Source organism: Lemur catta, chromosome 3 (genome assembly GCF_020740605.2).
Source record: "Lemur catta isolate mLemCat1 chromosome 3, mLemCat1.pri, whole genome shotgun sequence".
In the NCBI taxonomy this organism is placed as follows: Eukaryota; Metazoa; Chordata; class Mammalia; order Primates; family Lemuridae; genus Lemur; species Lemur catta.
Genome location: NC_059130.1, coordinates 31,201,963 through 31,274,051, shown reverse-complemented (window position 1 = coordinate 31,274,051; position 72,089 = coordinate 31,201,963). Strand labels below are relative to the sequence as shown.

The following is a 72,089-nucleotide window of genomic DNA, read 5'->3' as shown; positions in this document are numbered from 1 at the left end:
GTAACTCGGTGGTATCAGCTTAACTTCCTCATCATATATTCAACAATGGTTTTCATTTTATATTTGTATTTGTAATACAATCCAATGATAAGACTGAAATGTAATACTACTCGTATGATATTTTTTCAAAACCATTTAGAGATAAACTTTTAGTATATCTTTTACTACCAAAATTTTAAAAAGAATTTTAATAGATCAAGGAACATAGAATAACACAGAATTTTCTCAAGCATTTTACATGTGGTCAGTTATATTTTTTGTGCGTGATGGCATTGTCATATCTCTGAATCTTCAAAGCATTTTTGTTTATATTCACCTTTTGTAACTTGTCTATTATCTGTTAAGCCATATTTTGTGACTCAGAAATCTAAGCAACAACAGGCACAGGCAACTTGAGACTATGTAGTGGGAGATGACAACTGAGCCTCTGTACAAGCCACATAAATTCAACACTGATTCCTTCATAGATCTCCTTCTTGACCGTAAAGCCATTTCAAAATAATATAGCAGACAAACTAAATTTGAGGAATCTCATCTAGGTTGCATCCTTAGTCTGTACTGAAAGTCATGGCAAAAACTGCCACCAATTATTTTGTTGCCTGCTGTTTAAAAAAAAAAAAAATCTCTGCCTAAGAGCTCTCTGATTCCACTAATAGAAATTTTGTCTCACAATTTCGTGCTAAGACAGCACAATTGAATGTACTTGTTTACAGAATTCTATGCACATTTCCTAAGATTTCTTGGGGCTTTTGGCCTCTGTTTTCAATATTGTCTCTGTTTGTGAGATTTGGATGCTTACTTAAGCTCCATTAAGGAAATCCTTACTTCCATAAGAACACACTCTTGCTCTAGTGGATGGTGTGGTCAGGTAACAGTATACCCTTTCAACACAAATGTGTTCAGTCCTCAGCTCCAGGGAGTATTGTCTGCTGACCACACAGCAGTCGCTGTGAGATGGGTCACACTCCAAAAATTGCCTTCTGTTGAAGGGACCTACTTTGCCTAAGGGGATTTTCCTTCCCTGGGGAAAGGCCTCTTCAAATGTGGAAGTAAAAAACTATGACCACATTACCTCGTTTTAGGAAATCTCAGAAGGGCCATCCTAGCTCCACAACTTTGTATGTGATTAATTAGGTCTTGTGTTACAACTGCATCACAGTTCAATTTCTCCCTTGGCTCAGTCCTGCTTTCCTCTCCCTGTTACTAGTGTTGCTCGAGAGAGCACTCCCCAATAAATATTCTGCAGGAAGATGCCCATTTGAGTCTGTTTCCTCATAAATTGACCTGAGACACTTATCCACTTGGCATTAGACACAGCAACTTGACATTAGACACAGTCATCCTAAGGGGCAACAACCTGTCACAGTAAAAAACCTCAAATGGCCACTAGATACAGAGTTCTACAATTGCCTGTCCAGGCCATAACAGGAGACAAGCAGCTGTACAGCATATAAAAGCCAGTGATGTTAAATCATGTAGGCCACCGAACATCAACAAGGTCAAAGACTTGTGTTAAGAAATGTAGGTCTGCACACTAAGAAAGTCAATACTCAGATTAAGTCATGTAGGACAGAGGGAGAAAGGCCCCTAAGATCCTCAGAGACCAGCAACAAGGGTAGGTGGAGCAGTTAAATTTCCCCTCCCTTGCATCTTGGATTGCTGTTGGGCTCTTGAGTGGTTGGAGAGACCTGCCAACACCAGTCCAGAAATGGCTGCACCCGTGAGTGGTGACCCTCTTGCAGACAAGGCATCAGGTTCTCAGCTCTCTTGGGGTACCTCCTGCCCCACAAACCTGAGTTGACTGGGAGGCGTCATATTACTTCATTCTCCCCTTCCCCTCTGCTCCCTGTGGCTGCCGAGAGAGAAAATTTAGCCACCACGTGGAGTCATCTACAGGGAATGGGGCCTATCCTTTTGGAGCCCTACCACAGACTAAGGGGTACTCAGACTGTGAGTTCCATACCAGCCAGTCATCCCAGGTATTGTTTGTCTGGTGACTCCAGGAGAGCTGGGCAAAACCCGAAGTGGAGAGACATCCATCCAGCTTGGGCACCCCATGGGTGACTTGAAACCAACACTCCTCCCTATGGCAGGGTCAGGAATTGATCTTCATGGCCCAGGGGACAGGCCTGCAGACCAGATCCCGTACACTCAGGTCTCAATCGCATTGCCCTGGAGCACAGAAGGGATATTTGTGAATGAGCCTACTGAGGTGTGTGTGCCTTCAGGGGCAGAACAGGATGCTTGTGGGGCAACCCTCTTCCCATGGGAGGGCCACGCACACAGCTCAGCCTGCCACCTTGGGCAGGGACCCTCCCAGCCTATATCATAGCCAGGGGATATTAACAGGCTTGTGGTCCTGCCTGCTGGCAGAGATTTGTGAGATACTGTGGAATAAGAGAGAGTGGAAAGTAACAAGGCCTGCTCCAGATTGCAGGTCTCAAAGAGCCCCACCTGTACACACAGACTTTTTGGCTGAGTGGGACCATTTAAGCCCTTTACTGTCACCAGAAGCAGAGAAAAGAACTTTGACCTATGCTAACAGCATTTGTGGTTCTTGATGGCAGGCTCACCCAACCCAGCTCCACCCAAACCCACTCCCCCAACTGCCCCTACGGAGGTGAAGAATAAGGACATACCTGTAAGTTCCGGGGCCCCATCCTCCACCTGAGACACTAGAGTACCTCTCCAGAGGAACAAGAGCTGGTTACAGGACTCAAAAACAGCACTAGAGCCTGCTTCTCTCAGCAAGCGCCACCTACTGACAGGGAAGCCATTCTGTACCCACTTTAAGTGCATCTACTGACTAATAATATGGGGTGTGGTCAAATCTCACCCACAAACACCACCTACTGGCTTAAAGACTAAATAAGGCATGCCATTATTCAAACAAAACTCTAAATGTAAGGAGCAACAGCTAATCTACATGGGAAGAAATCAGTGAAAGAACCCTGGAAGTATGAAGGATCAAACGTAAAGCACACCCCCAAAGGGGAACACCAGCTCTCTAGCAATGAACATCAACCAAATGCAGCACACTAAAATGACAGAAGAAGAAGCTCAAACATGGAATGTAAGAAAACTAAATATATGCAAGAAAATAAGGATAACCAACAGAAAGAAACCACAAAAAAAGTCCAGGACTTGGAAGAAAAATTCATTAAAGAAATCAAAATATTAAAGAAAAATCAAATAGAACTTCTTGAAATGAAGAATTTATTCAAGGAATTACAAAACACAGTGGAAACCGTCAAGAACAGGGTAAATAGAACAGAAGAAACAATCTCAGGGATTGAAGGTAACACCTTTCAATTGAGTAAGTCAGTCATGGAGATAGAGCAGAGAAATAAGAGAAAAGAGCAACACCTACAAGAAATGTGGAATTATGTGAAGAGGCCTAATGTGAGAATCATACGCATCCCTGAAAACGAACAAGGAAATACACAATGGTTTGATAAGCTATTTGAGGACATAATAGAAGAAAATTTCCCAGGCCTTGCTAAAAATCTGGATATATAGGTATAAGAATCTCAAAAGACTCTTGGGAGATTCATCACAAACAGGAAGACACCACAAAACACAGTCATCAGACTGACCAAAATAACCACCATAGAGGGCTTCTATGAGCTGTAAGGTGAAACAAGCCGGTAACCTGCAAAGGAAAACCCATTAGAATAACATCACACTTCTCAACTGAGACCTTACAAGCAAGAAGAGACTGGGGCTCCATTGTCACTCTTTTCAAACAGAATAATGTCCAGCCAAGAATCCTGTACCCTGCAAAACTAAGTTTTGCATATGAAGGAAATATAAAGACCTTCTCAGTTAATCAAAGGCTGAGGGAATTCATCAGAACAAGACCTGTCCTCCAGGAAGTACTCAAAACAGTATTACATATGAATCAGCACAATAAACACTCACCAATGAAAAATCATCCAAAAGCTAAAGGCCAAAGGCCAGATGCCACAATAGCACAAGAGACAAAACAAAGCAACAAAGTTTAACTCAACAGGATGAAAAGAAATCTACTCCACTTATCAATTCTCTCAATAAATGTGAATGGCTTGAACTGCCCACTAAAAAGACATAGGTTGGCCAATTGATAAATACACAAAGGCCAAGATCTCCTGTCTTCAGGAAACACATCTAACCCAAAGGATGCATTCAGACTCAAGGGGAAGGGATGGAAAACAATATTTAAAGCAAATGGAAGCCAAAAGAAAATTGGCATGGAGGTTCTGATTTCAGATAACTTAGTCCTCAAATCAACAAAAGTAATGAATGACAGGGTCAGTATATAATGGTGAAAAGTATAATTCACAAAGAAAACATAACAATTCTAAATATTTATGCACCTAACTCAGGTGCACACAGATTTATAAAGCAAATACTACTTGATCTAAACAAAATGATAAACAGGAACACCATAATAGCTGGAGAGTTCAGCACTCCTCTGACAGAACAGAACAGATCCTCCAAACAGAAAATATACAAAGAAACAATGGACTTAAACAGAACTCTAGAACAACAGGGGCTGACTGACATTTACATAACGTTCTACCTAAAACCACTGAATACAAGTTTTCTCAACAGCTCATGGGACATTCTCTAAGATTAACCATATCCTAGGACACAAGCATCTCTCAAAAAATTTTAAAAACCAGAAAAGATACCGTGCATCTTCTCAGACCACTGTGGAATAAATTAGAAATCAACTCCAACAGAAACTCTCATCTCTACACAAAATCATGGAAACTGAACAACCTTCTGCTGAACCATTATTGTGTTAAGGAGGAAATCAAGACGGAAATCAAAAGATTCTTTGACTAAATGATAAAAGAGATATAAGTTATCAAAATCTGTGGGACACAGCTAAAGCAGTCCTGAGTGGAAAATTTATATCCATAAATGCATACATCTAAAAAACAGAAAGAGCACAAGTAAACAATCTAATTAATTGTCTCAAAGAACTGGAAAAGGATGAGCAAACCAACCACAAACCGAGCAGAAGAAATAGAGATCAGAGCAGAATTAAATGAAATTGATAATAAAAAACTATATAGAAGATAAACAAACCAAAAAGTTGGTTCTTTGAAAAATAAACAAAATTGACATGCCTCTGGCTAGATTAACTAGAAGCAGAAAAGAAAGAACTCTGATAAGCTCCTTTAGAATTCAAAAAGGAGAAATTACAACTGATGCCATAAAAATACATAATATCATCTATGAATACAATATAAACCTATATGCACATAAACTGGAAAATGTGGAGGAAATGGACAAATTCTACGAAACACACAGCCTCCCTATGCTCAAGCAGGAAGAAATAGAATTCCTTAACACACCAATATCAAGTACCAAAAATGAAACAGCAATAAAAAAAACCTTCCTAAAAACAAAAGTCCTGGACCAGACTCTTTCACACCCAAATTTTACCAGACATACAAAGAACTGGATCCTACCCTGCAGAAATTATTCCACAACACTGAGTAGGAAGGAATACTCCCCAACACATTACATAAAGCCAACATCACCTTGATGTCAAAACCAGGAAAGATCAGAACAAAAAAGAAAGCTACTGACCAGTACCACTTATGAATATAGATGCAAAAATTCTCAACAAACTCCTAACAAACCGAATCCAAGTGCTTATCAAAAAAATGATCCCTCAAAACCAAGTGAGCTTCATCCTAGGGATGCAGGGATGGTTCAACATACAAAAATCTATAAATGTAATTCACCACATAAATAGATGCAAAAACAAAGACCATATAACCCTCTCAATTGACACAGAAAAAGCATTTGACAAAATTCAACACCCTTTTATGATAAGAATGCTTAACAAAATAGGCATAGACGGGGCCTACCTAAAATGATACAAGCCATATATGAAAAACCCACAGCCAACATCATATTGAATGGGGAAAAATTGAAAGCATTCCCACTTAGAATTAGAACCAGACAAGGTTGCCCACTGTCCCCACTGCTATTCAACATAGTGCTGGAAGACCTAGCCAGGGCAACCAGACAAGAGAAGAAAATCAAGGACATCCAAATGAGAAGACAAGAAGTCAAACTATCTCTCTTTGCTGATGATATGATCTTATATCTAGAAAACCCCAAAGATTCTGCCATGAGACAACTGGAATTGATTAACAAATTTAGCAAAGTCTCAGGTTACAAGATCAGGTTACAGAAGTAAGCAGCATTCCTATACACCAACAACTGTCAAACTGAGAATTAATGAAAGACTCAGTATCCTGCACAAAAACAACAAAGAAATGAAAGTACTTAGGAATATATTTAACTAAGGAGATAAAAGACCTCTACAGGGAGAACTATGGAACACTGAGGTAGGAAATAGCAGAAGATGTAAACAGGTGGAAAACAATACCAGGCTCATGAGTCGGCAGAATCAACATTGTTAAAATGTCTATACTATCCAAAGTGATCTACAGATTCCATTGAATCCCTATTATCAACATCATTTTTCACAGATATAGAAAAAAATAATTTTATGGTTTGTATGGTACCAGGGAAGACACCATTTAGCAAAAGCAATTTTAGGCAATAAGAACAAAATGGGAGGTACTAATTTATCAGACTTCGAACTATACTACAGGGCTGTGGTTATTAAATCAGCTTGGTATTGGCAAAAGAACAGAGACACAGACCAGTGCAACAGAACTGAGAATCCAGATATAAAACCATCCTCATATAGCCATCTAATCTTTGACAAAGCAGACAAAAACATACTCTAGGGAAAAGATTCCTAATTCAGTAAATCGTGTTGGGAAAACTGGATAGCTATATGTAGAAGACAAAAATAGGATTCACACCTTTCACCTCTCACAAAAATCAAATCATGGTGGATAACAGAATTAAACCTAAGGTGTGAAACTATTAGAATTCTGGAAGAAAATGTGGGAAAAACTCTTATAGATATTGGCCTAGGCAAAGAATTTGTGAAGAAAACCCCTAAGGCAATCACAGCAACAAAAAAATAAATAAATGGGACTTCATCAAATTAGAAACCTTCTGCACAGCCAAAAATCTGTCACAAGAGCAAACAGACAACATACACAATGGGAAAAATTTTTTGCAGGCTACACATCAGATAAAGAGCTGATAAGTAGAATCTATTTAGAACTCAGGAAAATCAGCAAGAAACAAATCAAACAATCCTATCAAAGTTGGCAAAGGACATGAATAGAAATTTTTCAAAAAAGACAGAACAATGGCCAACATATGAAAAAATCCTGAATATCTCTAAACATCAGGGAAATGGAAATCAAAACCACAATGAGATATCACTTATCTCCAGTGAGAATGACCTTTATCAAAAAGTCTCAAAACAATAAATGTTGATGTGGATGCAGAGAGATAAGAATGCTCATACACTGCTGGTGAGAATGCAAACTAGGGCAACCTCTGTGGAAAACAATATGGAAATTCCTTAAACAGACACAAGTAGACCTACCATTGCATCCAGAAATCCCATTATTGGGCATCTACACAAAAGAACAAACGACATTTTATGAAAAAGACATCAGCACTCGGATGTTTATAGCAGCACAATTCAAAATTGCAAAGATGTGGAAACAACCCAAGTGCCCATCAATACATGAGTGGATTAATAAAATGTGGTATATGTATACCATGGAGTACTACTCAGCTATAAGAAACAATGGTGATATAGCACCTCTTGTATTTTCCTGGATAGAGCTGGAACCCATTCTACTAAGTGAAGTATCTCAAGAATGGAAAAATAAGCACTACATGTACTCACCATCAAATTGGTTTCACTGATCAACACCTAAGAGCACCTTTAGGAATAACATTAATCGGGTGTGGGACAGATGTGGAGGGGGAGGGGATGGGTATATACATACATAATGAGTGCAATGTGCACCATCTAGGGAATGGATATGCTTAAAGCTCTGATTTCGGGGCTTAGAGGGGGCAAGGGCAATATACATAAACTAAACTTTTGTACCCCAATAATATGCTGAAATAAAAAAGAGTAGAACAAAAAAAATTGTGGAAACAAAATAAAATAATGTGTGCAGAATTTTTTGACACAGCCACTGTAAGTGGCCTTTGGCTTTGGAAATTAAATCATGAGTCTTTGACCTCATTGGTGTGCAGTGGCCTGTAGAGTTTAACATGGGTCTTTGACCATGTTGGCTTGCAGTGGACTACATAGTTTAACATCATTGGCTTTCATAACCTGTACAACTGTTTCTCTACTATTGTGGCCTGGACAGCCAATTGTAAAACTATGTGTCTAGTGTCCATTTCAGGTTCTTGACTGTGACAAATTGCTGCCCATTAGGATGACTCTGTCCAATTTCTAGTGACTGTTTTTACGTAGATGAATATCTCAGGTCAATTTATGAGGAAACAGACTCAGATTGGCATCTACCTGCAGAATAATTATAGGAGACTGTCTCTTGAGCAACACTAGTAACGAAGAGGAAAGCAGGACTGAGCTGAGGGAGAAATTGAGCTGTGATGCACTTGTAACAAGAACCTAACCAAGCTCATAGAGAGTTGTGGAGCTAGGATGGCCCTTCAAAGGTTTTCTAAATTGAGGTAATTTTTGGAGTGGGACCCATCTGTGAGTGGTCAGTACTTCAGTACTCCCTGAAGCTGAGGTCTGCGGACTGAGTACATTTGTCCTGAAAAATGTATACTGATAGCTGACCACAGCATCCACTAGAGCAAGAGTGTGTTCTTATGGAAGTAAAGATTTCCTTAACAGAGCTTAAGTAAGCACCCAAATCTCACAAACAGAGCCAGTATTGAAAACACAGGCCAAAAGGCCTAAGCAAATCTTAGGAAATGTGCATGGAATTCTATCAGCAATGGCCGTCAACCAGGCTGTCTCAGCATGAAACCCAGAGACACAAATTCTATTAATGGAATCAGAGCTCTTGGATATAGATTTTTTAAAAAACAGCAGGAAGCAAAATAATTAGTGCCAGTTTTTGCCTTGACTTTCATTCCAGACTAGGGATACAACCTACATGAGATGTCTCAAGTGTGCTTTGTCTCCTATATTATTTTGAAGGGAGTTTGGGTCAAGAAAGAGACCTGTGAAGGAATTAACCTTGAATTTATGTAGCTTGTACAGAGACTAAGTTGTCATCTCCACTACATAGTCTCAAGTTACCTATACCTGTTGCTTAGATTTTTGAGGCACAAATTGTGGCTTCCCACATAATAGACAAGCTACAAAAGATGAATATAAAAATATGATTTGGGAGAGAGAGAAGATGGTGGAGTGGAGATGATCCCTTGGATTCATGCTCTTGGAGAGAAAGACATGGATTTCAGTCTGCTACAACGCTACAGGATCGCTCCCCTACAAGAAAAGCAGTGTGAATCCATGGAGCAACAGCATGGGAAACAGAAAACAAGAAAAGACTGAGGTGAACTGGAAATAAGATCGCGAAAATCTGGAGAGTGTGGGATGGACAATAGAGAGTGCAGCGCAGGACAACTGTACCCACCTCACCAGCGAGTGAGGTGGGTTCAGCCCTACAGGAAACTGGTTTGTATCCCCACTGACCTCCACACCCACTCAATTAGGGATCTGCCTGAGGTCAGTGCAGAACCACCACAGGAGTCGTGGGCCTCTACAGAGAGGAGACATTAGCAGGAGGCATTTTGGACCCCTGGAGCTCTGTGCCCAGACGGCGCCTGGCAGAGGAGGATTTGCTCTAGGCTGCAGCAAAAGGCAGCTAGGAGATGCCAAACTGTCTCTTTCACTTGGTGGGTTTCTAGCCTGGAGACTGTAGGCAGCTGGGCTCCCTCAATCCCTGGCTCCTCCGGCCCCTGCTAGACCCTGAACAATCACCCCCAGCACCGGCAATCTGTGAATGGGCAGCCACCATTTTTGGGGTCCACAGCCTAGCCACTGTGGAGCAATTGGGTACTGGGAGGCTCCCTGGGAGGCTCCCTCCCCTAGTCTGTCGACCCCCACTGAGAGCTCTGCCTTTGCATGAACACTGAGTGCTTACCCAGTTGCAAGAGAGTGGAGCATGGACCTTGCGGACATTGAAACAGGACAGACCATCGCCCATGGGAGCTGCAGCAGCTGGGGTGCTGGGCTAACAAGGGCACCACCCCCTCCTCCTAGCCACTGTTTTTTGCAGGGAGAGAGGCAGAAACCACCTCTGGAGAGGAAGAGACAAGAAAAAGACGCTTTCTGTCTGCAACCAGCACAAGCCAGTGACTTAACTCATCAAAATGGTTTTAGGTCAAATTAATTCTCTGGGGCTGGACCCAACAGGAGCAGCCCCCCAACTGAGGTAGCAAAATCCTAAACAATACATAACAGACTCCCCTTTGTGACAAAGGAAGCAACTCACCTGCACTGCTACACAGCCTAAGAACACCACACATGGTGTGACTCTATCCAGACTAAAGCTGAAGAAGGGATTTAATGATTGATCCAGATGGGAATGGCTCAGTGAAAGAACTCTGGGAGTATAAAGAATCAAACTGAAATCTTGCCCCCAAAAAGGAATACCAGCTCTCTACCAATTGACACAAACCAGATTCAAAATAGCAACATGTCACAGGCAGAATTTCAAACATGGATCATAAATAATCTGAATATTATGCAAGAAAAAATGGATAACCAACACAAAGAAACCACAAAAAAAATCCAGGACTTGGAAGAAACATTCACTAAAGAAATCAAAATATTGAAGAAAATCAAACTGAACTCCTGGAAATGAAGAATTTATTCAGGGAGCTACAAAACGCAGTGGAAAGTCTCAAGAGCGGGCAGATCAAACAAGAAAAAAATCTCAGAGATTGAAGATAACACTTTCCAATTAAATAAGTCAGTTACGGAGATAGAGCAAAGAAATAAGAGAAAGACCAGAGTCTACAAGAAATGTGGGATTATGTGAAGAAGCCTAATGTGAAAGTTATCGGCATTCCTGAGGGTGAAGAAGACAATAAGCAAGGGCTGGATAAGCTATTTGAAGGTAAAATTGAGGAAAATTTCCCAGGCCTTGCCAAAACTCTAGATATACAGGTTCAAGAAGCTCAAAGATCAACTGGTCTGTGTCCCTGCCCTTGTGCCAATACCAAGAAGTTTTAAGCACCACAGCTTTGTAGTATAGTTTGAAGTCTGGCAAATCAATACCTCCCATTTTGTTTTTATTGCTTGAGATTGCTTTTGCTATACGGGGTCTTTTCTGTTTCCATACAAAGTGTATAATTATTTTTTCTAAATCTGTGAAAAATGATGTTGGTAATTTAATAGGAATTGCATTGAATCTATAGATTACTTTGGGAAGTATAGACATTTTAACGATGTTAATTCTTCCAATCCATGAGCATGGTATGGATTTCCACTTATTTACATGTTCTGCAATTTCCTTCCTTAGCGTTTCATAGTTCTCTTTATAGAGGTCCTTTACCTCTTTAGTTAAATATATTCCTAGACATTTTATTTTCTTTGTTGGTATTTTGAAAGGTATTGAGTCCTTAATTTGGTTCTCCGATTCAATGGTATTGGCATACATGAATGCCTCTGATTTGTGTGTATTGACTTTGTAACCTGAGACATTACTGAATTCGTTAATTAATTCCAGGAGTATCTTGGTTGAGTCCTTGGGGTTTTCCAGATACAATATCATATCATCAGCGAAGAGTGAGAGTTTGATCTCTTCTGTCCCTATTTGGACACCTTTGATTCTGCTCTCTTGTCTGATAGCTCTTGCAAGGACTTCCAATACTATGTTGAAAAGTAATGGGGACAGTGGGCAGCCTGGTCTGGTTCCAGTTCTCAGTGGGAAAAAACCATTCTCATATAGCCATCTAATCTTTGACAAAATAGACAAAAACATACTCTGGGGACAAGAGTCCCTATTCAATAAATGGTGCTGGGAAAACTGGATAGCCACATGTAGAAGACTGAAACAGGACCCACAGATTTCACCTCTCACAAAAATCAAATCACAGTGCATAACAGATTTAAACCTTAAATGGGAAACAATTAGAATTCTAGAAGAAAATGTAGGAAAGACTCTCACAGACATTGGTCTAGGCAAAGAATTTATGAAGAAAACCCCTAAGGCAATCGAAGCAACAAAAAAATAAATGAATGGGACCTGATTAAATTAAAAAGCTTCTGCACAGACAAAGAAACAGTCACGAAAATAAACAGACAGCCTACAGAATGGGAAAAAATTTTCGCATACTACACATCAGATAAAAGACTGATAACAAGAATCTATTTAGAACTCAGGAAAATCAGCAAGAAAAAATCAAACAATCCTATCAAAAAATGGGCAAAGGACATGAATAGAAATTTTTCAAAAGAAGACATAAGCATGGCCAAAAAACGTATCAAAAAATGATCAACATCCCTAATCATCAGGGAAATGCAAATCAAAACCACAATGAGATACCACTTAACTCCGGTGAGAATGGCCTTTATCAAAAAATCCCAAAACAACACATGTTGGCGTGGATGCGGAGAGACAGGAACACTCATACACTGCTGGTGGCAATGCAAACTAGTGCAACCCCTATGGAAAGCAATATGGAGATACCTTAAACAGATTCAAGTAGACCTACCATTTGATCCAGCAATTCCATTATTGGGCATATACCCAGAAGAACAAAAGTCATTCTTTAACAAAGACACCTGTACCCCAATGTTTATAGCAGCACAATTCAAAATTGCAAAGATGTGGAAACAACCCAAGTGCCCATCAATCCACGAATGGATTAGTAAACTGTGGTATATGTATATCATGGAGTACTACTCAGCTATAAGAAATATCGATGATACGACATCTCTTTGGTTCTCCTGGAGAGAGCTGGAACCCATTATACTAAGTGAAGTATCCAAAGAATGGAAAAACAAGCATCACATGTACTCACCAGAAAACTGGTTTCCCTGATCATCACCTAAATGTACATCAGGGAAGGATACTAATTGGATATCAAACTTGGATGGGGGGGTGCTGGGAGGGGATGGGTGTATGCCTACATGACGAGCACGTTGCGCACCCTCTGGGGAATGGTCATGCTTGAAGGTGCAGACCCGGGGAGGTGGGGGGGGAGGGGATGGAGGTATGACTACATGATGAGCGCCAGGCGCACTGTCTGGAGAATGAGAACGGACGCGCTTGGGACTCTGACTCGGGGGGATGGGCAGGACATGGACAATGTATATGACCTGAACTTATGTACCCCCCTGATGAGCTGAAATAAAAAAAAAAAGAAAAGAAAAAAAAATAAAATATTTAAATAAGAAAAAAAAAAAAAAAAAGAAGAAGCTCAAAGAGCCCCTGGGAGATTCATACCAAATAGGAAGAAACCACATCATGCAGTCATCAGACTGAACAAAATATCCACTGAAGAGGCCCTTCTTTTAGCTGTAAGGAGAAAGAAACAAGTAACATACAAAGGCAAGCCTGTCCGAATTATGCCAGATTTCTCAACTGAAACCTTACAAGCAAGAAGAGATTGGGGCCCCATTCTCAACCTTCTGAAACAGAATAATGACCATCCTAGAATCTTGTACCCAGCTTAGTTTTATAAACGAAGGAGAAATTAAAGCATTCTCAGATAAACAAAAACTCAGAGAATTCAGCAAGACAAGACTAGCTCTCCAAGAAGTACTCAAAACAGAGTTACACATGGACCAGCACAAGAAAGCCCCACGAACGTAAAACTACTGAAGAGATAAAGATCAAAACCCAGTTATCACAATGGCTCAAGAGAGAAAACATAACAATGAAGTTTCACCCAACAAGATGAGCAAAAATATGTGTCACTTACCAGTTCTCTCATTAAATGTGAATGGCTTGAATTCTCCACTCAAGAGACATAGACTGGCCCAATGGATAAATAAATACAAGCCAAGTATCTGCTGTCTTCAGGAAACTCATCTAACCTACAAGGGTGCATTTAGACTGAAAATAAAAGGTTGGAAATGGATATTTCAAGCAAGTGGAAGCCAAAAGAAAGCTGGCGTGGTGGTTTTAATCTCTGATAACTTAGTTTTTAAAACAACAAAAGTAATGAAAGGCAAAGATGGTGACTACACACTGATAAAGGGTATAATTCAACAAGAAGACATAACTATACTTAATATATATGCACCCAACTTAGGTGCACCAAGATTCATAAAGCATACCTTACTTGATCTGAACCAAATGATAGATAACAATACTTTAATAGCTGGAGATTTTAACACGCCACTGACAGTACAGGACAGATCCTTCAAACAGAAAATAAACAAAGAAATAATGGACTTAAATAGAATGCTAGAAAAAATGGGCCTCACTGACATCTACAGGACATTCTACCCAAAATCCACTGAATATACTTTCTTCTCATCAGCTCACGGGACATTCTCTAAGATTGACCATATCCTAGGACATAAAGCATGTCTTAAAATATTTTTAAAAATAGAAATTATACCATGCATCTTCTCAGATCACAGCAGAATAAACTAAAAATGAACCCTAACAGAAATTCTCATTCCTACTCAAAGTCATGGAAGCTAAACAACCTTCTCCTGAATGATTATTTTACAAATGAAGAAATCAAGATGGAAATCAAAAGATTCTTTGAATTAAATGACAAAGGAGACACAACTTATCAAAATCTGTGGGACACAGCTAAAGCAGTCCTGAGAGGAAAATTTATTTCCATAAATGCCTATATCAAAAAGACAGAAAACTTAAAAATAGACAACCTAATCAATAGACTCAAAGAGATGGAGAAAGAAGAAAAGACCGACCCCAAACCCAGCAGAAGGAGACAAATTATTAAGATCAAATCAGAACTAAATGAAAAGGACAACAAACAAACCACAAGGGAGATTAATAAAACAAAAAGTTGGTTCTTTGAAAAGATAAACAAAACAGACACACCACTGGCTAGACTAACCAAGAACAGAAAAGAAAAATCTCTAATAACCTCCATCAGGAACATGAAAGGAGAAATCATAACCAATGCCACAGAGATACATGATATCATCTATGAATTCTACAAGAATCTTTATGCACACAAACTGGAAAATGTGGAGGAAGTGGACAAATTTTTAGAAACACACAGCCTTCCCAGGCTCAACCAGGAAGAAATAGAATTCCCAAATAGACCAATATCTAGATCTGAAATCGAAACAGCAATAAAAAAACTTCCCAAAAAGAAAAGCCCTGGACCAGATGGGTTCACACCCGAATTTTACCATACCTACAAAGAAGAACTGGTGTCCATCCTACATAAACTATTCTCTAACATTGAGAAGGATGGAATTCTCCCCAACACATTTTACCAAGCCAACATAATTTTGATACCAAAACCAGGAAAGGATGCAACAAAAAAAGAAAACTACAGACCAATATCCCTTATGAATATAGATGCAAAAATTCTCAATAAATTCCTAGCAAATTGACTCTAAGTGCTTATCAAAAAAATAATCCATCATGACCAAGTGGGCTTCATCCCAGAGATGCAGGGATGGTTTAACATACGCAAATCTATAAATGTAATTCACCACATAAATAGAAGCAAAAATAAAGACCATATGATCCTCTCAATAGATGCAGAGAAAGCACTTGACAAGATTCAACACCCTTTTATGATAAGAACACTTAACAAAATAGGCATAGATTGGGCCTATCTAAAAATGATACAAGCCATACACGACAAACCCACAGCCACCATCATACCGAATGGGGAAAAATTGAAAGCATTTCCACTGAGAACTGGAACCAGACAAGGATGCCCACTGTCCCCATTACTTTTCATCATAGTATTGGAAGTCCTTGTGAGAGCTATCAGGCAAGAAAGCAGAATCAAGGGAGTCCAAATAGGGAAAGAAGAGATCAAACTCTCACTCTTTGCTGATGATATGATGTTATACCTAGAAAACCCCAAGGATTCAACCAAGAGACTCCTGGAATTGATCAATAAATTCAGTAAAGTCTCAGGATGCAAAATCAATACACACAAATCAGAGGCATTCATATATGCCAACAACAGGCAAACAGAGAACGAAATTAAGGACTCAATACCCTTCAAAATAGCAACAAAGAAAATAAAATACCTAGGAATATATTTAACTAAGGAAGTATATGACCTCCACAGGGAGCACTATGAAACACTGAGGAAGGACATTGCAGAGCATGTAGACATGTGATTCTCGTGGATCAGAAGAATCAACATTGTTAAAATGTCTATGCTGCCCAAAGTGATCTACAGATTCAATGAAATTCCTATTAAATTACCATCATTTTTCACAGATATAGAAAAAATAATTTTATGCTTTGTATGGAACCAGAGAAGACCCTGTTTAGCAAAATCAATTTTAAGCAATAAAAACAAAATGGGAGGTATTAATTTCCCAGACTTCAAACTATACTCCAAGGCAGTGATTCTTAAAACTGCTTGGTATTGGCACAAGTGCAGGGACACAGACCAGTGGAACAGAACAGAAAATTCAAATATAAAACCATCCTCATATAGCCATCTAATCTTTGACAAAGCAGACTAAAACATAATCTGGGGGAAAGATTCCTTATTCAATAAATGGTGCTGGGAAAACTGGACAGTCACATGTCGAAGACTGAAACAGGACCCACAGATTTCACCTCTCACAAAAATCAAATCACAGTGGCTAACAGACTTAAACCTTCGATGGGGAACAATTAGAATTCTAGAAGAAAATGTAGGAAAGACTCTTGAAGACATTGGTCTAGGCAAAGAATTTATGAAGAAGACCCCAAGGCAATCACAGCAACAACAAAAGTAAAGGAATGAGACCTGATTAAATTAAAAAGCTTCTGCACACCCAAAGAAACAGTCATGAAAGTAAACAGACAGCCTACAGAATCGGAAAAAATTTTCGCATACTACACATCAGATAAAGGACTGATAACAGGAATCTATTTAGAACTCAGGAAAATCAGCAAGAAAAAATCAAACAACCATATCAAAAAGTGGGCAAACAACATGAATAGAAATTTTGCAAAAGGAGTTATAACTATGGCTAACAAACATATGAAAAATGCTCAACATCCCTAATCATCAGGGAAATGCAAATCAAAACCACAATGAGATATCACTAGCTCCAGTGAGAATGGCCTTTATGAAAAAGTCCCAAAACAACACATGTTGGTGTGGATGCGGAGAGATAGGAACACTCATACACTGCTGATGGGACTGCCAACTAGTGCAACCCCTGTGGAAAGCATTATGGAGATACTTTAAACAGATTCAAGTAGACCTACAATTCGATCCAGCGATCCCATTATTGGGTATCAACCCAAAGGAACAAAAGTCATTCTATAACAAAGACACCTGTACCCGAATGTTTCTAGCAGCACAATTCACAATTGCAAAGATGTGGAAACAACCCAAATGCCCATCAATCCACGAATGGATTAGTAAACTGTGGTATATGTATACTACGGAGTATTACTCAGCTATAAGAAATAACGGTGATATGACATTTCTTTGGTTCTCCTGGAGAGAGATGGAACCCATTCTATTAAGTGAAGTATCCAAAGAATGGGAAAACAAGCATCACATGTACTCACCAGAAAACTGGTTTCCCTGATCATCACCTAAATGCATATTGGGGAAGGATACTAATTGGATATCAGACTGAGGCAGGGGGTGGGGGAAGGTGATGGGTGTATGCCTACATGATGAGTGCGTTGTGCACCGTCTGGGGAATGGTTATGCTTGAAGGTGCTGACTCAGGGAGGTAGCGGGGTGGGGGGAGGGGATGGAGGTATGACTACATGGTGAGTTCCAGGTGCACTGTCTGAAGAATGGATAGGCTTGGGGCTCTGGCTCGGGGGATGGGCGGGACATGGACAGTGTATATAGCCTGGGCTTTTGTACCCCCATGATGAGCTCAAATAATAAAAAAAAAAAAAGTCCCAAAACAATAATTGTTGGCGTGGATGCGGAGAGATAGGAACACTCATACACTGCTGGTGGGACTGTAAACTAGTGCAACCCCTGTGGAAAGCAATATGGAGATACCTTAAACAGATTAAAGTAGACTTACCATTCAATCCAACAATCCCATTATCAGGCATCTACCCAGAAGAACAAAAGTCATTCTGTAAAAAAGACACCTGCACCCGAATGTTTATAGCAGCACAATTCACAATTGCAAAGATGTGGAAACAACCCAAATGCCCATCAATTCATGAATGGATTAGCAAAATGTGGGATATATATACCATGGAGTATTACTTAGCTATAAGAAATAATGGTGATATGGAATCTCTTTGGCTCTCCTGGAGAGAGTTGGAAGTGAAGTATCCCAAGAATGGAAAAATAAGCACCACATGTACTCACCGGGAAATTGGTTTCCCTGATCATCACCTAAGTGCACATTTGGGAATAACACCAATTGGGTAACGAACAGAGGTGGGGGCTGGGGGGAGGGGATTGGTGTATACTTACATGATGAGTGCCATGTGCACTGTCTAGGGAATGGACACGCTTGAAGCTCAGACTCAGGGGGCATGGGGGGGCATGGGCAATATATATAACCTGAAATTTTATACCCCCATAATAAGCTGAAATTAAAAAAATGATTTGAAGATTCAGGGATATGACAATGCCATTATGCACGGAAAATGCAATTCACAACATCTGAAAATGTTTGAGATAAACCTGTGATGTTCCTTATTTTTTGATACATTCACATTCTTTTCAAAATTTAGGTAGTAAAAGGTATCATAAAAGTTTATCTCTAAATGGTTTTTTAAAAATATCATACAAGAGTGGCATTACTTTTCATCATTGATGCTTCACAAACTACAGATTTTTTATTTTGTCTCCAAATCTTTCTACATAACAGGGAAAACAGTGGTGGACTAGAGGCAGCCAGCCAGCTCTCTGTTCCTATGGAAAGAAGCGAAAGGTGCAGGCACCTGCCTCTAAAGGGCTCACTAGCCCCAGAAGCAGCATTTTGAATTTGTAAAGAAGCACCACGGGACACTCAGTGTGGAGAAAAGGTGACGGGGTGATACATATACAAAGATTAGAGAATGCCAGGAGAACAATAGGAGAATAGAGCATGGGAATGCCGTGCTAGCCTTGCTGGGGCAGTGCGGACTCAACTGCAAGTCGGCACCAACCGCCCCCACAGATAGCAACCTGCCTGGAGTCTGTGCAGAGTCCTTGCACTAGACAGGGCTATGGAGATCAGGCAGCAGCTAAGACCATTCTGAACTCTCGTGTGCATGGTGCTCGGTCTACACCTGGCTGGGCAGGGACTGGACTGATCTGTGGCTTCCTTGAACATACCCTGGAAATTAAAGCCAGGCACTTCACCCCTAGAGCCCAGCAGGACCTGGGCATGGGAATTGAACAGAGAGCAGCAGGTACCAAATTGAGAGTCTCTGGGCGATCACTTCGGCGTGTTCTGGGTGGGGCGTGGAAAACTGTGACTTCTGCATCTCTGACCTGGCACCCGTGGGGCCCTTGTGCCTAAGTAGCCTACAGCCTCTGAGTCCCCAAGCCCCCTTCCAGGCCCCACCCATCTCTTGCCTGCCTGCCCTTGACTCCGCCCACCAGATGAGGTGGGCTGCCCTCTACATGACCCATGGTCAGAGGGTTTGCATCCCTCTGACCCCTCTGCTCAGCCCCAGTTCCTCCTCAGAGGCTCTCATGCCGACCCCAGCAGGCTCCGACCTGAGAGGCTCTGGGTGGCTGCTTCGGCAGGCCCTGAATGGACCGTGGAGAGCTGTGCGGTCCTTCGCCACCAGAGCCAACCTCAGCCTGCCTGACTTGGCATTGGTGGGATGCCCTGGCCTGCAGAGATGCCTGCTACGGCTTGTTCAGCCAACACTCGGCTCTCTGGCCACAACTGCCTTCTGCCTAATTGGCCCTGACCCCGCCCTCCAGGTCACATCGGCCTGCCATCTGCACAGCCCCGCCTTTAGCACAGGGGCCTTGTGGCAGAGGTTCTGCTCACAGTTCCGTCCTAGTCCCAGCTCAGAGGCTCTTACGCGCAGCCTGAGGCTCTACTACTGAGCCTCCAGAAATCCCACCAGGCCCCAGACACCATCCCCAAGTCTCCAGCGCCACTTCTGGACCCCAAGACCCCACCCCACAGCCTGCACCACGAAAGCAGGGCTGGATGAGCTGCTCCACAGTCCAATACCACCCCCCCAGGGACCCCGCAGCCTCAAACCACCAGCACACTGGGTACCATCTTTGAGCAAACACCCACAACTCGGGAACATGCAACAACCTGATTTAGCTACTGTGGTTACTCTGCAGGGAGACTCTGGGTAGAGCAATCCCCACAACACCAGCCTCAGTAAAAAGAGTCTTGTCCAGCTCCCAACTTGAATATCCTAAAAGTACCTGGAGAGTTCCCAGCAAGGAACAGGAGCCCTGCAAACCTATTACCCCAGAACTCAGAAAGGAGGGTTCAGATGAGAAGAAACCAGAAAAAGAACCCTGGCAACATGAAACATCAAAATAGATTGACACCCACAAGAGAGCACAAGGGATCTTAGCAGTGAACTCCAACCACAAGGAGATTGTTGAAATCACAGAAATGGATTCATAATATGGATGGCAAATAAGATGAGTGGAATTGGGGAAAAAGTTGAAAACCAACAAAAAGAAGCCCAAAAACTATTTCAGGAAATTAATGAAAAAGTTAAAGAGCTTGACAAAATTAGGATATAATAGAACTTATGGAAATGAAAGAGTCTTTTCAGGGATTTTCAAAATGCAGCAGCAAGTTTCAGCAACAGATTCCACCAAGAAAATATCTCAGAGTTTGAAGATTTGCACACAAGCATTTAAAGAGTCAGAGCAGAGAACAAGGGCAGAACTGATCACTTAGAGACATATAGGACTATGTGAAGTGAACAAACGTACAAATTATAGGTATCCCTGAGAGAGAAAAAGAAAGTGGTAAAAGCATGGAAAATCTATTTGAGGGAATTATTGTAGAAAACTTGCCCACTATTGGGGATGGCCAGAGATCTAGCCATCCAGATACAAGATGGCCATTGAACACTGGGAAGATTCATAGCAAATAGAACATCTCCAAGACACATAGTATTCAACCTGGCCAAAGTCAAAGCAAACAAGAAAATTCTACAGGCAGGTAGACATAAGCAACCACTGACATGCAGGGGAAAACCCATCAGGATAACAGCAGACTTCTCAGCTACCGTTTGATCCAGCAATCTGACTATTGGATATTTACCCAAAGGCAAAAATCATTCTATAAAAAAGACATCTGCACTCAAATGTTTAAAGCAGCACAATTCACATTTGTAAAGATGTGGAAACAACCCAAGTGCCCATCAATACATGAATAGATTAATAAAATGTGATATATGTATACCATGGCATACTACTCTGTCATAAAAAGCAGTGAACTAATAGCTCTTGTAATATCCTGGATGGATCTGGAACCCATTTTTCTGGGTGAATTATCAGAAGAATAGAAAAACAAACACCACATATACTCACCGTTAAATTGATACTAATCGATAAACATTTATATGCATATATGGAAGAAACATTCATTTGGATCAGTCAGATGGGAGGGGGGAGGGGAGTGGCTAAATTGACACCCAAAGGGTGCAGGGCGTGCTGTCTGGAGGATGGGCACGCTTGTAGCTTTGACTTGGGTGGTACAAAGACAATTTATGTGACCAAAGTATTTGTGCCCTCATAATATTCTGAAACAAAAACAAATAAACGAAGAAAAAAACAAATCCTACAAGATAAAGGTAGTTTTGCTTTGCATATTAGTCAGGACTGAAAAACTTAATCACAAAAGCTGAAACCATATAAAACGTTCTCAATAATATGCAGTGGAGAATATTATGGTCAACCTCTGACCTTCAGAAATTTTTGTCAAAATACCCAATACTCTCTTACTAATAGTTATAAATATATAGAGAAGTAAAAAATAGTAACACTAATATTTACTTATCACAATGTAATTTAAAACATTAGAAACATCCAGAAATAAGATGTTTTTCTCTGTAAAAACTTACCAAGAATGTTTTAAATAGTACTTGCTTTCTCCTGACCAAAAATCTTAAAGATATGGAGTATGATTTTATGCCTTAGTGAAATTTCATCCTCCTTTCTAAGTTTGTATCAGTGTCCAATATATTATACTCTGAGTTTCTGTTCTTGGGGAATATCTCTGAGAGTTCTTCTGATGTCCAGTTTTCTGTTGCTGTCACTTCCATGGGACACCTGCATTCTTTTCACAACAACCACTTTCCTGTTTAGGTGGACAAGTATGTCTTCATTCAGTTCCTCTAGATTTATATTGAGAAGTCTCTGGAACAGTAGCATTATCAACATTTCCAGAGTCAGCTATTTCTTCTGGAACTTCTTTTATGTTTAATTCAAATCTGACTTCTAGTATTGTTACTTTTCTTTTCTACACTTTCATCTTGTTGCCCAATTTCCACTTTCTATTATCCATCCATGTAAGATGTCACATAGATTTATTACTGGGATACAAGCAGACAACACAACTACATGCCATGCTGTCTTTGCAAGAAAAGATTTAACAGCCACTGACAACATTTGGAATATGTGATGTAATTGCTCACTGATTATGACATGCATTTGTATTTCCATGGTGATTCGTGGACTGAAGAGCTAATAGTAGTCTGTACTTCATGCAATTACTAGCAGTTAAGATAGCGTGGCAAGGGAAATTTGTGCCATGTTGTTGGGGGATTTGTGTTGTTTAACTCAATCATGATAACTGAGATTTGTTCATAGTGAAACTATGAAAAGAAAAGACTGTCTATTCAGAAAAAAAAGATTACATTGACTGTAGATCCCTAGAATTCAATTTTGTGTTTGCTTCTGCTGAGTGACATAGTGCTACCACCACCTTGGTACCATTTTTTATTTCTAATTTTTTGGATTAGTCATTTTAAGACAAATAAATTATTTCTGAACTCCAAATTCATGTGAGGGCAAAGCTGTGATTAAATAGTTTTGTTAGAACAGTTATCAAAATTCTAACCAGAGCCTAAGGTAACCCCAAGATTCCTTGTTATCTTTTGGTTCAATTGGATAGGTTTTTTCCTAGACCAATTTTATCAAAAGTATGGTGGAAGTTTTCCTTGTCAACTTCCACCTGTATTATGTGGTTTCAAGACTAACTCATTGCCCATGTGGATACTGTAGTCAAGCCCTTTGTGTACTAATTCTCAGTGACAATGTCCTAGGAAGCTCAAGCATCAGCTTATATTTCCCTCTCTAAGTTTTAACTTGTTATTTCCTTTTTGTATATTTCCTTATCTTGTGAGTTTAATGTATGCATGTATAAATAATTTTTTAAATTATAGCTTACCTAGTATATTTATATGTTTTGTGGTTTTGTTGGTTTTTTTCCTTGTCTTCTGTCTTGAAGTAAAAATATCTTGTCTGTAGTTCATATACTTATACACGGAAATCTAAGGATCAAGTGATGCAATACTTTAGGTCTCAAAATTTAGCCAGTGTAGTGCTTAGAATGAATGTGTAGAGAGTTCAGGAAGCCTTGGTGATAAGATAGAGAAGAGACCCAAGGACCCAGATAAAGAGTAAGTATAGAACAATATGAGATCACAGAAAAGTAAAGAAGCAGAGAAGAGAGAGAAAACACTACACACTCAGAAATGAACAGGCCGAGTGAAAGAATGTTAAAGTTGAGATTAAATTAGAGCACATCAACTGCTTCTAATCCCGTCATTTTTCAGTGGGGAATTAATGCTTCTAGTATATTAGTGGGCCCATCCAGGGGTTTATCCTAGCTCTCAAGCTGAAACCTTGTTATTGTAGGTGGGAGAGGGAGGAAGACACAGGCTAGAAACGGGAACTGCTGCTGGCGGTCAGAAAGGGGGAGACTCACTTGAATCAGAGCTGAAGGGAAAACAAAAGTCCCGGGAAGAGACACGTGGTTGTGGGAGTCTTTGGGTTTCCCTAAAGGGGAAGTGGGTGGGGGTGAGGTTTCTGCTGGTGGAAAAAGGAGTGACAGAGCAGAGTGTGAGACTGTGTGAGGTGGGGACGTGTTGTCTGAGTTCTGAGGAAAGCTCTCTCCAGGGAGTGGCCCGATAAGAGGCCAGGCAAAGTGGACAAGAGGATGTGGGGCTCTGCATAAGGAAAATGTCATAGCTAAGCTAGTAGTTATGCCTTTCTCTGTGGTAACTGCTTCGCTTTTTATCTTCTGTTTGTTCTGCTTACCTCTCTTTTTTTCATACTGCTTGTCCTTCTACCACCTATAGCTGTCCAGGAACACATCTCATTCCATCTCATCCAGAGCCATCCTTTGCCAACCAATCTTGGCACAAAATCAGGGCTCAGGGTGGCTGGATGAGTTGCAGACTCATGGCTGGGAGAGTGAATCAGGCACAATAATTTTCCTGCACACCTTGTCCAAGAGGAACTTAAACAATGAGAAGTTATTAGACCTGGAGATGCTGTTCCGTGTCTACTTCAATGCATTTAGTCGGGAGATTCGTTACCCTGCCAGTCAATTGCAGTTTGAATGTAAGTTCAATCAACTCAAGTAAGGGCATCTCCACAGTGTTCTCTTTCTGGGAAATATTCTCCACTCATTTCTGGACCATTTCCAATGATACTGTCTCCCCATAAATGTCTGCATGCGTCACGCTCTCAGGTGATCTTCCAAATGTTCACTCTCTCAAATTTCTTGGACACTACTCTTTCCTTGTGCTTTTTTACCTTCCCCTTGTGGTCTCCGTCTGTGGCCCACAGTTCAGAGGCACACATTGTCCCAGTCTGTGCTTGACTTCCTTAAAATATGATCTCTTCCCTCATTCAATTTCTTCACAGATCTATGTCCATAGTCCAACAGCCATTATGAGCAACCTCATGCATCATAGAAGGAAACCTGTTCTGCCACTTCCCTCACACAAGTCACCGCCCTTCCTCTACACTAAATTATGTGGCTCAACTATCATTTTCTCCTGTAAATCTCCTGTTAATTCAAAGCATTTATCTCTTATTGCCTGTCTTCCCTATCTCTATAATTTTTCTCTATTCCTGATCCAATATATCTTTGGCTCACTCTTAAGCCTATATGAAACCTTCTTGCTCAACTTCTTGATAAGGTCCTAGATTTTCATATCGTTGCTCTTATTTTTTAATCTTAACTCTTTGTCTCATTTCTTCCTTCCCCTAGATCCCTTTGCAATGCAGACGAAATTTGGCTGTGAGCTGCAATCTAGAGAGAGTCCAAAAATCTTCATCTGGCTAGATTTTGAGCTATCTGTTTCTGAGTTTCCAAAACACATCATGAGTGTCATCTCCAGAGGGTGGTAATAGGGCCCAGATGTCGGTGATACACTCAATCCCTATGAAGGCATCAAGGACACAGCGTATAGGCTCATAAGAAACACATGCCCCCAGTTTCTCTTGGGTCTCCTGCACGAGGAGAAGGTGAACCTCCAGAGGGAAGGTCAATTTAATCCCTTCTTCTAAGATTTTTCTATTGAAAGCTCACCTTCCCCCCACCTCATTCAAATATAGGACAAGAAAAAGGATGAGGAGAGGGGTTACTGGGTGATGGTTTCCTAGAGGAGGGAAAAAGATAACTGTGCATAGGAATGTGTATATATGTGCCCTAAGCTGTGTGTGTGTCCTCATCTGAATACCTTTGTGTTCTCTGCAGTGAGGCCAGAGGCCCGGCTGTCCAGTAATCCCACCCTTGGATCTGGCCGGATATTGCTGGTTTCTCTTTCTCCAGTTTCTAACCAAAGCCTCTTTGCGTGACATGGATGTGGACTGAGCAGGACCAACTGGTCACTAAATGAGATGATAGTCTTCCTAATGTTGATGGCACATGGCATCATCATGTGACTCTGGATGTGGCAGCTGAGCAGGCAGCTGTCCTGTCTTGTCAAGTGAGCTACAGAGAACTAGGAGGCCAGGACATCATCTTCTACTGGAGAGAGGCTGGATGTGGGAAGTGTGAGTAGGGGTCTTTGAGATGAGGAAAATTGGATGATATCGGATTTAGGTCAGGGATATCAGGAAGGAGTGAATATAGGTAATTCAGTGAATGGAGGAGTGGGACATGGGGGACACATAGACACAACATATTTTGGGTGGGGAAATGTGGAATCCTTTCTTGAGTTGAGATGGGAATAGAGTGACTGAAATAGGATGATTGATGTGACTTGTAGCCAGTACACAAGTCAAGGAGGGAAATCAGTAGATGGGTAGAATCAGCAGTGGGGTTAAAGTGATATCCCTGTATCTCTCCAATATCTGCAGGACACCACCTTCCCACGAACTTGACACCTTGGCAGTGACAGTGCCCCTGATGCTTCTGATAGGTCTTGTGCTGTGGTTTAAGTGCTGGTGTGAGTCCCTTGCATTTCCTCCTCTCTTTCCAATTTCCTCTTTCTTTTTTTTTTCCAGATTTAAAAAAAATACAATTCTGGTATTCAAAAGGGACATACCTCAAAACATAAGGTTACAAAACTTTGAACAAAAAACACTGGAAAAATATACCAAAATAAACCTAGTATATTTACATTAATATTAGATGAAATCAACTTTGACACAGAAAAAATAGGTATGCATTTTTTTTATTTTTACTTCAAAATTTTATGGGGGTACATATATTTGGTTACATCATTTGCTTTTGCACAGTTTGACTCCAAGATTTAAGTGTGCCCTTCAGCCAGGTGGTGTGCATTGTACCCATCAGATGCGAATATACCTTTCCAATTTCTTATCCCATATTCCATTTTTACCTCTCTTACCTTTGCTCTCCTGACCACTCCACCTTATCCTCAGTCACCATGTCCAACTTACCCAGGGTCTTCTCCCATTTCTGTTCTTCCACAGCTCTCATCAGGAAATCCCACGAGAATCCTCCCCATGCCTCCCCCACTGTAATGAGAACCCAGCAGCCCAGGAGCCTAGGACAGCACAGTGATGCCGTCCTTTCTACTCTCCATTTAAATTGTTTGTTTTTCTGCCTAACAATCATCTGTTACTATAAACCAATTTAATTTCTGTAATTCTAAATAGAGTAGGTTTCTTGCAATCTCCATTTTTTCTATAGTACTAATCCTTCAAAGCTCATTTCTAATGTCATTTCCTCCCACAATCTTCTTGACCTGTAAGAGGGAATCAGTCTTTCCCTCCTGTGAACCCAGAGAGGACTTCAACTATATTCTGATATGTGCATGTATCACTTCCTCCCCTGCTTTGCAGCCACTTGAGTCTTTCTTCCTTTTTCCATTTTTAAGTTCCTTGGGGGCAAGAATTATGATAATGGTGCCTTTCCTGCATGTAATATATGCTGAGAGAAAACCAAAACAAAATGAAACAAAACAAAAAATAATCATATCTAATTTGGATTAATTATCACATTGGTAGTTTCTTCTCCTTACATTCCTTCCTGACATTGTTGCAGCACTTGAAACATGGGCGCTTCCCTTCTTGCTTAAATGTTTCTTACGTAGGTGACAAATTGCAGCCTCCTTTAGTTTCCTGCTTTTCTTCCTAAACCTTTAAGTAAAAATGTAGTTTTGCCTCTGGACATACTTATTTTCTAAATACAGAAAGCCAACTCCATCCAACTTGTTACAAACACAAATAGAGAGAGAGTGTGTGCAAGGGTAGCAGGGCAGATATGTCACAGAGTGGTTAACAAAAAGAAGCAACAGAGTTGGTCCTCAGGGTTGCGGTGGAATCAGGGCAACGAAAGTGCTATATATGAAAGGGAAATACCCAAAAGGCTGTACTATCTGAGGTAGTGTTGGCTAGATTTTAGTCCCTTTAGGTTTGATTTACTAATTCAACTAACATTTGTTAAGCACTGAATATGAGACAGGCATACACAGTTTCTAAATTTGTGGGGGAGAAAAGAAATGAAATTGTGACCACTTTGCTGAAGTTTCCTTCCTCAATCTCTCCATGTTATTTTTCTTTTTACTGTTTTCATTTTTGTTTCATTTAAAAAAATTTAAGTCAACTTTATTGGTGAATAATTTTCAGTAAATGCCTCTATTTTAATTGTAAAGTTCTATTTATTTTGACAAATATATAAGCCCACATTAAAATTCCACAATCAAAATAGAGTTTCATAACCCCTCATATGCATTTGTAGTCAAACTCTTGAATATGCCAAAGTAAAGCTGCAAACTGCTTCTTATACATGAAAAGGTGAAATTTCTTTACTTAATAAGGAAAGGAAAAAAAGGTATGCTGAGGTTTCTAAGATATTCAGTAAGAATGAATCTTCTATCCATAAAATTGTGAAGAAGAATAAAATTCATGCTTGTTTTGCAGTTACTCCTCAAACTGCAAAAGTTATGGTCACAGCTGATGATCCCTGATTAGTTAAGATGGAAAAGGCATTACATTTTTGGGTGGAAGACATGCACACAAATGTGTTTCAATTGATAGTAAGTGGGTTTGGTACTGTCTTTGGTTTGAGGCACCCACTGGGGGTCTTGGAATATACCTACCGTAGAAAAGGGCAAACTACTGTATTTTTATATATTGGCAAAAATCACACAAACATGCATGCACGTGAACTCTCACACAAAAATAGTTTGGAAGTCCTTGTATTTTGTGTTTGAAGATCTATTTCTGAAAGTCATTCATGCAGAAGTCATAAAGTCGTGGGTAAATTAAGGTTGCTCAAGGTAAGGATATGTATAGGAAAATCATAAGTTCAAAAAACCACTGCTGAGGGATGGTAATTTGGGAAGAGAAAGAATAAGAGCAGTAAAGAAAACAGAGTAAAGCTGGTGCAAGACATCAGTGATCACAGTAATATCAGAATTTTCAAGCAACAAAAACTTCAAACTCAATTGCTTTAAACGGAAAAACAAAACTTATTAGGTTCATGTAACTAAAATATCCAGAGGTAGTTCAAGTCTTGGGTATAGTTGATTAAGGTTCTGGTCCTGTTACCTTATCATTTGCTCTTTTATCTGTTTTCTTGATTTGTGTGCTTCATTCCTGGGCAAGCTTTTCCTGTGAAGTAAAATTCAATAGCAATTTTGGGCATCGCACACACCATACCAGCCAAAGTGAGAACTCCTCTTTCCTCAGCCAGCAAACATAAATCCTAGACTTCAGTTGGATCAGGCCAAACTACATCAGATATATGCTATAAGGCAATTATTCTGGCTAAATGAAGGCATGAAATTATGATCATTATCTTAGATCTTGGTTTTTATCTGGGGTCAACTTGTCCTCCTATGCAACATTTTAGCAATGTCTGAGGTTATATTTGATGTCACAACTGAGGAGACACTATTGGCATCTAGTGGGTAGAGGCCAGGGATGCTGCTAAACATCCTACAGTGCACCAGAACAGCCTTCCTCAACAAGAATTACCTGGCCCAAAATGTCAGTAGTGCAGAGGTTGAGAAACCATTAGAACAAGGGTTCTCAAACTTGAATATAAATAAGAATTTCCTGGAAGCCTTGTTAAAACAGATCAGCGGTTCCCATTCCCATATTTTCTGATTCACTAGATTGGAGGGTAGCAATCTGTTTTTCTATCAAGCTTCCAGGTGCTATTGCTGCAGCTAGTTCATAGTTCACATTCCTGTGTTCCACATTTCATGGTTTACAAGCACACAGCAATAGCATGGCTACTTTATAAGATGAGGTCAAGTTGAATGTATTCCTGAGAAGTAACCAGTTGTAGTAATAGAAGGGTGGGGAAGCTGTGATTTCAACCATTTTTTACACTTCTCAAACCCTAAAGACCGTATTGTCCAAATTTACATATCACAGAGTTGCTTCTAGTACCCCTGGATTCCCCAAAACTACTGTTTCCCCTGACCTCCCTTCCTTAAGTTCTATAAAAATATATCCTCAAATCCCCCTTCCTCCTAATATTTTATTCAAAATGAATTAGGATGTTTTAAGATGGACTCTTCTAGAAAAGTGTAGAATAAACACAAAATTCATAAAGGTAAATGTAAATCAAAAATATAACTGAATGATATAGCACAGATGTCAATCAAAGACACTGAAGGCAGGAACAGCCCTCTTAATTCTTTTCCTTGAATATGTCACATCTCCCTGAATGATTACCCCCTCACCTACCCTGCCTCTCACTCATACTTCCTGGAAAAACAAGAAGCAGGATTCCATTCCAAAGACTCTTTGAAGTTACACTATAGTTGTAGTAAGGACAAAGGTGTTTTTCTCCAGAGGAGTTCAGAGAATAAACCAGAAAAGCATTATATTTTTTGCTTAAGTAGAAAATATTTTAGTAAGAAGAGGAAGATCTAGAATAGCAACAGAAGGAAAGAAGGAAGGAGATGACTCTCAAGGAAGACCATGAACTTGACACTCAACAACTCAGATAATTTTTACTGAGAAAATGTATTTGCAGATAAGAGCTCTTGGCAGGGATCCACAAACTGGGATCACTGCCCTCAAGGAACTTCCAAGTAGAAAAAGAAGAAAAACAAAAAAATTGCAATTCTATGGGTCCAGAATAAGTGGTTCTCTTGGTGATACCAGACAAGGGAGGGTTACTTCCATTATATTAATACCACTGGGAAAGGCCTCCTAGAGGAGGAAGCTTCTCGGATGGGTTTTGAGGGATGGAAGTCATCCAGGAAGAGACAGAGAAATTACATAAAAAATGCCTCGCATCTATGTGATACAATTATCCCAGCATAATTATATTTAGCTGCTTTGACAAATGATATTTAAATAGAAGCAGAAAAAGAAAAGTTTTAAAATAGAGAGCCAAAGAGAAGTCACCATTAAATGTATCTAACATATTTCATTTATTCTGACACATACTTTCTTACATTTTAATGTATAAGACATAGATCATACTATTGGTACACTATTGGTACAATAAATTGACAGTTTTAAATAATTTTTCTCACAGTGTTTAAGTTATGATTTGTTCTAAAATCTATGAACACTCCATTTTGATAAAATATGATGATAACTTGATGAAATATGATGAGAATGACACCTGGGTTTACATCTTGGGATTCTAGACTTCTTGATGCATATTCCAAATGGGACAGGAGATAGGACAGGGGCTCAAGGGTTATCCTGAAATTTCCTGTTAAAACCACAAGGACAAAGAGCTGTATTTAAGAGCTATTTGTACTTCCAGATTCATGGCAACATTATTCACAATAGCTAAAGGTGAAACAAGCCAAATGTCCATAGATGGAGGAATGGATGAACTATATGTGTCACTTACCTACAGTAGAATATTACTCAGAACTTAAAAGGAAGGAAACCCTGTCACATGCTACAACATGGGTGAACCTTGAGGACCTCATGCTAAGTGAATTCAGCCAGTCACGAAAAAGACAAATACAGTGTGATTCCACTTATATGAGGTACCCAGAGTAGTCAAATTGACAGCTACAGAAAGTAGAATGATCTTATTCAAGGCCAGGGAAGTTGGGAGGAGGAAATGGGGAATTTCTGTTTCATAGGAATAGAGTTCCCAAGTTGAGGGATGAAAGGGTTCCGGAGATTGGTTGCATAACAATGTGAATGCACTTAACTCCATTGAACTGTACACTTAAAACGGTAAAGATGGTAAATTTTCTTATGTGTATTTTAACAGGATTAAAAAATATATCTCCACATAAAGGAGGTAGAAGTTGGGGGGAAGGGTTTGGTGGAAAGAATCAGGCTGAGGCAATGAAATAGATAAAATGACTGAGAAGGGTGGGAGGATGGACAGAAAAGAAAGTTTAAAACAAACAAACAAACAAAAACAACTCACCAGCGCCTCTTATACCATAATGCAAGGCACAGCAAAAGGATCAAGGAGGGCACTATTATTGTGAAAAAGATCAAGCCAATGGAGATGGGGTGTCCTGGTAATTGGGAGAGGACAAAAGGATGTCACTTCAAATCCCACCCACTGAATCCTCTGGTCGTCCTTTCCCCACCTGAGTGTCAGCACCTCCTTTCAGCTGCTCCCAATGTATGGTCATCTCCAACTCCCTCTCTCACATTGCTGATGCCATCAGTCTATCCTTTGATACCTCTAGCTCCAAGTCACATAATCTGTGAGTCCTTCTTCTTATCTCTTCTTTAACTTGGCTCCTCTATTTTTATTCCTGTTGGGATTGGGGTCCCAAAAATGAATCAAGATACCTCTCTCCCTCTTTCACCTGTCAAGCCCCATCCTTCCCCAGTGCCTGCCTCTCTGCCTGAGGACCACCTCCTCCCATGTCCAGCCTGGGACCCAGCCAATTCTCACCCCAGTGGAGGATGATGTCCTGGCCCTCTAGACTGCTGTGCTTCACCCGACAAGACAGGCCAGCTGCCTCCCAAGCTGCCACATCCAGGGTCACTTGGAGATACCATGTCCAGTTAGCGTTGGGCAGGAGGTCACTGTGCTGAGTGCCCAGCTGCTCCTGCTCACCCCGCATCCACCTCACCCACACAGGCTTTGGGTAGAATCCAGATATGTGACACACCAGCAGCAGACGGCCAGGCCCGGGACTGGGGCCAGTGGACAGCCAGGCCTCAGGCTTCACGGGGGCAGGAAGGGGCCGTGAGAGTGTCGTATCATGAGTCAAATTCAGATCACAGGGACTCAGAAGCCCACAAGCTTTGATAGTGACCTCTTTCAGTGCTTTGGTATCCAACAAGCTTGTTGATTAAGCCCCTATCCTTCTTAGGTACCTTCCTACTCTTGAGCTTAGAGGAGGTGGTGGGAAGTGAAATAGAGAGCAGGACTAACCTTGCCTTTGCAGCTCTGCCTTCGCTGCATCCAGGAAGCCCAAGAGATATTGGAGGCAGAAGTCAAACAGTAGCTTCATCACATTATTGATGGCAGCGGGATATTGGATGATTAGTTTGCAGACATGCTGTGCCCTGCTTCCTCCCTCTGGGGCAGGCACACATGTGTCTTTCTCGAAGTTCAGGAAATCCAATCCTCCTATAGCTTCCCTGAAGAAGCTTACTGTAGAACCCCCAGAACGTAGCTCGCAGCCTGCTATGGCCTGGATCTCAAAGGGGTCTAGGTAGAAGGAAAACAGAGAACAAGTTATTAAACATTAATAAGAAAGAAAGCCATGAGAAAAGGACCTAGTATTTTATATTTAGGTGAAGACAAAGTTCTTGGATGTGAAATGATGAACCAAACCCCAATTACAGTGCATAGAGATTTTCAGAAACAAGAGTATTGGGAAAGCTGTGCATGTCGTGAATGGCTTTTATGGTAATAGTTGGGACAGGGAGGCAGAATGTGATGCAGTCGAGAGAGCAGCATTTCAGCGTGAGCCAGAGGACAACAGAAAGAGAAGATGAAGGGAGGAGACGACTGGAGAGACAGTTCAGAGGAGGAAGCCACACTGTAGGTCACTCAGACACAAGGTAGAAGTAAGGGCCCTTGAGGAGCAAGGTCCACATAAGACAAAACAGGAGTTGGATACCAATGGGAAGCCCTAATCTGTCAGAGAAGAGTCAGAAGCAGCTGGAACCTGGAATACAGTGTGGAGCTGTGGAGTCAGCAAGAGATTGATCTAGAAGAGTGTGTGCATGCAGTTGGGTAAAGCATAAAGGAAGATAGCAGGATCAGAGGGATTAGCAACTTGAAAAAAGAGAAGAGAAAGTCCTTGGGAAACTTCCCAGTTTAGGGGATTAGATTCACATTTCAACTGGAATTGACTGTCACTCCCCCGTATATGTTGAGTAAATCTATGGAAGTGGGCTCGGAATATCTTCTCCAGCTCAGCAAACTCCTCATCACTGAAGTTGCCCTTGGACCAGGGCTTCAGGAGTACTGCGGTGCCCAAGTGACTGTCCCAGCCATGAATCTGCAAATCATCCAACCATCCTGAACCTCGATTGTGTTTCCAGGTGCTGTTGGCAAAGGACAAGATCTGGATGACATGGAAAGAGGTTGGTCCATGGAAGGCTGTGAAGGCAAAGGAGGGAGTGAGAGAGAATGGAAATGGAAAAGACCCAGAAAACAAGAACCTAGAGTCTGAAGAACACATAAAACCTGACATATTTGACTGCCTCAGGGCCTCATGTTCCAGCCCCAACATCCAGAAAGGCAGAAGAGGGCTGGAGATAGCAGGGCTCAGACCCCTCATGTCCAAGTCACCTGGGTAAGTGCAGCATGCTTTTACCCAAGACCCCTACACCAGTGCTGGGAGCTGCCAGAGTGACTCTTACCGTCCTCGCTGTCACCACCTGGGAACAGAACTGCTAACAATTGAAATGGCAGAATCAGCATTTCACTAGGAGATGGAGCTTGTGACTCACAGAGCTGGTATTTGATCTCTGATTTCAGCAAACGTTTTTCTCAGTACCTGGTAGTGACTTCCTCTCTTGCAACTGACAAATCTCTTCCTCATGCAAACTGCATTTCAGAGAAAAAATGTGCCTCCCATAGCCCTGAGCTTTATACCCCACCTCCTGTGCCCACCCCAGCCCTGACTTCTACACTTTCTCTTACCTCCCTGACTTCCACCTGCTGTCTGTGCCCTCTGCTTCCTTCAGACCACCTTGGAAAAGCCCCCATCTGATTCTGAAAGGTCTATTCACCTTCTTCAGCCTCTATTCCCACATCTGTAATACAAGAGGGTGGTATTATACAATCTCTTAACTTCTAGTCTGCTTTAACCTAGGAGTGTTTTAGTTTACTTACCCAAGTCAGCCTCCCTCCCTGTTGCCCTGACTTCTCTGGCCCTCTGTCATTTCCCGTTCCTAATGTTCCCAGTGTCTCCTCTTTCTTATCTCACCCTCCTTGCTGGATGACCCTTACCCTACATTCTAATCTGGCTGTGTGTGTGTGTCTGTTTGTGTAGGTATGTGTGTGTTGATATTCACTTACATGAAGACAAAGCATTTTAAATGTCATGTGTCCTATAGAACTACAGATCCAAATCCTAGAATCAATTTTCACAAACACTTCTATTTATAATCCAGGCAGATTTATCTTATACCATAGCAATTTTTGAGGGCAAAAGGCATTTGCTTCTGTTATGTGACATTTTTGTCAGTAGCACTTGACCTTAGGAGTTTTGATTTTTTTTACCATTTTTTTTAATGTCAGTATATTATGGGGGTACAAATGTTTAGGTAATGTATATTGCCCTTGCCCCTCAGCTTGAGTTAGAGCTTCAAGCGTGTCCATCCCCCAGACAGTGCGCATCGCACTCAGTATGTATATATATATGTACCCATCTTTCCCCTCCCCCATCCCATCTGCCCGACACTTGATGACTATTATTAGTATATGTGCACTGAAGTGTTGATCAGTTAAAACCAATTTGATGGTGAGTACGTGTGGTGCTTGTTTTTCCATTCTTGGGATACTTCACTTAGTAGAATGGGTTCCAGCTCTATCCAGGATAATACAAGAGGTAGAGGTGCTATATCACCATTGTTTCTTGTAGCTGAATAGTACTCCATGGTATACATATACCACATTTTATTAATTCACTCATGTATTGATGAGCACCTGGGTTGTTTCCACATCTTTGCAATTGAGAATTGTGCTGCTATAAACATTCTAGTGAAAATGTCTTTTTTACAAAATGTTTTTGTTCTTTTGTATAGATGCCCAGTAATGGTATTCCTGGATCAAACGGTAGTTCTACTTGCATCTCTTTGAGGTATCTCCATATTGCTTTCCATGGAGGTTGCACTAGTTTGCAGTCCCACCAGCAGTGTATGAGTGTTCCTATCTCTCCGCATCAATGCCAACATTTATTGTTTTGGGACTTTTTGATAAAGGTCATTCTCACTGGGTATAAGTGGTATTTCATTGTGGTTTTTATTTCCATTTCCCTGATGATTAGAGATGTTGAGCATTTTTTCATGTTTGTTGGCCATTCTTCTGTCTTCTTTTGAAAAGTTTCTTTTCATGTCCTTTGACCACGTTTTGATAGTGTTGCTTGATTTTTTTCTTGCTGATTGTCCTGAGTTCCATATAGATTCTAGTTGTCAGCCCTTTATTGGATGTGTAGCATGCAAATATTTTTTCCCATTCTGTAGGTTGTCTGTTTGCTCTCGTGATAGTTTCTTTGGCTGTGCAGAAGCTTTCTTTTTTTTTTATTCTTTTTTCAGCATATTGTGTGGGTACAAAAGTTTAGGTTACGTATATTGCCCTTGTCCCCCCCTCCACCCCCCGAGTCAGAGCTTTAAATGTGTCCATCCCCTAGACATATGCACCGCACTCATTATGTATGTACACACCTATCCCCTCCCCCACCCACATCTGCCCGACACTCGATTAATGTTATTCCTAAATGTGCTCTTAGGTGATGATCAGTGAAACCAATTTGATGGTGAGTACATGTGGTGCTTATTTTTCCATTCTTGGGATACTTTACTTAGTAGAATGGGTTCCAACTCTTTCTAGGAAAATACAAGAGGTGCTATATCACCATTGTTTCTTATAGCTGAGTAGTACTCCATGGTATACATATACCACATTTTATTAATCCACTCATGTATTGATGGGCACTTGGGTTGTTTCCACATCTTTGCAATTGTGAATTGTGCTGCTATAAACATTCTGGTGCAGATATCTTTGTTATAGAATGTCTTTTTGTTCTTTTGGGTTCTAGCAGATTCGATGAACCTCTCAGTTACCTCTGACCTGCTGTCTTCACCTCTTCCCAACAGTGTGCAGTGAGTTAGGTCTCCCAGGTTAACTTCGAGATTGTGGGTGGTACTTGTGAGTACAACTCAGCCAGTCCCTGTTTGCTTTAGTTGGCAGTCACTATGCTTGTCTACAGGGTTGTTCGCCCTGTCATAGATTGGCATTTGCATGGTATAACCAGCTGCTGAGATGTTCTTTTATGACCATGGTAAGCTCTGGTCCCCTTGGTGGGGCACACGAATGCCTCAAGTTTTAGGAGGGACCCTGTAGCTACCAGGGAGTTACTTGATCTCTACTCCCCCTGAGGGGAGGGAAGGAGCAAGACAGATTTTGGAAGGACTGTGAGAGCCTGAGAGGTTTTGGAAGGCCTAGGCAGGGCTCAGAGGTTGCTTATCTGGCTACTAGGGGGCGCCACTGGTATGAAGTTCAGGGCAATCTCTCCAAGCAAGGAATGCTGTTCCCAAGGGACGGGCCTAGTCATTTGAGTGCTAAGGCCCTGTGTTAGGCTCTTTCTACTCTTGACCACTAGCACAGTTTCTCTGCAGGGTGGGGTGAGCACCCTCCCTATTCATTCCCTGGAATTCCACAGCACTCTCCCATCAGAACAGTCCACATCAGTTTCCTCACTCACTGAGATCAGCTCTTGAACTAACCCTCAGTCTATGTTTTACCCACTAGTGTGTATCTCCATGGGACCCTGGAGGGTAGGCAGATTCCCAATTTTGCATCCCTGTGCTACCACAAGACCCCAAGGGCAGAGATGCAGTCTTGTCTATCTGTAGAGGCCTCACCCAGGGGCACACTGCTATTGTGGAGAAATGGCTGCTTGCAAGTTTCTTGGCTCAAGATGCACTGCCTGTTGTAATGAGTGGGGGAAGGGGCTGCTGCTCTCATTCAGCTGACTCACCTGAGGCATCAAGTTTTTATGGGAACGAGGGGCTAGGCTAATTTACTCCTACTACCCCATTCCTGTCCAATATGGTGGTTCTCCAGTGGGGGTGTAGGATGGGCATGCTCATAGATCTGTGTTCCTCAGTACTCCTCCACACTCTCCCATTGGATATGTCTGTGAGGGCTTCCTCACCACAGAAGCCGAGGACCGAGACCTTTCCCCTTCACCTGCCTGCACTGCTCTTGTGTCCGTGGGCCACTGGGCCTGGCCCACCTGTCTAAGGTACCAGTACATGATCCCATGAAATGCCAGTGGGCAGGAAGCTTGCAAATTGTGATGGCCCTGCTCTCAGTGGTAGGCTTGGTTCGGGATGTGCACCTAGCATAGCTGTTCATGTGCTTCTCGGTTCAGAGTATTCAAGCAGTTACAGTGGGGAGGAGGGGTTGTGACTACTAGCCACTCTGAGGTAAAATGATCTCTCTGATGCCGTGATTGGAGAAGGTGCAGAGGAGGAAGTTTCTAGATGTAAGAAGAGTGTCCCTTTTGATCACCTGAACTCCTGGAGTTCACTGGTGTACCCCACTATTGCTATTTAGCCAGCTTGCCTGAGCTCATGTACGGTGGAAGTGCCTCCAATATGTTTTATGTGCCTCTGTACACTGAAGGTACCTATGTGGGAAAGGGGAAGTCCCCCGTGACCCTTACACTGGGCTCCTAACCTCTCTGGGTTTGGTCCATGCTGCTGTCTTCACCTCTCTATCTTCTTCTTTCTCATCTTTGCAGTTTTTCTCAATTGGGTCCCCAGACATCTCTATTGTCTCTCCCACACCTGAGCTGCAACTCCTGTCCATTCTCCTCAGTCCAATATACTACCTTCTAGCTGGGATGATCCAGCAAGCAATGTTTCTAGTTGGCCGTCTTGGGTGATCCTCTAAAATTCTTCTAATTAGTACAGTTACTTCTAGCATTGATGTTTGGCATATGTTATTCCAATCTTTTTACTATGTATTTAGGTTTTTAGAGGTTAGTATATATTCTCTTGAACATCCATCCTTGTCTAATATTCATAATGGTAGTATAAAACTGAGATATATTTCTATAGCTTTTTATAGCTTTAAATGTATTTTCAGAAATGAAATATTGAAAATATTGAAATACTGAAAATAATTAATGTGCACATTCAAATCTGGAAACAAGTAAAAGAAACATAAAATGAAACAAAAAGTGTAGAAGAAAAGAAATCAACATAAAAACTGTATTTTTAAAATACAAATTAAAACAAACCACATGATAGAAATTATTATATAAACTACAAACTATTTTTAAAAAATAATAATATATCAAACTAAACTAGAATTATTGATAAGAAAAATAATGGTCAATTAAACGACATTGGGTTTAAAAGGTGAGTACTAACAGATGCAGTAAACAGTGAAATTTAGTAAGAGAAGACTATGTACAACTTTATGCCAGGTAATTTGAAGTCAAAATGAGATGGAAGATTCTATTGAAAATTATAAATGATGAAAATAAAACCTAAAGGAAGAAGAAACTCTAAGTATACCAGTTAACATAAAAATTCAGCCTGAAGTCAAAGTTTTAACTGATCCAAAAGAAACTAGGCTCATCTGTGATGGACAGTTTCAGGTATTGAAAAAGACAGAAAAGAGTTGAAGTCATTTTATGAAGCTAACATTATCACAACACAAAAGCTCATCAACCTGACAAGAATACTTGACGATAAACAAAGCACACAACAAAAACAAAGCACACAAATAAACCAAACATCCAATAGCTATTATCCAATTTCACTTATGATTTTAAGTAAATAAAATTTATACCTATCACATAGTGTTTTTACCAGGAGTGTAAGAATAATTGAGCATTAGAATATTCATTAATGTACTTGTCTATTTTAAGAGGATTTGCAGATCATATTTAGTTCTATTGAGGGCTGATAAAGCACTCAATAAAATTAAACATATATTGATTTTAAAAAAGAAAACATTTTATCAGTATGGGGTAAAACTGAATTTCCTTATATGGTTTAGAGTAGCTATAACCAAACTATAGAAAATACTTAACTACAAAAAAATTGTAAGATTAAACATTAAAAGTAGAAACTGGACAAAGTTGTCTGTCATTGCCTATAGGTAAATAAAAATAAAGGATAAAAATAATGAAAGATGAAAATATCATTATTTGCAGATGGCATAATTTTGTTCACAGAATAAATTAAGGAGTAGAAATTAACTTAAAATGAAAATAATTAAGTAACTTAGCTAGATTAAAAAGACAACCTGACAAATAAATGTAGTAATACTATAGTATATAATTTCCCATTAATCTCTACTTACTCAAAATAATATTCAGCAAAAAAAGTAAACAATATAAAAAACACAAAAACATTTAATTGGGAAAAAAACAAAGTGAGTTGTTTATAACATATATAGATATAAAATGAATACATATTTTACATTTTTGTTAATTTTATTCTTTTAATTTATTGTTACTATTTTTCATACTATTATGAATGTATGAAATGATCCTTCATTTGTTTAGATCTTTAACTTCTCTTAGCCATATTTTGTAGTTTTCAGTACACATAACTTACATTTCTTTTATTAAATTAGTTCTTAGATATTGTATGATTTTTTCGACTTTTGTGAATGAAATCACTTTCCTAATTTCATTTTGGATGATTTATGGTTAGTATATAGAAATATATTTGATTTTGGCATGTTTATCTTGCATCTTGCTAAAAATTAATCATAACTTTTGACTTTAGAATTTCTTTTTAGTTTCATTTTTAATAAAAATAACCTGTGTCTTTAATAATATGCTCTATTTAATGCTTCATTGTTGTTTCCTTTAATTCTTACATATGAGATTTGTTCTTTGAATATATGTAACGGGAGCTTTGAAGTCTTTCTGCTAGGTCTAAAACCTGAGCAATGTCAAAGGCAGATTTTATTCACTTCTTTTTTTCTTTCTGTGTACAGTCAGAGTTCCTCTATTATTACCATGGCGCTTTTTTGTTATTGAAAAATGGATGCCACAGATCATATGATATATTGATTCTGATTCCTTGACCATTCCTGCTGTTGAGCTTTGCTTGTTTGTATGTTTAGTGACTCGCCTGCACTAATTCTGTACTGTCTGTGATTCCCCCACATTGTGTAGCTGCTGCTCTCTCAGTTAATTTTTAAAAATTCTCCCCTTGAGGGGCAGCAAGATGGCGGAGTGGAGGTGACCTCCTGGATTCGTGCTCCCGGAAAGGAAGGCATGGATCTCGACCTGGCACAACACTAGAGGATTGCTCCCCTGCAGGAACGGCGGTGTGAACCCACGGAGAATCACCGTGGGACACAGAGAACAAGAAAAAACAGAGGCGAGTGGGAAATCAGACCGAGATAATTTGGAGAGTGCGGGACGGAAAACAGACAGCGGAGTGTGGGACGGCTATACCTGCCTCACCTACGAGTGAGGCGGGTTCAGCCCCACAGTAAAGCGGCTTGATCTCACCACTGACCTCCACATCCACTCAATCAGGGATCTGACTGAAATTGGTGCAGAATCAACGCGGGAGACACGGAGCTCCAAGGACAGGTGACATAAGGGGGAAGGAGCTTAGACTCTTGCGGGGTTCCGCGGGGACCTAACTCTTAAAGGTACAGGCGCGGACCTGTGCCTAGGCGAGGGGCCGGGAGCCTGAAATATTAAAGCGGGATTTTTTAGTATATTTTTCCAATTCGGTGGCTCCCCCGCCGGGAAGCTGTTGTGGGCTCTGGAGCCTGCTCAGCTCTGAACATTCTCCCCGAGCGCTGGCAACCGGCAGTCGGGGGGTCGCCATCTCGGTTCCCACAGCTTAGCCGCCCCGCGGATCCATAGGAGGCCGTGCGGATCCCCGCGCAGCTCCCTTTTATAGCCCGAGACCCAACACCAAGAGCCGTGGCTCTGTGTGAACTCTGTGGATAGGAGACATCAGCGGGAAAGAGCTACGACTCTTGATCGCGGAATAACGGGTTTGTTTTTTGTTTTAATCTCTTTCTTTCTTTCTTTTTCTTTTTCTTTCCTTTCTTGTTTTCTCTTTTTCTTTTTCTTGTTATTCATATTGTTTTTTTTTAAATATTATTATTTTTTTTACTATTATTATAGTGGTTTTTTGTTTGCTTGTTTGCTTGTTTTTTTGTTTGTTTGTTTTTGGGGTTTTTTTTGTTTTTTTTTTTTCTTTTTTCCTTTCTTTCTTTTTTTTCTTTTTCTTTTCTCCTTTTTGGTGGCCCTCTAGCCCAGGAGCTACAGTATACTCCTGAGCGCTACAGACCCCCAGCTCTGATTCCTATTGGACCCTGAAAATTGCCCCCCAGTGCCAGTGATCTGTGGGTGGCCAGCAGCAATTGTGTGGGCCAAGCTCTAACTACTGCAGAGCCATAGGGTGTCAGGTGGCTCCTCTGAATGGCTCCATCCCCTGGTCCATAGACCCTCTCCAGGTCCCCTTCCCAGGTGTGAACACTGAGTGCTTCCCCAGATGCAAGAGTGTGGAGCCTGGACCTTGGGAACATTGGGACAGGGTAGACCTTTCCCCATGGGAGCTGCAGCAGCTGGGGCACTGAGTGAGCGAGGGCACCGCCTCCTCCGCCTAGCCAGTGTCTTTCCTGCAGAAAGAGACAGAAACCACACATCTAGAGGCAGAACCAAAAGACAGGGGAGAAAAGAAAAAGAGAGGGAGAGGCTTTCTTCTTGCAAATAGTGTGAATCCTGCCTGCTAACTGAAAGTCCACAACACAGTGATTTAACTTGCCAAACTGGTCTTAGGTCAAGCCAACCCTCTGGGGCTGGACCCAGCAGAAGCAGTCCCCCAACTGAGATAGAAAAAAACTCTAAACAACACACAACAGTCTCCCCCTCTAGACAAAGGAAGCAACATACCTAGATTGTTTCACAGCCTAAGAACAGAGTACAAGCTATGCTACTAGCCAGACTAAAGCTGTGAGAAAAGATCTAACGATAGATACATATGGGAAGGGCTCAGCGGAAAAATATGGGGAGCACAAAAAACCAGATGGAAAACTCGCCCCCAAAGAGAAAAACCAGCTCTCCTCCAATTGACACAAACCAGATTCAAAATACCAACATGTTACAGGAAGAATTTCAGTTATGGATTATAAATAAGCTAAATAATATATAAGAAAAAAATGGATAACCAACACAAAGAAACCACAAAAAAAATCCAGGATTTGGAAGAAAAATTCACTAAGAAAATTGAAATATTGAATAAAAACCAAACTGAACTCCTAGAAATGAAGAATTTATTCAGGGAGCTACAAAATACAGTGGACAGTCTCAAGAACAGAGTAGATCGAACAAAAGAAAGAATCTCAGAGATTGAAGATAATGCTTTCCAATTAAATAAGTCAGTCACAGAGATAGAGCAAAGAAATAAGAGAAAAGATCACAGTCTACAAGAAAAGTGACATTATGTGAAGAAGCCTAACGTGAGGGTTATCGGCATTCCTGAGGGTGAAGAAGATAATAAGCAAGGGCTGGATAAGATATTTGAAGACATAATAGAGGAAAATTTCCCAGGCCTTGCTAAAACTCTAGATATACAGGTTCAAGAAGCTCAAAGAACGCCTGGGAGATTCATAGCAAATAGGAAAACACCACGCCACGTAGTCATCAGACTGACCAAAATATCCACTAAAGAGACCCTTAATCGAGCAGTAAGGAGAAAGAAACGAGTAACATACAAAGGGAGGCCCATCAGAATTATGCCAGATTTCTCAAATGAAACTTTACAAGCAAGAAGAAGTTGGGGACCCACTCTCACTCTTCTGAAACAGAATAATGCCGAGCCTAGAATCTTGTACCCCGCTAACCTAAGCTTTCTATATGAAGGAGAAATTAAGACATTCTCAGATAAACAAGACTCAGGGAATTCACCAAGATAAGACCACCCCTCCAAGAAGTACTCAAAAGAGAGTTACACACGGATCATCACAACAAAGACCCACGAATGTAAAACCACCCAAGAGCTAAAGATCAAATTCTAGCCACCACAATGGCTCAAGAGAGAAAACATAGCAATGAAGTTCTACCCAATAAGATAAACAGAAATCTGTCCCAATTATCAGTTCTCTCACTAAATGTCAATGGCCTGAATTCCCCACTCAAGAGACATAGACTGGGCCAATGGATAAAAAAAACACAAACCAAGTATCTGCTGCCTTCAGGAAACTCACTTAACCGGCAAAGATGCATTTAGACTGAAAATAAAAGGATGGAACTTGATATTTCAAGCAAACAGTAGGCAAAAGAAAGCTGGTGTGGCAGTCTTAATTTCCAATAACTTAGTCTTTAAACCAACAAAAGTAATAAAAGACAAAGACGGTTACTACATACTGGTGAAAGGCACAATTCAACAAGAAGAAATAACCATACTTAATATATATGCACCCAACCTAGGCACACCCAGATTAATAAAGCAAACCCTACTCGATCTAAACCAAATGATAGACAATAACACTTTAATAGTTGGAGACTTTAACACCCCACTGACAGCACAGGACAGATCCTCCAAGCAGAAAACAAGCAAAGAAATAGTAGACTTAAATAGAATGCTAGAACAAATGGGCCTGACTGACATCTACAGGAAATTCTACTCAAAATCCACTGAATATACATTCTTCTCATCAGCTCACAGGACATTCTCTAAGAATGACCATATACTAGGACATAAAGCATGTCTTACAAAATTTTAAAAAATAGATATCATACCATGCATCTTCTCAGATCACAATGGAATAAAAGTAATAATGAACCCTAACAGGAAATCTCATTCCTACTCAAAGTCATGGAAGCTAAACAACCTTCTCCTGAACAACTATTTTAAAAAGGAAGAAATCAAGATGGAAATCAAAAGATTCTTTGAATTAAATGGCAAAGGAGACACAACTGATCAAAATCTATGGAACACAGCTAAAGCAGTCCTGAGAGGAAAATTCATTTCCATAAATGCCTATTTCAAAAAAGACAGAAAACTCAAAAATAGACAACTTAATGAATAGACTCAAAGAGTTGGAGAAAGAAGAACAGACGGACCCCAAACCCAGCAGAAGGTGAGAAATTATTAAGATCAAATCAGAGTTAAATGAAAAGGACAACAAAAATACTTTAAGGGAAATTAATAAAACAAAAAGTTGGTTCTTTGAAAAGATAAATAAAATAGACACACCACTGGCTAGACTAACCAAGAGCAGAAAAGAAAAATCTTTAATAACTTCCATCAGGAACATGAAAGGAGAAATCATAACCGACGACACAGAGATACATGACACCATCTAAGATTATTATAAAAATCTTTATGCACACAAATTGAAAAATGAGGAGGAAATGGACAAATTTTTAGAAACACACAGCCTTCCCAAGCTCAATCAGGAAGAAATAGAATTCTTCAATAGACCAATATCAAGAACTGAAATTGAAACAGCAATAAAAAACCTTCCCAAAAAGAAAAGCCCTGGTCCAGATGGGTTCACATCCGAATTTTACCACACATACAAAGATGAATTGGTGCCCATCCTACATAAACTATTCTTCAATATTGAGAAGGATGGAATTCTCCCCAACAAATTTTACCAAGCCAATATAACATTGATACCAACACCAGGAAAGGATGAAACAAAAAAAGAAAACTACAGACCAATTTCTCTCATGAACGTAGATGCAAAAATTCTCAATAAAATCCTAGCAAATCGTATCCAAGCGCTTATTAAAAAAATAATTCATCACGACCAAGTAGGCTTCATCCCAGAGATGCAGGGGTGGTTCAACATACGAAAATCTATAAATGTAATTAACCACATAAATAGAAGCCAAAATAAAGACCATATGATCCTCTCAATAGATGCAGAAAAAGGATTTGACAAAATTCAACACCCTTTTATGATAAGAACACTTAACAAAATAGGCATAAATGGGACCTACCTAAAAATGACACAAGCCATATATGACAAACCTACAGACAACATCATACTGAATGGGAAAAAATTGAAAGTATTCCCACTGAGAACTGGAACCAGACAAGGATGCCCACTGTCCCCATTACTTTTCATCATAGTATTGGAAGTCCTTGCGAGAGCTATCAGACAAGAGAGCAGAATCAGCGGTGTCCAAAAAAGGACAGAAGAGATCAAACTCTCACTCTTCATTGATGACATGATGTTGTATCTGGAAAACTCCAAGGATTCAACCAAGAGACTCCTGGAATTAACTAATGAATTCAGTAAAGTCTCACGTTACAAAATCAACATACACAAATCAGAGGCATTCATACATGCGAATAACATTCAATCGAGGAACCAAATTAAGGACTCAAAACCTTTCAAAACAGCAACAAAGAAAATAAAATATCTAGGAATATATTTAACTAAAGAGGTAAAGGACCTCTGTAAAGAGAACTATGAAACGCTAAGGAAGGAAATTGCAGAACATGTAAATAAGTGCAAATCCATACCATGCTCATGGATTGGAAGAATTAACATCGTTAAAATGTCTATACTACCCAAAGTAATCTATAGATTCAATGCAATCCCTATTAAATTACCAACATCATTTTTCACACATTTGGAAAAAAAAATTATACACGTTGTATGGAATCATAGAAGACCATGTATAGCAAAAGCAATTTTAAGCAATAAAAACAAAATGGGAGGTATTGATTTACCAGACTTCGATCTATACTACAAAGCTGTGGTTCTTAAAACTGCCTGGTATTGGCACAAGTGCAGGGACACATACCAGTGCAACAGAACAGAAAATCCAAATATAAAACCATCCTCATATAAACATCTAATCATTGACAAAATAGACAAAAACATAATCTGGGGATCAGAATTCCTATTCAATAAATTGTGCTGGGAAAACTGGAAAGCCACATGCAGAAGACTGAAACAGGACCCACAGATTTCACCTCTCAGAAAAATCAAATCACGGTGGATAACAGATTTAAACCTTAAACGGGAAACAATTAGAATTCTAGAAGAAAATGTAGGAAAGACTCTTACAGACATTGGTCTAGGCAAAGAATTTATGAAGAAAACCCCTAAGGCAATCACAGCAACAACAAAAAAGATGAATGGGACCTCACTAAATTAAAAAGCTCCTGCACAGCCAAAGAAACAGTCACGAAAATAAACAGGCACCCTACAGAATGGGAAAAAATTTTCGCATACTACACATTAGATAAAAGACTGATAACAAGAATTTATTTAGAACTCAGGAAAATCAGCAAGAAAAAATCAAACAATCCTATCAAAAAATGGGCAAATGACATGAATAGAAATTTTTCACAAGAAGATATAAGAATGGCTAAAAAACGTATGAAAAATGCTCAACATCCCTAATCATCAGGGAAATGCAAATTAAAACCACAATGAGATACCACTTAACTCCTGTGAGAATGGCCTTTATCAAAAAGTCCCAAAACAACACATGTTGGTGTGGATGCGGAGAGACAGGAACACTCATACACTGCTGGTGGGAATGCAAACTAGTGCAAGCCCTATGGAAAGCAATATGGGGATACCTTAAACAGATTCAAGTAGACCTACCATTTGATCCAGCAATCCCATTATTGGGCATATACCCAGAAGAACAGAAGTCATTCTTTAACAAAGACACCTGTAACTGAATGTTTATAGCAGCACAATTTACAGTCGCAAAGATGTGGAAACAACCCAAATGCTCATCAATCCAGGAATGGATTAGTAAACTGTGGTATATGTATACCATGGAGTACTACTCAGCTATAAGAAATAACGATGATACGACATCTCTTTGGTTCTCCTGGAGAGAGTTGGAACCCATTCTATTAAGTGAAGTATCCAAAGAATGGAAAACCAAGTATCACATGTACTCACCAGAAAACTGGTTTCCCTGATCATCACCTAAATGCACATCGGGGAAGGATACCAATTGGATATCAGACTGAGATCGGGGGTGGGCGTAGGGGATGAGTATATGCCTACATGATGAGTGCATTGAACACCCTCTGGGGAATGGTCATGCTTGAAGGTGCTTACTCGGGTGGTGGGGGTGGGAGGGGATGAAGGTATGACTACATGGTGAGTGCCAGGAGCACTGTCTGGAGAATGGACACGCTTGGGACTCTGACTCAGGGGGATGAGCGGGACATGGACAATGTATATAACCTGAACTTATGTACCCCCATGATAAGCTGAAATAAAAAAAAAAAATCTCCTCTTTCTTGAAGATGGTGGAGTGGAGGTGACCTCCTGGATTCATGCTCCCAGAGAGGAAGGCATGGATCTCTACTTGCCACAACGCTAGAGGATCACTCCCCCTCAAGAACGGCAGTGTGTACCCATGGAGAATCACTGTGGGACACAGAAAACAAGAAAAAACAGAGGCAAATGGGAAATCAGACCTAGATAATTTGGAGACCGTGGAACGGAAAATAGACAGCGGAGTGCAGGACGCCTGAACCTGCCTCACTGAGTCAGGCGGGTTCAGCCCCACAGGAAAGCGGCTTGTTCTCCCCATGACCTCCACACCCACTCAATCAGGGACCTGACTGAAGTCGGGGCAGAATCACTGTGGGAGACATGGAGCTCTGAGTTCAGCAGCCCTCTGGCCGAGGAGCTGCTGTGGGCTTTGGTGCTCACCAAGCCCCCTGCTCTGGCTCCTGCCAAGCTCTGGACATTCTCCCTCAGCGCCAGCGATCAGTGGGTGCGCAGTCACCATCTTGGGACCCACAGCCTAGCCACTGTGGAACCATAGGGTGCCAAGCGGGTCCCTGGGAAGCTCCCTTTTATAGTCCATGAACCCACGCCAAGAGCTGTGGCTTTGTATGAACTCTGTGGACAGGAAACATCAGCGGGAAAGAGCTAAGACTCTAGGGGAATCCCCGCAGGGATGCAGTGCTTAAAGGGAAAGGGGCGGAACTTCCCCAAGGTGAAAAATCATGAAGGGTCACAGAATAACAGATTTTTTTTTCTCTTTTTCTTTTTCTATTTATTTGTATTTTTTTAATATTTTTTTTTATTATTATTATTAGTTTTTCTTTCTTTCTTTCTTTCTTTTCTTTCTTTTTCTTTTCTCCTCTTTGGTGGCCCTCTAGCAGGGGAGCTACTGTATACTCCTGAGCTTGCCAGGCACCCAGCTCTGGTGCCTACCAGATCCTGAACATTCACCCCCAGTGCCAGTGATCTGCGGGAGGGCAGTCGCCATTGCGGGGTCCAAGGCCTAGCTGCTTCAGAGACTTAGGGTGCCAGGCAGCTCCCCAGGGGGCTCCCTCCCCTTGTCTTGCCCATGGGAGCTGCAGCAGCTGGGGCACTGAGCGAGCGAGGGCACCGTCTCCTCCCCCTAGTCAGTGTCTTTCCTGTATAAAGAGACAGAAACCGCCCCTCTAGAGGAAGAACTAAGAGACAGGAGAAAAAAAAAGAGAGAGAGAAAGAGAGACTTTCTGCTTGCAAATAGTGTGAATCCTGCCTGTTAACTGAAAGCCCACAACACAGTGACTTTACTTGCCAAACCTGTCTTAGGTCAAGCCAATACTCTGGGGCTGGACCCATCAGAAGCAGGGATTCAGGTGCATTAGAAGTTTGAGAAATAACTCCTTTCTCTTGTGTAAGAAACAATCCTAAACCCACGCATCTAACCCTATAGCTCTCATTATGGGTTTCAAAGTGATAACGGGCAAATTCAAATACCAAAGTTAAAGCACTAGGACTAGGACTAGGACAGGAGTGAGAGTTGGGCTCACCTTGTCTTTCCAGGTCTGACTTTCCCGTTACAAGGAGGCCTGCCAGAAATCGAGGGCAGGTGTGACCAAGAACGCTCTGCACTGTTTCTTTTATACCTCGGTATTGATTGAGCACCTTGCAGACATTCTGGGCCCGAGTCCCTGCTGCTGCAGATGGCACCCAGGAACTTCCTTGGAAACTGAGGAAATATGATCCTAGATGTGCCCCATTTATGAAGATTTCTCAGGGCTACTCAGCATGCATTTTATAGCTGGCTGACATGTGGACCTCGAAGGGGTCTGAGGATAGAGAGGAAAGAGAGAATCAATATGGAAAGAATGACAAGAAAGAAAAATAAACAATGTAGAGACTAATGAGATTCAAGGGAAGGAAAATTTACTAGGAAATCATATAGAAGACTAGAGTTTAGGTGGAAAAGGGGAAAGAAATTTGTGGAAAACAAATTTGAAGATAATGAAGGTACACTGAAATAATTATTGGGGACGGGATAGATGGGAAGTCTAGTCTAGAAGAACTCATATGAGAGTGGGAGGTACAGGACAGGCCACATGAACACTCAGGCTAAAGAGAAAAGATGCCAGAAAACTGGGTGGGAAAGAGTAAGTCTTAGGCCAGTAATGACGGGCAGAAAATCAAGAGAAAACCATTCCAAGGACCCAGAACCTGAGGGTACATTCAGGGGCATGTGGAGATATGTACATGCAGGCCTTGCACGGTATATTGGGAGGGGAGTGATGGGTGCAGCAGAGGAGGGAGTGGGAGGCAAAGGGAGACAGGAAACGAGGTCAGGAAGGTTGGATGCTGCTCAGAGCTTGTACACTGTATTCCCCTTCGGAAAGTGGTTGGAGCCCCAGGCAATTTATTAGCTCAGAACAATGAACTCATGTTCAAACTGAAATTGACTGGCAAAGGCCTTAAGTTCCCTGGCAAAACCACGCAAGTACAACTGGAGCAGCACCGGTAAGTTCTTCACCTCCTCGTTGCTAAGATCTCCCTGGGCCACAGCCACAGAAAGAGGATGGTGCCCACGATGCCATCCCAGGAGTGAGTCTGCAGCTCACCCAGCCAGCCAGAGCCCTGGGTGTGTGCCCAGCTGTGGTTGGCAAACCAGGAGATCTGGAGCATGCGGGAGGAGATGGGCTCTTCTGCTGCTGGATGATGGGATCCTAGAGCTTCGAGAGCTGAGAGAGAGGGGAATGGCAAGTGGAGAGAGTGTAAAGAGATGCCACAGGAAGAAGAGGAGCCCACAGAGGAGAGGAAGCATGGAGATAGTTACACGTATTTCACTACCGCTTCTCCCCTGGGCCAAATTCCTATCCCCAAAATCAGGGACAGAAATTGGGACTGTAGACAAGAATTCTGGGCCTGGAAGTAGCCTGGAAGGCAGATGCCAGGGGCATCCTAGAGCAGCACTGCTCCCTTTCCCAGGTCCTCCCCAGAGCTTCCTCTCCACCCCCCTGTACCCTACCCTAGGTATCCTTCCACCTGAGCTCTTCTTACCCGCTGTGCTCTCCCCAGGGCAGCAAAGCTCCCTGAAGAGGAGCAGGAGCAGGAGCAGGAGCAGCATTGGAGTTCTGCCAGAGAATTGTGGCTCTGCAGGACACCTGCCCTCAGACCTCAGACAACAGCAGCCCTCCCCACCCCCCCTCATTGTCATCCCACTTCCCTTCCCACACACAGACAGACCTCTCCCTCTGCCCACTTCCCTACAAGAGAAGCTCCACTGCCTCCCTTTGCCACAGCCTCCCCTAGGGTCTCTCAGTTCCCCTCCATCTCTCCCACTGTCTGGCTTCCAGGTTTTCTCCCTGCTCTTGTCTACATCTGCCCAACCTCCTCTATTGCACTAACTGCTGGAAAAGGAGTCCTGGCTTAGAAGAAAGTCTGTAGTCTGGCTAAAATATGTAGTAGCTTTTGGCCTTGCAGAACTCAAACCCACAACTGGGTTGTAAATGTTCTCATCTGTGAGAAGTGATGGAAATGACTCGGTGATACCCAGTGACCTATCCAGCAGTCTCCTTGATCCTGCCTCTCTGTGGCCTTCCCCTCCACCTGTCTGCCATCTGGTCTCCTTTCTCCCTATGTTGTTCTTCCCTGCTTTACTCTACTGACCCAAGATTTTTGCCTCCATGTGTACTCTGGCTCTTCTCACATGCCCTGCCTGTTCTCCCTGTGCCCTCAGTATCTCCTCTGTTTCATCACTCTGCTCTTCTCAAATCACTATCAGAAGACACGAAGCATCCTGAGTGCAACTAAAGACATGTCCTTTTGCTCAGTTTCCTCAGCCAAAACACCTGTCACTGTAGAAATGGTCCATGAATGGACTTGCCATGGAGGTGGGAAGCAGGAAGGCAGGTGGATTCACTCATGTTGTATGGGTTGGTCTGGAGGGAGCACACAGGAGCCTTGGATCCCCACCCAAATGACAGGAGCATGTCTAGACCCCTGTGGGCTAGCTTTACCTTGGCAAGGAAGAGAGCAAGGGCAGGCATGAAGGCTCCCCTTTATGTTTCATGGCCAGGAAGCACAGGTATTGAGTCTTTGTTTTTGTTCCTTTTTTACTGATATTTGTCACGATAGCCTGAAGGTGGTTGAAATGCCATTCCTTTGTTTGGCTTTCATGCATTTACTCAAATGACATGTACTCAGAGGCTACTTAGTTTCAAAAAATTACCAGACACTAAGAAAACATAACACAAAATCCAACCCCAGCCCTCTACTTTTCTCTCAGAAAAGGCTTACAGAACAGTGGTCAGAGTTATTTAAAAAGGTCCAAACCCAGTATCATCTTAGTCTTGTTTCTAAATTCAAGGGTTAAAGAAAAATCTTATAAAGCATCAGACAAAAAATACCGGCTATTTACAAAGAAGAGAATGGCACTGGCTTCGGATGCCTCATGTGTGATGCAGTGGAAAAATATTGCAGAATTCTGAGGTAAGGTCAGTGATCCTAAATTCTTTATTCAGGTAAATTATTATTCTCCTACAAGGGAAAAATTAATCCGTATCTCAATACTCAACACTCAATACTGAACTCAAAAAAATTTTCCATGTAACAAGAAGCCAAAAACTAATTTGAATGAAGAACTGAAGAAGTGATGCAAAAAAGACTGTTATAAAATTATTTTCAGGAGTACAGTTACCTCTAAATAATTGTTTAGCATGTACTTCTTAAATTTAACACATTTGTTTAGTATTTAACAAAAAAGTTAATAATTAGGAATTAAATTTCATGTTATTTTACCAAAATGTGGGGAGGTAGAAAACAAAGGAGAAAAACAAGCTTTATTTTAAATCATTTCTTATTAGTTATGAAGTGGAATAAAAAATACAGCCAATTAGAAAAATTGGTTATGTTATGATGTTTGTAGAAGACTTGGTTAAATCAAAGAGACAGAAAACACAAACATTTTGCTCATATGTCACAAACACTTAAAATGTTAAAAACATCCTAGCACTCTGGGAGGCCGAGGCAGGTGGATTGTTTGAGCTCAGGAGTTCGAGACCAGCCTGAGCAAGAGTGAGACCCCGTCTCTACTAAAAATAGAAATAAATTATATGGACAACTAAAAATATATATAGAAAAAATTAGCCGGGCATGGTGGCACATCCCTGTAGTCCCAGCAACTTGGGAGGCTGAGGCAGGAGGATTGCTTGAGCCCAGGAGTTTGAGGTTGCTGTGAGCTAGGCTGACACCATGGCACTCTAGCCTGAGCAACAGAGTGAGACTCTGTCCCAAAAAGAAAAAAAAATGTCAAAAAAAGCATGTTTTTTAAAAAATGAGCAAATGTATTATTATGCTGGAAATCAATAAAGGAATCCAACTGCTGATAAGAAATGTTACAGAAGGTCTTCAGAAATGGAAAGCACATAGATGGTTTCAAATTTACAGCCCAAAATACATGCAGAAAAAAAGAAAACAAGATAAGATGTTGTCTATAAAATATATATATATAAATTAAAATATACAAAATTTAACGGTAATTAATTAGATAATTAATTATTACCACTAGTTTCACTGAGTTTCAGGCTGCAAGAGAATTTGGTCCCATGACTGTAACCCAAGAACTGCTCTCTTAGAACAATGGTTTGCTTGCTGGGGAACCACCTCAGCCTGGAAACACATACTGTCAGGGCACAGTCTGAATTATTAGTTCTTGGTGTGCTCATGGTTCACGAAGAGCCAGACACGGACCAAAGTAAGGAAAACACAAAAATGAGGTTTAGTGAGGAGGCAAAGGTAGTATTATAGAGCAAGAGCAAGATATAGGTCTACAGAGCAAGATACAAACCCCACAGATGATGACCCGACCCACTGTCATAGCAAAAGAGAGAGAGCTTGGTCTTGGTCTGGGTCTTGTTTTATTGTGCCTGGATAGGGACCTCCCCATGGCTCAGACATCACCATGGAACCACTTTCATCAGACAGTTGGGAGTTAAATGATCACAGTCTTACCGTCCATGCAGATCTCCCATGAGCCTCTCTGAAAGCCCATTTGGAGGGGTGAACTGCAAAGGCACCCACTTTCATCCCTAGAAGTCCCAGAATTCCTCACTGTCTACATAACAATACTGCACTTGCAAGAGAAGCAGAGCAGGGACTCAGGCAACTAGACCTCCTGCAGCACCTCCTTTGTTCTTGCTAAAATGGAAGAGTCAATTGTATCACACGCCCAGAGAGGCTGGGGAGGTTACTTTGAGTGGTAGTATCCTAGTTCCAAGAAGCCTGGGTCAATTGAACATATTTATTTTAAATTTTATCCAAAAAAAAAAAAAAGCATAAGTTCCTATGTATTTTACTAAAGAATAATGAAAAGGATAAATGCCTTGCTATATAGTAAAACATATTAGAGAGGTGGTATTAACACAGGTGAAAGATGTATAGAGATTTATAATATAGAAGTGAGTACTAGAGCTATGGGACCAAATGAAAGAGCCAAGACAAGACAAGTAGGAAAGCCCTGATTATGGAAGGTAATGCATATCGTGCTAAAGAATTGCCTTTTGTTTCTCAAGCAAATTATGCATCTTAAACATGAGAATGATATGGCTAAGTTGATATTTAGGAAAATTTTCTAAATCCAGTGAGATCCACCAGGAATATATCAGAGGGAGATAAGACCAAGAGAGCAGATGACTTTAGTGCAGTAGTGAGAATGGAGAGGAGTGGAAACAACAAATATATTACTAATGTAATTGGGATTAATCTAAGAATTGTGACTGGGAGGAGATAAGGTGGTGCCATACACGAAGGCAGAGAACACAGGTTTGGGAAAGACAGGACTGAGATGTACAGTTCAGTTTGGGCCATGTTGAGACTGAGACTCCAGTATGAGGTAGTTGGGTGGTTCCTGGAACGTCAGTTTTTGCATGGACTATACAGACCCCTCAAAGCACAGGGTGCCATAGAAACAACTGTAGGCTTCTACAAATTTGCCCATCCCCTGAAAATTATATTTTTAGGTTAAATATAATAATATTACCATCTGCGTCTTAGAACATGTTCATGTATCTTAAAGTATGTTCATTTAGTCATTCTTTCAGTCATTGAATATTTATTGAGCACTTACTACATGCCAGACATTTTTATTAAGAACTGAAAATATAATAGCAGATTAAATTAAGAGTGGGTAGAATGGTATATACTTCTTGTCCTGACAGAGTTTAGCCTGAGTAAAAAGAACCATACAAATAAATACACAAACAGAATTGTCATAGGTGCTGAATTTAGAAGTATACAGCGCTATGATAACAAATGGTAAGAAAAACAGACCACGTCAGAGACGTCAAAAGATTTCCAGCAAGTGAAGACAGCCCTGAGATTTGACGGAAGAATAGGAGTAAACCTGCAAAAGAGAACACAGTACACACAAACACCCAGTAAATAGAAGGAGTGTATCAAATCTGAAGAAATAAAAAAAAGGCCACAGTTCACATGAATTTCATGATACAAAACTTTTCAAATATTACTAAAATCTGCTTCTCTGTTTTAAGTATATCTTCTCTTGAAAAATATGGGCAAAAGATAATTTGAATGTGATCATGATTTGAATTCTGCAATATAATCTAGAGAAAGTTGTCTCATGCCCACATTTAAGTAACATGCTCAGGAGATCTGTCATCTGATAAAAGACACCTGCAAATTTCAGACAAACAAAGTAACAGATGTATCAGAGTTCATTCTCCTACCAAGCTATTGAGTTATCAGGCCCCTATGTGCTGGTAAGCCAACACTTGCAGAATGACATCCTCTTTGGTAAACTCTGGGTAACACATGATCTCCCTCCTTGCCACCCCACCATGTCAGGCAGATGGAAACTAATACTTGAGTGCTTAACTAATGGTACACCTCCACCCAGAAGGCCTCCAAAGCCATTTGAAACATCCAGATAGACCTCTGCTGAAGTTATTTTTTATCTGTACATGACACGAAATTCTTAGATAAGTGGGAATGTTCAGAATGCATGCTAAGACCATGCAGACAAAGAAGTGCTGCAGCAAGTCTGACCCCTTAATTTCTCTAATGCAGACAATTTCGAGAATGGTGGAATAAGAAGGCTTAGTGAATCCTCCTCTACCCAGGCAGCACTAAGACTGGACAGAATTTTCAAAAACAATTATTTCGAGACTCTGGTAATAGATCAAAGGCATACAACAAATGGAGAAGTGTTTATTCTACAACACTATTGAACTTGGGGTAAGCACACCTGTAAGCACATCTCCTCCACATGCCAAGTACCTTCACTGCATTCTACCAGTGCAGGGAAGGCCATGGAAACCAGCAGCTTCCCTGCTGGAGTGGCTAAATTAATTTAGAGAGCAGTAAGGGAAGAAACAAACCCAGGAGCATCATCAGAAAGAGTAGCAAACTCTGGCAAACAAATGGGAAAGGTTGAGTTCCCAGTTAGCTTGAGAGGATAATACTCAATGGGCAAGCAACATACCTGCAGATCAGCCAGAGAATCTAGAGAGAGATCCTGGGAATAAGATGTCCATGGTCCTGAGACTTGAGAAGCTCCCACATGTTCCTGGAGATCTGGAAGGATCTGCACATGGGCGAGGCTGCACACATGCTCGAGAGACCAGAAATCACCATTCCTGGCTTTCTGCAAGTCCCTGAATGAAAGTGAGGCTTGTGCAAGTCCTATCAGGAGACACAGAAAAGTGACACAGAAAGTAAAAGTCAAGGCAGACTTGCAAATTTCCTGAACTTGGAATGGATTTGCCAATCTAAGCATAGATCCATTTGCAAGGGGAGAAAACTTACTGGCTCAAAGTGTTTGAGCACAACCTCAGACCAATCACAGGGTGACCACTAAGCTATGTTGACATAGGGGTGACCTCTAAGAAACCAGTCTTTTTAGAAAAACAAGAATTTTTTAAAATAATCTGAGACATCAGCAAATGAACAATGTGAGGGAATCACAGACAGTACAGAATTAGTGCAGGCGAGTCACTAAACATACAAACAAACAAGCTCAACAGCAATAGCGATGAAGGAATCAGAATCAATATATCATATGATCTATGACATCCATTTTTCAATAACAAAAAAGAGGCCTGGGAACAAAGAGGAACTCTGTACACATAAAGTAAAAGGAAGTCAATAGAAACTGCCTTTGACATTGCTCAGGTTTTAGACCTAGCAGAAAGACTTCAAAGCTCCCATTACATATATTCAAAGAACAAATCCCATATTTAAGAATTAAAGGAAACAATGAACCATTAAATAGAGAATAGTATTAAAGACACAAGTTATTTTTATTAAAAAAGAAACTAAAAAAATTCTAAAGTCAAAGCTATGATGAATTTTTAGCAGGATGCAATATAAACATGGCAAAATCAGTTATATCTCTATATACTAACCATAAACCATCCAAAATGAAATTAGGAAAGTGATTTCATTCACAAAAGTCTCAAAAAGCCTAAAATAACTAAGAACTAATTTAATAAAAGAAATGTAAATTGTGTATACTGAAAACTACAAAATATGGCTAAGAGAAGTTAAAGATCTAAACAAATGGAGAACCATTTCATACATTCATAATAGTATGAAAAATAGTAACAATAAATTAAAAGAATAAAATTAACAAAAATGTAAAATATGTATTCATTTTATATCTATTTATATGTTATAAACAACACACTTTGTTTTTTCTACCAATTTTTCTACTAATTTCTACCAGTGTTTTTGTGGTTTTTATATTGTTTCCCTTTTTTGCTGAATATTATTTTGAGTAAGTAGAGTTTAATGGGAAATTGTATACTATAGTATTACTACATTTATTTGTCAGGTTGTCTTTTTAATCTACCTAAGTTACTTAATTATTTTCATTTTAATTTAATTTTCTACTTCTTAATTTATTCTGTGAACAAAATTATGCCATCTGCAAATAATGATATTGTCATCTTTGCTTATATTTATCTTTTATTTTTATTTACCTATAAGCAATGACAGACAACTTTGTCCTTTTTCTACTTTTAATATTTAATCTTACAATTTTTTTGTAATTAAGTGTATTTTCTATACCTTGGTTATAGCTACTCTAAACCATAAAAGGAAATTCAATTTTACTCCAGACTGGTAAAATGTTTCCTTTTTTAAAATCAATATATGTTTAATTTTATTGAGTGCTTTATCAGCCCTCAATAAAACTAAATATAAGCTGCAAATCCTCTTAAAATAGACAAGTACAGGCCGGGCACCGTGGCTCACGCCTGTAATCCTAGCACTCTGGGAGGCTGAGGCAGGTGGATCGCTAGAGCTCAGGAGTTCGAGACCAGCCTGAGCAAGAGTGAGACCCCATCTCTACTAAAAATAGAAATAAATTTATCTGGACAACTAAAAATATATATAGAAAAAATTAGCTGGGCATGGTGGTGCATGCCTGTAGTCCCAGCTACTAGGGAGGCTGAGGCAGTAGGATCGTTTAAGCCCAGAAGTTTGAGGTTGCTGTGAGCTAGGCTGATGCCATGGCACTCACTCTAGCCCGGGCAACAAAGTGAGACTCTCTCTCAAAAAAATAAAAATAAAATAAACAAGTACATTAATGAACATTCTAATGCTCAGTTATTCTTACACTCCTGGTAAAAACACTATGTGATAGGTATAAATTTTATTTCCTTAAATTCACAAGTGAAATTGGATAATAGCTATTGGATGTCTGGTTTATTTGTGTGCTTTGTTTTTGTTGTGTGATTTGTTTGTCATCAAGTATTCTTGTCAGGTTGCTGAGGTTTTGTGTTGTGATAATGTTAACTTCATAAAATGACTTCAACTCTTTTCTGTCTTTTTCAATACCTGAAACTGTCCATCACAGATGAGCCTACTTTCTTTGGATCAGTTAAAACTTTGACTTCAGGCTCAATTTTTATATCAACTGGTATATTTAGAGTTTCTTCTTCCTTTATTTTTGTTTTATTTTCATCGTTTATAATTTTCAATAAAATTTTCCATCTCATTTTGACTTCAAGTTACCTGGCATAAAGTTGTACATAATCTTCTCTCACTAAGTTTTATTCTTTACTGCATCTGTTAATACTCGTCTTTTACAGAATGGGAGAGAATGTTCACGTTACACATCCGAAAAAGGGCTGATAACTAGAATCTATAGAACTCAGGAAAATCACCAAGAAAAAATCAAACAACTGTATCAAAAAGTGGGCAAAGGACAAGAACAGAAATTTTTCAAAAGAAGACAGAATGATGGCCACAAAACATATGAAAAAATGCTCAACGTCTCTAGTCATCAGGGAAATGCAAATCAAAAGCACAGTGAGATACCACTTATCCCCAGCATTTATCAAAAAGTCTCAAAACAATAAATGTTGGTGTGGGTGCTGAGAGATTGGAACACTCATACACTGCTGGTGGGACTGCAAACCACTGCACCCTCTGTGGAAAGCAATATGGACATACACCAAAGAGATACAAGTAGAACTACCATTTGATCCAGAAATCCCATTACTGGGTATCTACCAAAAAGAACAAAAGACATTCTATAAAAAAGACATCTGCACTCGAATGTTTATAGCAGCACAATTCACAATTGCAAAGATGTGGAAACAACCCAAGTGCCCATCAATAAATGAGTGGATTAGTAAAATGTGGCATATGTATACTATGGCGTACTATACAGCAATAAGAAACAATGGTGATACAGCACCTCTTGTATTATCCTGGATAGAGCTGGAACCCATTCTACTAAGTGAAGTATCCCGAGAATGGAAAAATAAACACCACATGTACTCACCGTCAAATTGGTCTTAACTAATCATCACCTAAGTGCACGTATAGAAATAGCATTCATTGGGCGTCAGGCAGATGGGAGCGGGGAGGAGGGGATGGGTGTATACATACATACTGAGTGCCATACGCACCATCTAGGGGATGGATATGCTTGAAGCTCTGACTTGGGGTGGGGGGGCAAGGGCAATATACGTAACCTAAACATTTGTACCCCCATAATATGCTGAAATAAAAAATAACAGTAAAAAAAAAAATCAAAACACCAAAGGTCAAGACCTACTAAAGAGAAGATGACATACCAGAAGCAAATGCCATTTGCACTCAAAAATTGCTATGGTATAAGATAAATCTGCCTGGATTATAAATAGAAATATTTATAATATTTGATTCTAGGATTTGGGTCTATAGTTCTGTAGTACACATGGCATTTAAAATGCTTTCCCTTCATGTAAGTGAATATCAACACACACATACTCACAGAAACAAACACACACACACTCACACACAACCAGATTAGAATGTAGGGTAAGGGACATCAGGCAAGGAGAGTGTGATAAGAAAGAGGAGACATTGAGAACATTAGGAAGGGGCAATGACAGAGGCCCAGAGAAGTCAGGGCAACATGGAGGGAGGAAGACTTACTTGGGTGGATAAACGAAAACACTCCTTCTATGTTAAAGCAGACTAGAAGATAAAAGATTGTATAATATCATCCTCCTATATTACAGATGTAGGACTAGAAGCTGAAGAAGGTGAAAAGACCTTTCAGAATCACATGGGGGCTTTTCCAAGGTGGTCTGAAGGAAGCAGAGGACACAGACAGCAGGTGGAAGTCAGGGAGGTAAGAGAAAGTCTAGAAGTCAGGGCTGGGGAGGGCACAGGAGGCAGGGTATAAGGCTCAGGGTTACCAGAGCCACAGTTTTTTCTGAAATGCACTTTGGATGAGGAAGAGATTAGTCAGTTGGAAGAGAGGAAGTCACTACCAGGTACTGAGAAAAACGTTTCCTGAAATCAGAGATCAAACAACGGCTCTGCAAGATCTCCCAGTGAAATGCTGCTTCTTCCATTTCAATTGTTAGCAGTTCTCTTCCCAGGTGGTGACAGTGAGGACGGTAAGATTCACTCTGGCAGCTCCCAGCACTGGTGCAGGGGTCTTGGGTAAAAGCATCCTGCACTTCCTCAGCTGCACTTGGACATAAAGGGTCTGAGCCCTGCTGTCTCCAGCCCTCTTCTTCCTTTCTGGGTGTTGGGGCTGGAGCCTGAGTCCTTGGAGCAATCAAATGTGTCAGGCTTTATGTGTTCTTCAGACTCTAGGTTCCTGTTCTCCGGGTCTTTTCCATTTTTATTCTCTATCACTCCCTCCTTCTTCTCCCTTACTCTTCACAGTCTTGTTCTTCTACTCTTCACAGCCTTCCAAGGACCAACCTCTTTCCATATCATCCAGATCTCGTCCTTTGCCAATAGTACCTGGGCACACAATCAAGGTTCAGGCTGGCTGGATGATTTGCAGATTCATGGGTGGAACAGTGACTCCAGCACTTTCATATTCCTGAAGCCCTGGTCTAAGGGCAACTTCAGTGATGAGGAGATTGCTGAGCTGGAGAAGATATTCCGAGCCAACATCTATGGATATACTCACCATATACAGAGGCGTGCCAGAGAACTCAAGGTGAAATGTGAGTCCAATTCCCTAAACTGGGAAGATTCCCAGGGACTTTCTCTTTTTGCAGGCTGCTAATCCCTCTGATTCTTCTCCCCTCCTTTCTGCTTTACCCAACTGCATTCATACACTCTTCTAGAGCAATCTCTCACTGACTCCACATCTCCACATCCTATTCCGGATTCCAGCTGCTTCTGACTCTTCTCTGACAGATTAGGGCTCTCCATTAGTAAACAACTCCTCCTTTGTCTTATGTGGACCTTGCTCCTCAAGGGCCCTTACTTCTACCCTGTGCCTGAGTGACCTACAGAGTGGCTTCCTCCTCTGATCTGTCTCTTCAGTCGTCTCCTCCCTGCATCTCCTCTTGCTGTGGTCCTCTGGCTCATGCTAGAACGCTGCTCTCTGGGCTGCATCACGTTCTGCCTCCCTGTCCCCAACTATTACCATACCAGCCATTCATGACATGCACGGCTTTCCCAATGCCCTTTTTTCTGAAAATCTCTATGTACTGCAATTGGGGTTTGGTTCATCATTTCACATCCAAGAACTTTATCCTCACCTAAATATAAAATACTAGGTGCTTTTCCCATGGCTTTCTTTCTTATTTATGTTTAATAATTTGTTCTTTGATTTCCTTCTACCTAGTTCCCATTGAGGCCCAGGTCATAGCAGGCTGTGAGCTACGTTCTGAGGGCTCCACAGTAAGCTTCCTCAGGGAAGCTATAGGAGGATTGGATTTCCTGAGACTCGAGAAAGACACGTGTTCCTGCCCCAGAGGGAGGTAGCAGAGCACAGGATGCCTGCAAACTAATAATGATCCACCCCACTTTCTTCTATCGTATGAGGAAGCTCCTCTTTGACACCTGCCCCCGATATCTCTTGGGCGTCCTGGATGCAGGGAAGGCAGAGCTGCAAAGGCAAGGTTAGTCCTGCCCCCTATTTCACTTCCCACCACCTCCTCTAAGCTCAAGAGTAGGAAGGTACCTAAGAAGGATAGGGGCTTAATCAACAAGTTTATTGGATCCCAAAGCAGTGGAAGAGGACACTGTCCAAGCTTGTGGGCTTCTGAGTAGTCCCTGTGATCTGAATTTGAGTCATGATACGACACTCTCACTGCCCCTTCCTGTCCCAGTGAAGCCCGAGGCCTGGCTGTCCAGTGGCCCCAGTCCCGGGCCTGGCCGTCTGCTGCTGGTGTGTCACGATTCTGGATTCTACCCAAAGCCCGTGTGGGTGAAGTGGATGCGGGGTGAGTAGGAGCAGCCGGGCACTCAGCACAGTGACCTCCTGCCCAATGCTGACTGGACATGGTATCTCCGAGCGACCCTGGATGTAGCAGCTGGGGAGGCGGCTGGCCTGTCTTGTCGGGTGAAGCACAGCAGTCTAGAGGGCCAGGACATCATCCTCCACTGGGGTGAGAAAGGGCTGGGTCCCAGGCTGGACATGGGAGGAGGTGGTCCTCAGGCAGACAGGCAGGCACTGGGGAAGGATAGGGCTTGACAGATGAATGAGGGAGAGCGATAGATTGATTCATTTCTGGGACCCAAATCCCAACAGGAATAAAAATAGCGGAGCCAAGTTAAGGAAGAGATAAGAAAAAAGGACTCACAAATTATGTGAGTTGGAGCTAGAGGGATCAAAAGATAGATGGATGGTGTCAGGAATGTGAGAGAGGGAGTTGGAGATGACCATACATTGGGAGCAGCTGAATGGAAGTGCTGACACTCAGGTGAGCAAAGGATAGCCAGGGGATTCAGTGGGTAGGATTTGAAGTGACATCCTTTTGTCCTCTCCCAATTACCAGGACACCCATCTCCATTGGCTTGATCTTTTTGGCTATAATCGTGCCCTCCTTGATCCTTTTGCTGTGCCTTGCATTATGGTATAAGAGGCGCCGGTGAGTTGTTTTTGTTTTGTTTTAATCTTTCTTTTCTGTCCACCCTCCCACCCTTCTCAGTCACTTTATCTATTTCATTGCCTTAGCCTGATTCTTTCCACCAAACCCCTCTCCCAACTTCTGTCTCCTTTATGTGGAGATATATTTTTTAATCCTGCTAAAACACATAACAAAATTTACCATCTTTATCATTTTAAGTGTACAGTTCAGTGGTGCTAAGTGCATTCACATTGTTATGCCAGCAATCTCCAGAACCCTTTCATCCCTCAACACAGGAACTCTTTTCCTATGAAACAGCAATTCCCCATTTCTTCCTCCCCACTGCCCCGGCCCTGGCTAAAATCATTCCACTTTCTGTAGCTGTGAATTTCACGACTCTGTGTACCTCACATAAGTGGAATCACACTGTAATTGTCTTTTTGTTACTAGCTGATTTCACTTAGCATAACGCCCTCAAGATTCATCCATGCTGTAGCATGTGACAAGGTTTCCTTCCTTTTAAGTCCTAAATAATATTCCACTGTAGGTAAAAGACACATTTAGTTCACCCATTCATCTGTCTATGAACATTTGGCTTGTTCCCACCTCTAGCTATTTTGAATAATGTTGCTAGGAACATGGAATTACAAATACCTCTTAAAAACAGCTCTTTGTCTTTGTTGTTTTAACAGGTCATTTCAGGATAACTCTTGAGCCCCTGTCCTATCTCCTCTTCCATTTGGAATAAGCACCAAGAAGCCTAGAATCCCAAGATGTAAACCCAGGTGTCACTCTCATCATATTTCATCAAATTATCATCATATTTTATCAAAATGGAGTGTTCATAGATTTTAAGACAAATTATGATTTAAACACCATCACAGAAATTATTTAGAACTGTCAATTTATTACAATAGTGTACCAATAGTATGATCTATGTCTTATATATTACAATGTAGGAAAGAATGTCTCAGAATACATGAAATATGGTAGATACACTTAATGGTGACTTCTCTTTGGCTTTCTATTTTAATAATTTTCTATTACTGCTTCTACTTAAATATCATTTGTCAAAGTAGCTAAATATGATTGTTCTGGGATAATTGTATCACATAGATGCAAGGCATTTTTTATGTAATTTCTCTGTCTCTTCCTGGATAACTTTCCATCCCTCAAAGCCCAGCTGAGAAGCTTCTTCCTCTAGGAGGTCTTTCCCAGTGCTATTAATATAATGGAAGTAACCCTCCCTTGTCTGGTATCACCAAGAGAACCACTTATTCTGCACCCACAGCATTGCAGTTTTTTTGTTTTTCTTCCTTTTCTACTTGGAAGTTCCTTGAGGGCAGTGATCCCAGTTTGTGGATCCCTGCCAAGAGCTCTTACCTGCAAATGCATTTTCTCAGTAAAAATTATCTGAGTTGTTGACTGTCAAGTTAATGGTCTTCTTTAAGAGTTACTTGCTTCCTTCTTTTTCTCTGTTTTGTTGCTATTCTAGATCTTCCTCTTCTTACTAAAATACTTTCCACTTAGCCAAAAAATATGCCTTTCTGGTTTCTGCTCTGAACTAATCTGAAGAAAACCACCTTTGTCCTTACTGCAACTACAGTCTAACTTCAAAAAATCATTGGAATGGGTTCCTGCTTCTAATTTTTCCAGGGAGAATTATGGACAGGCAGGATGGGTGAGGAGTAATAGTTCAGGGATATTGTGACATATTCAAGGAAAAGAATTAAGAGGGCTCTTCCTGCCTTTAGGGGTCCTTGTTTGATATCTGTGCTATATTATTCAGTTATATTTTTGATTTGCAGTTACATTTATGCATTTTCTTGCTTATTCCACAGTTTTCTAAAACATCCTGGTTCATTTTGATTAAAATATTAGGAGGAAGGGGGATTTGAGGATATATATTTATAGGACTTAGGAAGAGAGGTCAGGGGAAACAGTAATTTGGGGGAAGACAGGGGTACTAGAAGCAACTCTACAATCTGTAAATTTTAGGACAATATGGTCTATAGTGTTTGAGAAGTATAGGAAATAGTTGAAATCACAGCTTTCCCCCCCCCCCTTGTATTGGTACAACTGTATTCGTTCAACTGGACCTCATCTTATAGAGTAGCCATGTTATTGCTTTAGGCTTGTGAACCACGCAACATGAAACATAGGAACTAGCTGCAGCAATAGCACCTGGAAGCTTGCTAGAAAAACTAGTTGCTACCTCCCAACCTACTGAAGCAGAAAATATGGGAATGGGAACCACTGACCTGTTTTAACAAGGCTTCCAGGAAATTCTTATTTATATTCAAGTTTGAGAACCTTGTTCTAACAGTTTCTCAACCTCTGCACTACTGACATTTTGGGCCAGGTAATTCTTGTTGAGGAAGGCTGTTCTGTGCACTGTACAATGTTTAGCAGCATCCCTGGCCTCCACCCACTAGATGCCAATAGGAACTTCTCAGTTGTGACATCAAATATACCCTCAGAAATTGCTAAATGTTCCCAATGGGAACAAGTTGACCCCAGATGAAAACCAAGGTCTAAGGTAATGATCATAATTTCATGCCTTCATTTAGCCAGAATAATTGCCTTATAGCCCATATCTGACGTGATTTGGTCTGATCCAACTGAAATTTAGGATCTATGTTTGCTGGTTCAGGAAAGAGGAGTTCTCACTTTAGCTGGTATGATGTGTTCAATGCCCAAAATTGTTACAGAATTTTGCTCCACAGGAAAATCTGGCCCAGGAATGAGGCACACAAATCAAGAAAACAGATAAAAGAGGAAATGATAAGGCAACAGGGCAAAAACCTGAATCAACTATACCTGAGACTTGAACTACCTCTGGATATTTTAATCATGTGAACCTAATAAGTTTCATTTTTCCTTTTAAAGCAATTTAGTTTGAATTTTTAGTTGCTTGAAAATTCTGATATTACTGTGATCACTGATGTCTTGCACCAGCTTTACTCTGTTTTCTTTACTCCTCTTATTCTTTCTCTTCCCAAATTACCATCCGTCAGCAGTGGTTTTTTGAACTTATGATTTTCCTATACATATCCTTACCTTGAGAAACCTTAATTTACCCATGACTTTATGACTTCTGCATGAGTGACTTTCAGAAATAGATCTTCAAACACAAAATACAAGGGCTTCCAAACTATTTTTGTGTGAGAGTTCACATGCATGCATGTTTGTGTGATTTTTGCCAATATATAAAAATACAGTAGTTTGCCCTTTTCTATGGTAGGTATATTCCAAGACCCCCAGTGGGTGCCTCAAACCAAAGACAGTACCAAACCCACTTACTATCAATTGAAACACATTTGTGTGCATGTCTTCCACCCAAAAATGTAATGCCTTTTCCATCTTAACTAAGCAGGGATCATCAGCTGTGACCATAACTTTTGCAGTTCGAGGTGTAACTGCAAAACAAGTATGAATTTTATTCTTCTTCACAATTTTATGGATAGAAGATTCATTCTTACTGAAGATCTTAGAAACCTCAGCGTACTTTTTTTTTCTTTCCTTATTAAGTAAAGAACTTTCACCTTTTCATGTAAAGGAAGCACTTTGAGCTTTACTCGGGCATATTCAAGAGTTTGACTACAAATGGGTATGAGGGGTTATGGAATTCTCTATTTTGATTGTGAACTTTTAATGTGGGCTTATATATTTGTCAAAATAAATGAAACTGTACAATTAAAATAGAGGCATTTACTGAAAATTATGCATCAATAAAGTTGAGTTAAAATTTTTTCAATTAAACAAAAATGAAAACAGTAAAAAGAAAAATAACATGGACAGATTGAGGAAGCAAACTTCAGGAAGATAGACACAATTTCATTTGTTTTCTCCCCTACAAATTTAGAAACAGTGTGTGTCTGTCTCACATTCAGTGCTTAACAAATGTTACTTGAATTAGTAAATGAAACCTAAAGGGACTAAACTCTATCCAACACTATCTCAGACAGTAAAGCCCTTTGGGCGATTTGCATCCCATATATAGCACATTGGTTGCCTTGATTCCACCCCAACCCTTAGGACTAACTCTGTTGCTTCTTTTTCTTAACCACTCTGTGACATATCTGCCCTGCTACCATTCACACATGATTTGCACACACTCTCTATTTGTGTTTGTAACAAGTTGGATGGAATTGGCTCTCTGTTTTTAGAAACTAAGTATGTCCAGGGACAAAGCTACATTTTTACTTAAAGGTTTAGGGAGAAAAACAGGGAGTTAAAGGAGGCTGGAATTTCTCACCTAAGTGAAGGACTTAAACAAAAACGGAAGCATCAATATTTCAAATGCTGCGATAATGTCAGGAGGGAATGTAAGCAGACAAAACTACCAGTGTGATACTTAATCCAACTTAGATATGATTCTTTTTGTTTCATTTAATTTTGTTTTCTTTTTTGCTGAACACATAGTACACACAGGAGAGGCACCATTATCATAATTCTTGTCCCCAAAGAACTTAAAAACGGAAAAAGGAAGAAAGACCACAGCAGTTGCAAAGCAGGGGAGGAAGTGATACATACACATAGCAGAGTACAGTTGAAGGGCTCTCTAGGTTCAGAGGAAGGAAAGACTGATTCCTTCTTATGGCTCAAGGAAGATTGTGGGAGGAAATGACATTAGAAATGGGCTTTGAAGGATGAGTACTATAGAAAAAACGGAGATTGCAAGAAAGCCACTCTATACAGAATAACAGAAATTAAATTGGCTTATAGTAACAAATGATTGTTAGGCAGAAAACAAAAAACAATTTAAGCGGATGCTAAGTGGGGAAGCCAGGCAAGATGGCAGACGAGAAAAGCCACCAGCCAGGGTGTCTCTGCAAGAAAAACAGATTTTAGAAGAAAGTGAAAAAAAAATAAACAGGCAGACAAACATAGATCAGATGAGGGTCGGAAGGCAGGGTGCCTGAAACTACAGGAGGCTCCACAGAAAGATGTTGCGGAGGAGAACTGGAAGGAGAAAGGGCCGTGAGTAGCTTGGAGACCAGCAACAAGGGTAGGTGGAGCAGTTACATTTCCCCTCCCTTGGGTTTTGGACTGCAGGTGGACTCCTGAGTGGAGAGACCTGCCCACACCAGCCCAGAGACAGCCACCGGCAGTGAGCCATGAGCCTCTTGTGGACAGGGCACCAGGCTCTCACCTCCCTCAGGGCACCTCCTGGTCTGCAGACCCGAGCTGATCTGCAGGCACCGTATTGCTTCTACTCCCATCCCCTTTCCCTACCAACGGCTGCCGAGAGAGACAATTTAGCCACCACCTGAAGTCATCTGCAGAGAATGGGATCTTTCATTTTGGGGACCTACAGCAGACTTGGGGGTACTCAGATTGTGAGCTCCCTATCTGCCAGCCCTCCCAGGTGCTCCTTGCATGGTGACTTCAAGAGAGTGGGGCAAATCCTGAGGCAGAGAGACATCAACCCAGCTTGGGCACCCCGTGGGTGACTTGAGACCAGCACTCCTCTCCCGGGAAGGGTCAGGGATTGATCTCCAGGGCCCAGGGGACAGGCCTGCAGACCAGATCTCATACACCCAGGTCTCGATCACATTGCCCTGGGGCACAGAAGGGGTATTTGTGAATGACTCTACTGTGTGTACCTTCAGGGGCAGATCAGTGTGCTTGAGAGGCAACCCTCCTCTCACAGGAAGGTCGTGTGCCCAGCCCAGGCTGCTATCCTGGGCAGGGAATCTCCTGGCCTGCATGACAGCCAGGGTAGATCCACTGGCTTGAGGACCTGCCCCCTGGCAGAATCCCAGGAGAAACTGTGGAATATGGGAGGGTGGAAAGGAGCAAGGCCTGCTCTAGATTGTAGGTCTCAGACAGCCCCACCCCCACAAGCAGATTTTTCTGCTGAGTGGGGCCATTCCAGCCACTCCCTGGAAGCTTTGCCCAGAGGCAAAGAACAGACCTTTCACCCCTGCTAACAGCATTTGTGGAGCTTGAGGGCAGGGTCACCCAACCCAGCTCCACCCAGACTCACTCCCTGACCTGCCCCCACTGAGGTGCAGAATAAGGACACACCTGGAAGTCCCAGGGCCCCACCCACCACATGAGGCACTAGAGTGCCTCTCCAGAGGAACTAGAACTGGTTACCGGACCCAAAAACAACACTGCATTCTGCTCCTCCCAGCAAGCGCCACCTACTGACAGGGAGGTCATTCTGCACACCCTTTTACTGCATCTACTGACTCATCATATAGGGTGTGGTCAAATGCCACCCACAAACACCACCTACTGGCTCAGAGGCTAAACAGGGTGTGTCATTATCCAAACGAAAATCTAAAGGTAAGAAGTAACAGCTGATCCAGATGGGAAGGAATCAGCAAAAGAATTCTGGAAGTATGAAGAATCAAACGGAAAGCACACCCTCAAAGAGGAACACCAGCTCTCTAGCAATGGACATTAGCCAAATTCAGAACACTAAAATGATAGAAGAAGAATTTCAAACATGGATCATACAAAAACTCAATGCTATGTAAGAAAAAATGGATAACCAACACAAAGAAAACACAAAAAAAATCCAGGACTTGGAAGAAAAATTCACTAAAGAAATCAAAATATTAAAGAAAAATTGAACGGAACTCCTGGAAATGAAGAATTTATTCAGGGAACTGCAAAACACAGTGGAAAGCCTCAAGAGAAGAGTAGATTAAACAAAAGAAATAATCTCAGACATGGAAGATAACACCTTCCAATTAAATAAGTCAGTCACAGAGATAGAGCAAAGAAATAAGAGAAAAGATCAGAGTCTGAAAGAAATGTGGGATTATGTAAAGAACACTAATGTAAGTGTTACAGGCATTGCTGAGGGTGACAAAGACAATACACAAGAATGGGATAAGCTATTTGAAGATATAATTGAGAAAAATTTCCCAGGCTTTGCTAAAAATCTAGATATACAGGAACAAGAAGCCCAAAGGACCCCTGGGAGATTCATTGTGAATAGAAAGACACCACATCATGCAGTCATCAGACTGACCAAAATATCCACTAAAGAGACCCTTCTTCAAGCTGTAAGGCAAAACACAAGTAACACACAAAGGAAAGCCCATCCAAATAACGCCAGATTTCTCAACTGAAACCTTGCAAGCAAGAAGAGACTGGGGCCCCATTCTCACTCTTCTGAAACAGAATAATTCCCAGCCTAGAATCTTGTACCAGAAAAGCTAAGTTTTGTATATGAAGGAGAAATTAAGACATTCTCAGATAAACAAAGACTGAGGGAATTCATCAAGACAAGACCAGCCCTCCAAGAAGTACTCAAAACAGAGTTGTAAATTGCCCAGCACAAGAAACACTCATGAATGTAAAACTACTCAAAAGCTAAAGATCAAAGGCCAGATAGCACAATAGCTCAAGAGAAAAAACATAGCAATGAGTTCTACCCAACAGGATGAACAGAAATTTGCCCCACCTTTCAGTTCTCTAAATAAATGTGAATGGTTTGAACTCTCCACTCAAGAGACATAGGCTGCCCCAATGCATAAAAAAATATAAGCCAAGTATCTTCTGTCTCCAGGAAACTCATCTAACCTCAAAACATGCATTTAGACTGAAAATAAAGGGTGGAAATCAATATTTCAAGCAAACAGAAGCCAAAAGAAGGCTGACGTGGTGGTTTTAATTTCAGATAACTTAGTTTTAAATCAACAAAAGTAATTAAAGACAAAGATGGTCACTATTTAATGGTGAAGGGTATATTCAACAAGAAGACATAACTATACTTAATATGTATGCACCCAACTTAGGTGCACCCAAATTCATAAAGCAAACCCTACTTGATCTAAACCAAATGATAAACAGCAACACTATAATATCTAGAGACTTCAATATCTCACTGGCAGCAAAGGACGGATCCTCCAAACAGAAAATAAACAAAGAAATAATGGACTTAAACAAAATGCTAGAACAAATGGGTCTGACTGACATTGACAGGACGTTCTATCCAAAATCCACTAAATATATGTTCTTCTCATCAGCTCATGGGACATTCTCTAAGACTGGCCATATCCTAGGACACAAAACATGTCTTAAAAAATTTTTAAAAATAGAAATTATACCATCCATCTTCTAAGAACACAGTGGAATAAAAGTAAAAATCAACCCTAAAAGAAATTCTCATTTCTACTCAAAGTCATGGAAGTTAAACAACCTTCTCCTGAATGATTATTTTATAAATGAGGAAATCAAGCAAGACAGAAATCAAAAGATTCTTTGAACTAAATGACAAAGGAGACACAAGTTATCAAAATCTGTGGGACACAGCTAAAGCAGTCCTGAGAGGAAAGTTTATTTCCCTAAATGCCTACATCCAAAATACAGAAAGTTTACAAGTAGGCAACCTAATGAATAGACTCAAAGAGCTGAAGAAAGAAGAACAAACCAACCCCAAACTCAGCAGAAGGAGTGAAAATAATAAGATCAAATCAGAACTAAATGAAATGGACAATGGAAAAACTATAAAGGAGATTAATAAAATAAAAAGTTGGTTCTTTGAAAAGACAAACAAAATGACATGCTTTTGGCTGGACTAACTAAAGGCAAAAAGAAAATCTCTAGTAACCTCCATCAGGAACATGAAAGGAGAAATTACAACTGATGCCACAGAGATACAAAATATCACCTATAAATTCTACAAAAACCTTTATGCACACAAACTGGAAAATGTGGAGAAAATGGGCAAATTTTTAGAAACACACAGACTCCCTATGGCAACCAGGAAGAAATAGAATTCCTGAACAGACCAATACCAAGAACTGAAATTGAAACAACACTAAAAAAACTTCCCAAAAAGAAAACCCCTAGACCAGATGGTTTCACAAGCGGATTTTACCATACCTACAAAGAAGAACTGGTGCCTATCCTTCAAAAGTTATTCCAGAACATTGAGAAGGATGGAATCCTTCCCAACACATTTTATGAAGCCAACGTAACTCTGATATCAAAACCAGGAAAGGACACAACAAAAAATGGAAACTACAGACCAATATCCCTTATGA

General features: G+C 40.8%; 1 protein-coding gene and 1 pseudogene across 6 annotated transcripts; one reads left to right on the top strand and one right to left on the bottom strand.

Annotated features, from left to right (window-relative positions):
* Positions 1-30,784: 30,784 nt before the first annotated feature.
* On the bottom strand, positions 30,785-34,370 carry LOC123635148 (T-cell surface glycoprotein CD1b-like). 6 transcript variants are annotated; one of them, XR_006734061.1, is made up of 7 exons: positions 34,186-34,370; positions 33,656-33,922; positions 32,745-33,022; positions 32,258-32,537; positions 31,944-32,114; positions 31,775-31,826; positions 31,031-31,093 (listed from the first exon to the last, which is right to left on the bottom strand). XR_006734061.1 is itself a non-coding variant. In XM_045547018.1 (6 exons), the coding sequence occupies exons 1-6, from the start codon at positions 34,244-34,246 to the stop codon at positions 31,072-31,074; spliced, it is 1,002 nt and encodes a 333-aa protein (XP_045402974.1). In that variant the 5' UTR covers positions 34,247-34,370; the 3' UTR covers positions 30,785-31,071. The 6 variants fall into 6 exon arrangements, 4 of the variants coding, with proteins under 4 accessions (XP_045402974.1, XP_045402977.1, XP_045402976.1 ...); XM_045547018.1 differs by lacking the exon at positions 31,944-32,114 and having other exon boundaries at positions 30,785-31,093; positions 31,775-31,868; XM_045547021.1 differs by lacking the exon at positions 31,944-32,114 and having other exon boundaries at positions 30,785-31,093; positions 31,775-31,868; positions 32,258-32,350; positions 32,744-33,022; positions 34,186-34,369.
* Positions 34,371-60,584: 26,214 nt separating this feature from the next.
* LOC123635149 lies at positions 60,585-64,368 on the top strand (annotated as a pseudogene).
* Positions 64,369-72,089: the final 7,721 nt, after the last annotated feature.

What these genes read in the sequence shown, in the direction of transcription:
- LOC123635148 (XM_045547018.1), bottom strand. Translation starts at nt 34,246, where the DNA reads ATGCTGATTCTGCCATTTCAATTGTTAGCAGTTCTGTTCCCAGGTGGT. An exon ending in AGGTGGTGACAGCGAGGACG is followed by an intron (nt 33,923 to 34,185) that starts GTAAGAGTCACT and finishes TTGCCTTCACAG; the next exon opens with CCTTCCATGGACCAACCTCT. An exon ending in TTATGGTATAAGAGGCGCTG is followed by an intron (nt 31,094 to 31,774) that starts GTGAGTTGTTTT and finishes TGGTTTTAACAG; the next exon opens with GAAATTTCAGGATAACCCTT.